This window comes from Phacochoerus africanus, chromosome 5, assembly GCF_016906955.1.
Source record: "Phacochoerus africanus isolate WHEZ1 chromosome 5, ROS_Pafr_v1, whole genome shotgun sequence".
Lineage (NCBI taxonomy): Eukaryota > Metazoa > Chordata > Mammalia > Artiodactyla > Suidae > Phacochoerus > Phacochoerus africanus.
The window spans coordinates 39,184,404-39,256,492 of record NC_062548.1 but is presented as its reverse complement, the minus strand read 5'-3'; positions in this window follow the sequence as shown (position 1 = coordinate 39,256,492).

The window sequence follows — 72,089 nt, the reverse complement described above, 5'->3', positions numbered from 1 at the left end:
ACAATGACTCTACTCTGCTGCTGTAGTGAAAGCAGCCACAGACAATAAATAAACAAATGAGTGTGGGCTTGTGCCAGTAAACTTTATTTATGGACACTGAAATTTGAATTGCATATCATTTTCATGTGTCACGAAATATTATTCTTCTTTGGACTTTTTTCAGCACGAAAACGTGTGAGACCCATTCACAGCTAATGAGTCATCTAAAAACAAGTAGCAGGCTGCAGTTTGCTGACTCCTGATTGAACTGAAGGCTCCTGAGCCCTGAGAATGGTGTTGAAAGCCCTTCACTGTTTCACCGCAATGGTTTTGTCTCCACGCAAACACACACACACACACACACACACACACACACTCACTCACTCACTCACTCACTCACTCACTCACTCACTCAAAGTTTCAGTCTCCTTAAAGCTACCGTCATTCTCTGAGCCCCCCTTGTTCCTGCATGCCTCTAGGCATAACTGCTGGTCCTTCTGCTTTTTTAAAAATGTTTTATTATAGTTTGTTTTTAATTATTTTAATTTTTAAGTTATTTTGTTATAATTTATTTATTTGCAGTGTTCTGTCAATTTCTGCTGCACAGCAGAGTGACCCAGTTATACATATATATACACATTCCTTTTCTCATATTATCCTCCATCATGTTCTAGCACAAGTTATTGGATATAGTTCCCTGTGCTATACAGCTGGTCCTTCTGTTTGGAATGCACTTCCTTCTCCCTCGTACCAAGCAAGCCTTTACTAACCTATCCAGTCTGAGTTCAAATAGCACATAGCACATTCTTTTCTTTCTTTTTTTTGGAGAGTTATGTTGTAGTCAGTGGACAAAACTAAGGACTTAAGCCCAGGAGGCAGCATCTCAAGTTCAAGTAACCCTGAGAAAATTGCTCCAAGGAGGCCAGGGGGTAGCTAGGACGTCTAGGAGTTTTGCAACAAAGGGCAGATAGACAGAACAAAAGATTACTGTTAATAAAAGAAAACCAGATATCTCAAGTTAAGGGATTTAACACTTTTCTATGTATGGGAAAAATGCTAGGTCTGGGCTCACTGAAATCATTCCTTTGATATGCACCTCAGCTATCAGGGCCAGTGTCCTGTGTTTTCTCATCCTGAGTCTCCTTAGGGCTCACTCTTGGGAGTGGCTGCAGTCTGATGGCTGCTAGACGGCAGGTATTCTTTGTCTCCTTCCCAGCTCCCTTAGGGCTCCCAGCTTGGAAGTAGCTGTGATCACTGATGGCTGTGACTTCTTTTGTTTGTTTGTTGAATTGAAATGTAGTTGATTTACAACATTTCAAATACACAGCAAAGTGATTCAGTTGTATGTATACATGTGTACATATGCATATATATACACAGATATTCTTTTTCAGAAGCTTTTCAGTTGTAGGTTATTATAAGCTATGAAGGCATTCCTGTTGGGGCTCAGCGGTAACAAACCCAGCTAGTATCCATGAGGGTGCAGGTTTGATGCCTGGCCTCACTCAGTGGGTTAAAAATCCTACATTGCCATGAGCTGTGGTGCCGGTCACGGACACGGCTCAGAGCCCGTGTTGCGGTGGCTGTGGTGTAGACCGGCAGCTGCAGCTCCAATTCGACCCCTAGCCTGGGAACCTCCTTATGCCACAGGTGCGGTCCTAAAAAACAAAAAATAAAGTCAAAATAAATAAGATATTGAATATAGTTCCCTGTGCTCTACCGCCGGTCCTTGTTTTTTGCCTGATTTATATAAAGTGTATCTGTGGATCCCAAATTCCCAGTTTATCCCTCCCCCCTTTCCCCCTTTGGTAACCGTAAGTTTGTTTTCCACATCTGGACTATCACGTTCTTCATAAAAACCTTCCCCAGGCCAGAGGGAAGGAATGGCTCTCATTCTGTGTTCTTCTTTGTGCCCTTATCATAGAACACTCATTGATATTCTGGAGTAGGACTTCTCAGCCTTAGTACTGCCTGCATTTGGGGCCAAATAACCCTGTATCCTGCAGGATGTGCCCCATCCCCTGCAGGATGTGCCCCATACCCTGTAGGATGTGCCCTGTACCCTGCAGGATGTGCCCCATACCCTGTAGCATGTGCCCCTTACCCTGTAGCATGTGCCCCATACCCTGTAGCATGTGCCCCTTACCCTGTAGCATGTGCCCTGTACCTTGTAGCATGTGCCCTGTACACTGTAGGAAGTTCAGCAACAGCCGAAGAGGCCTCTACCCATGAAATAGCACACTCTCCCCAGTTGTAACAACCAAAAATGTCTCCAGATATTGCCCGATTCTCTCTTGCTCACCCGCATCCAGTGAGACCCACCACCCTAAATATTTACCTGGGCATTTAAACTCTTAGCCCCTTGAGGACAAGGGCTAACTCTTCTTCTTTATGATTATAAACACCCAGCACCCAGACTGGGAGATAGCAGACATTCAGCAAATATTTACTGCATGGGAAAATGAGTAAGACATTTTATTCACTCCATTACCATCAATCTGAATAATTTTTTTTAATGTGATTCTCATCATTCGGCGGTTGTTGTTTTTTTTTTTTTTCTTTACCTTTGCAGAAAAGCCAGTTTTGTAAAATCTGAGCATCATAAAAAGATTTTCTAGTACATGTATTGTTTTATTTATGCTGCTCTCGCAAGTGCAGTTAGCACTGCATCTGTTTTACTAACAATTCCCTTTGTTTTATGGAGTGTTTTATATTTCTCTGAATGTGCTGGGGTCTGGGCTTTCCGTAGCCTGCAAGTGGAAAGATGGCTGCATATGGAGGAGGGGGGAAAGACAACCCCAAATCTTCTAGAGGCAGTTCCTTCTTCTCTGGCAGATCCCTGGCTAAATGTGCTCCTTTGTTGATTGGAGAGGAGATAATACTGCCCTGGGAAAGCGTTGTATTTGGGGACCTGTGGCAGCAGCAACCCACTGTCCCACTGTCCTCATGGATGCTAGCCAGATTCATTTCCGCTGAGATGACGGTTCCATGGGAACCCCTGGAATCTTCCTTTAGCTGATGTTCGACTTGGTCCTGTGGGCATACCTTTCCTTTTCACCGTCAATGGGTTCAAGTAACATCCACAGTAAACCCAGTCCTTAAAGACGCATCCAGTGCACATGGATTCTGAGGCCCATTTGATCAAAGGAGATCAAGCTTTAGGAGGTAAATATGGTCCCATTGATGCCAGCATGTATCCCATTTTCCTGGTTTGAATATTACACATGGCAGGTGAGTAGTTGAACTAATACTAATGCCACTCTGCCCTTTGGGAGAATTAGGATAATCACAGTTTAGAGGAATGGAGAAGAGTGGAAAAGCCCGGTCACCTGGGCTGCTCCCCTGACCCTGCCCTCTCCAGTTGGGGGACCTTGCATGTGCTTCTCGTTTGTTGGTTTTTGTTTTGACTTTTTTTTTTTTTGCATGTTTCCCAATAGCCAGACAATTTGACTTGAGTGTCTGGGGTGTGACTGCCATTTTTTTTTAAATTATAGTCGATTTACAGTGCTGCACCAATTTCTGCTGTACAGCATAGTGACCCAGGCATACATATATATGTGTGTGTGTATATATATATGCTTTATTCACACTGTCTTCCATCATGTCCTATCCCAAGAGATAGGATAGAGTTCCCTGTGCTGTACAGTAGGACCTCATTGCTTATCCTGTTTTGATTTATTTTACTGAAGTATAGTTGATTTACATTGCTGTGTTAATTTCTGCTGTACAGCAAAGTGACTCAATTCTATATATACATAAAAAGAATGTGTGCATATATATATTCTTTTTCATATTCTTTTACATTTTGGTTTATCACAGGATATTCATTAAAATCCCCTGTGCTATATACAGTATGACCTTGTTGTTTATCCATCCTCTGTATAATAGTTTGCACCTGCTAATCCCAAATTCCCAGTCCACTCTTCCTCTCCCCCCCTTCCCCGCCGGCAACCCCAAATCTTTTCTCTATTGGACACGCTTCTGAATCTCTCTGTGTGTGGTTTCCTCTTTGGCAAAACAGGGATAAGAGTAGTCCCAACATCCTAGGATTGTTATGAAGATTCAAAGATGACCGCACAAAAAGCACTTAGCCAAGTGCATGGTAAACACACAATAAACGCCATCTATTATTAATAAGATCCCGTGGAGCTTGGCACCGTGAAAGCAGTCAATTAATGTTAGCTATTATTACACCAGGAGTTAAAATTGTTCTTTGGAGATCATTTGGTTCTCATCTTTCCTTTAGGAGAGATGAGCCCTTATTCCCTACACCAAGAAAAAAAATTTTTTTTTTTTTCCTGAGAGCCCAGAGCTGCTATGACAACCATCTCACCTATGATGTGAAGGAAGATAAACTGGCACTTCCATGTCTGAAGCACCTGCTCTGTGCCAAGCTTCGTGCTTTAGTTGTACATGGTTTCACCATAGAATGTCAACGCTGTGATGTCAGAGACCTCGCCTGATTCCTACACTAGATGATGACACAATCGCAAAGGGAATCCCAGGCTATTTCCTATAGAATGGAATGGAATGGAATAAAAACGAAACAAAACTGGGGTTCCCAGATATCAAGCCCTGATAGAGATGGCAGTGGAGTCGAGTCTAAAAGAAGAAGACTGTGTGTAGGCTCTGCTCTATTTTGTTCCCTCCCCCCCCCGGCCCCCACCGCCACTGCCAAACCCAAATCACCAAACCCTCCCTCTACCCACATCCTGGGGGGATACGTGTGCAAGACACAAACATTAACATTGGAGACCATTTTTTATTAGTATATCTTTACCTCTGCACCGAGGGGGAAATATATTTATTTGCAGCCTTAACAAAAGCTTGATTCCCAGCCTTGATGAAATATTCCTCCTTCCTCTGTGAGTAACCCGTTTTGATCCTCCTCCCCTGGAGACCAAGCCACGTCTGCGTACAATGATTGCCATATTCTAAATTTAACTGACCGCGTAGAAGCATTACTCGCCAGACAGAAAGAGCCTTTCCCTTCCTGACTCGGAGACGCGGGATGTTTATGACCTGTTTATAAAAGTCGGCATAAAATATGGCTTCAGAGTCTTGTCTGGGAGTAGGCTACCTGGAGTCAAGTGTGTCTTTTAAAATATGATGCATCACTTGCAGGAATGGTTCCTTTGTCTCCCCCCCTCATCTTCGCCCCCCACCAAACCCATTGCTTTCCCATAAATAATGATGTGAGGTGATGGCTTGACCACTACTTTCACCATGCCCCCACCTGCATGGGATGTCCTCCCTGGTGGATTTTTGTTAAGAAACAAAATACAACTTTTATTGAGATCAATAAAAGATTAAGGTGACAAAGTGATTTATTGACTATAGAGGAGGCTCATTTTTCCTTTCGCAACGGCCAGAGTTATGGGAAAATGTGTGAGTGTGTGTGTGTCCCCACCCTGGGTCTTTAGGAAAGTTGAGAGGCCAGGACCCATTTATCAAATCAAAAGAGAATGATTAAAAACCAAGAGGAAACAGACAAAGAACACACGTGAGCAAAACTGGCCTCTCATGGGTTAGTTTTGCGGAAATACCAGGTTATGGCGTGTGAAGGGAGGGAGGAAATACATGAGGTGTTATGCAGAACGAAGCTCAGCAGGATGTGGGGAACCGTGGGTCAGACCTGCTCAGGCTTGGGGTCGGAGCAGAGAAAAAGCTGCCCATTGACAGACAAGACACCAGCCTGAGGGCATGGAGTGCGTCGCTGGCCTTGGGTGGGGGCAACCTAGGGGTCTGGGAATAGCATGATGGCAGGAAGGGAGAGTTACCCCTGGCGACTGAAAAATATGCGCAACTTGGCACAACTATGCCGTCGTGGCTCAGCAGAAATGAACCCAACTAGTAAGCCTGGCATTGCCCAGTGGGTTAAGGATCTGGCATTGCCTCGCGCTCCAAGCTGCAGGGTAGGTCGCAGACGCAGCTCGGATCCCGTGTTGCTGTGTCTGTGTTGTGGGATGGCAGCTGCAGCTCCAGGTGGACCCCTAGCCTGGGAACTTCCATATGCCGCATTTGCAGCCCTTAAAAAATAAAATAAAAAAAGTTGCACAACTTAAAAGTTGAAAGTTAAGTTTTATTTGGGGTAAAATGAGGACTGCAGCCCAGGAGACGGCATTTAAGAGAGCTCCGAAACACCACTCCAAAGAAGCTGGGGGAGAAGGTCAGTATATATATGTGATTTTGGTCAACGAGGAGGTCCATGCAACCAAGCCCACATTTTGCAGAAGGTCACTGCTGGTCTCGTGAAGGTCACTGCTGGTCATGAGGAGCAGGCGTCACCATGAAAGATTTTAGTGCTTTTTTAGATATGAGGAGATGCAAGAATTGGGCTTGTAAAATGTTCTCCTGAAAATACCCAACTATCTAAAGACCTGTTCTGCCAGTTTTCCCGGAGCACAGAGCGCCTCCCTCCTGATCTCACCCTGAGCGCCTTTCCGGGGGCATTGAGGGTCAGCAGCTGCAGCGGCTCGTGATTCAGTCCCTTTAGAGGCAGATGGCATGTGATGGCAAGTGCCCGTCTCCAGGTCACACCCCTGTAGTTCATTTGGACCAGATTCTTTAGATTTGCAGACATCAATGTTCTGCCTGCTGTGTATGTTTTCCTACGCTGCCCCTTCTGCTGGGAAAATCCCAGCACCCCACACCCTTCCCTTCCTGAAAACTCAAGTCCTCATCCTTCAGGACAAACTCAAATACCAGCCCCTCTGCTCCTATTCCCCCATCAGGATGAATCTGTCTCTACCCTCTGATGAGAGAAATGCCAAGAACCCTCATGCATTGGAGCCCCCACCCTAGGCCAGGCACAAGGCGTAGCCACTTCATATGCCTGTAATACCCACCCATGCAGTCAATGAATTGTGTGATTTTTTTTTTTTTTCCTTTTCAGGGCTGCACCTGCACGTGTGGAAGTTCCCAGGCTAGGGGTCAATTCAGAGCTGCAGCTGCAACATACACCACAGCCACAGCAACGCCAGGTCTGAGCTGCAGCTGCGACCTACACTGCAGCTTGCAGCAATGCTGGATCCTTAACCCACTGAGCAAGGCCAAGGATTGAACCTGCCTCCCTCGCGGACCCTAGGTTGGGTTCTTAACCTGCTGAGCCGTGATGGGAACTCTTGTGACTATTTGTTAAAAGCCTAACTGAAGTATGGTTGATTCACAGTTTGTGATCCTCTCTGCGGGCCAGCCAAGTAACTCAGCTATACATGGACACACGTCCATTCCATTCTCTTTGCGAATGTTTTTTAGGTCTACGTTCCCTGAGCCTGATACACGGTTGGGATTTAGTAAATATTTTCGAAGAGACAAATACATGAGTTAATGAAGTCCTCAGGACCGTCCCTGGAAGGTAGATATTATTATCTCCATTTTACAGAAAGGGAAACTTAACATCCAGAACTTCACACAAAGCTTAGGCATGGATGACATCCGAGTTTCTCACCTCTGTCTCTCTCTGTAGAAAGTAGCCCTGCTAATTATACCCCACCCTACTCCCCAAATGCAGCAGCGCCAGGAGAGGAAAAATAAGCTCTGAGACCACAGGCAACATCAAAATTAGAGATGTTTTTGGCGTAGAGGATAATCCCAACTCCAGGGCTGCTTTTAAAGACAATCAGGTCTCATGCTACTGTTCATGCAAAATCGTCCTATGAAACTCTCTGCCTCTGAGACTCATGGCACCTTCTCAAGGTGAGGGGGTGGGGTAGGGAGTTAGGGATGGGCTTCCAGTTCATCGGTCACCATGAGTTCTCCATTAACCATAGAATGAGTCGGATTTTTTTAAAATGCATTTTATTGAAGTATCGTTGACTTACAGTATTGTGTTCATTTCGGTTGTAGAGCCAAGTGAGTCAATTATACAGATATACACATTCTTTCTCATTTCTTTTCCGTTTTAGTTTATCACAGAATATTGACTAGAGTTCCCTGTGCTCTACAGTAGGACCTTGTTGTTTATCCGTCCTCCATAAATCAGTTTGCATCTCCTAACCCCAGACTCCCAATCCATCCCTCCCCTCCCCCACTCCCCCTGGGCAGACGCAAGCCTGTTCTCTATGTCTGTGGGTCTGTTTCTGTTTCGTAGATAAGCTCATTTGTGTCATATTTAGATGCCACATATAAGCGATATCATAGGGTATTTGTCCTTCTCTTTCTGATTTACTTAGTATGAGAATCTCTAGTTGCATCCATGTTTCTGCAAATGGCATTATTTCTATAATGAGTCGATTTTAAATTCGGACATTGTAAAACCCAGTAGTGCCCCTGGATCAGCATTGCCATGAACACCCTCACGAGAAAGCATAGATTTTTTTTTTTAAATAAGCCAACACACTTTCACTTCTAGGAATCCATCCCCCAGATACACTTGCATTTGTGAGAAATTATGTAAGCACTGCGTTATTCATTGTAGTCATGTCTGCAAGAGCAAAATATTGGGAACTGCCCCAAAAGCCTGTCACTAGGGGACGGTGAAAGAATATATGTGTGCCCAGACTGTTGCATAATAGGCAAGCATTAAAAAGACTGAAGCAATTCTTCATGTCCTGATGTGAAAGTATTGCCAAGATATTAAGTAAAGAAAGAAGGGTGAAAAACAATGTGTGTATGATGCTGAACAGATACATATAGATACACAGGTAGAAGCAGGGATGGTAGAGCTAGGGGTAGGGTTAGGAAGAAGGATGGAAAGAAAAAGACAGCGACAGACACACACACAGATGTTCTTTTGGTTGGTTGGTTGGTTGGTTGGTTGGTTTTGTCTTTTTGCTATTTCTAGGGCTGCTCCCGCGGCATATGGAGGTTCCCAGGCTAGGGGTCGATTCGGAGCTGTAGCTACTGGCCTACACCAGAGCCACAGCAACGCAGGATCAGAGCCTCGTCTGCAACCTACACCATAGCTCACGGCAACGCCAGATCCTTAACCCACTGATCAAGGCCAGGGGCCAAACCCGCAACCTCATGGTTCCTAGTCGGACTCGTTAACCACTGCCCCACGACGGGAACTCCGAGATGTTCGTTTTATATATATATGATGTTGTACAGATACATAGGTAGAAGCAGGGATGGTAGAGCTAGGGGTAGGGTTAGGAAGAAGGATGGAGAGTAAAAGACAGCGACAGACACATATGCACACAGATGTTCATTAGTATAATATATCTCTGGAAGGATTCAGGATGCAGGAGAATCAGCCATAGCAGTTGCTTCTAGGGAGTGAAAAGTGTGTGCCTCAAGGACAGTGGTAGGGAAGAAGATTTTCCCTCCCAGACTCTTTTAATTTTGTTTTACATGCATGTCTTGCCATATATCTGTCATTCAGCAAAAACTAAGTGCCTATGATGTGCCAGGAAAGCTGAGAGAGCCTCAATCCCTAAGCCCTGCTAGCAAGGAGATAGAAAATAAGCAAGGTACATAAATATGTCATCGTATGCTAAGAGGGAAAAAATTAAGAAAAAGGGTGGGCTATGCCTTGGTGAAGCGTGGTTGAAACTTGAGGGCTGGTTACTGTTGAGCAAAGGAAGTGGGGGGAGAGGGAGTCAGGTGAGTGCGGGGCAGGCAGTCCAGGCAAAAGGAAGCTGGGACGAAGGGGTTGAGGGGTCATGTTCCAGGCGTGTCTGAGGATGAGGGAGAGCCACGTGGCCAGAGTGAGTGGTGTGAGGGCAGTGATGAAGCCAGAGGGGTGACTGTGGCTCAGATCGTTTGGGTCCTGCAGGAGGGAGTTTGGCCTTTGCTTTGGGTGGAATGGGAGCATGGAGGAGAGAAGTGATGTGACTGGACTTAATACTTTAGCATCAGTGGTCCCTCTGGTTTCTGTGTAGAGGGTGAACAATAAGGAAAATGACGGAACCAAGATGACCAGCTCGGAGGCCACTGCAGTCCCCAGAAGAGAGATGACGGGGGTGTCCAGCAAGGAGGTGGTCGCGGGGGTTGGAGGCAAGTTCTTGGGTTCTGGGTTCTGGCTTCTGCACGTGTCTTGATGGTAGAGCTGCTGGCACTCAGTAATGTACCAGATGGGAGATATTAGAAAAAGAAGAGTCAGAGTTCCCGCTGTGGCTCAGCAGGGTAAGGACCCAATGTTGTCTCTGTGAGGATGTGGGTTAGATCCCTGGCCTCTCTCAGTGGGTTAAGGATCTGCTGTGGCTGTGGCTGTGGCGTAGGCCAGCTGCTGCAGCTCCTATTTAACCCCTAGCTTGGAAACCTCCATATGCCACAGGTGTGGCTGTAAAAAAAAACGAAAAAGAAAAAGAAAAAAGAGGAGTCAAAGATGACCCTGGAATTCTGGACCTGGACCTCGGGAGGGAGCAGGTTTGGAAGATGAGAGAGAGACAGGGAGACAGAGAGAGAAGGGTAAACCAACAGCCAACTTGGAGGAGCAGGAAGGCATCTGGGAAGAAAATGCTTTGCTGCAGCAGCAGCCCAAGCACTACCCAAAGCTATAAGATGATCCTCGGGTCACTGGTCCCGAGAAAGTCGAGGGAGAGGACCAGCTACAACCCAGGAGCACGGCCACCTCAACCTTTCCACTCCCTGAGAGGTTCAGAGCATGGGCTCTGCACAGAACCCTGCAAGTCTGGGCTCTTTTCCAACATCTATCACTTACTACCTGTGCGACTGCAGACAAAGCACTTAGCCTCTCTGGGTATCCCTTTTCCTACTGGTAAATGGAGAAAAGAATGACATCTGGAGTTCCCACTGTGGCTCAGCAGTTAACGAACCCAACTAGCATCCATGAGGATGTGGGTTCGATCCCGGGCCTCGCTCAGTGGATTAAGGATCTGGCATTGCTGTGACCTGTGGTGTAGGTTGCAGACGCGGCTCGGATCCTGCATTGATGTGGCTCTGCTGTGGGCCGGCAGCTACAGCTCAGAATGGACCCCTAGCCTGGGAACCTCCATATGCCACAGGTGTGGCCCTAAAAGACAAAAAAAAAAAGAATGACATCTGCTTCCTGGGGTCCATGTGACATAGTTTAACTCGTGGGAAAGACTGAGCATCACATCTCATTCCCTGTGATCATTCAGCTGCTTCTGGGAAAATGGAAATTATTTTCCTTGCATGGTGTGTTTAACCTTTGGTTTGAAAGAGGCATTGGGAGGAACACCCTAGGCACTCGTACTCTGTACAGCAACAAGTGGCGATGGATGATTATGGGGATAACGACAGCAATGACCACCATTGTCACATCCTCCTGACCCCTGATAACGCACTGGGGTGGGGGAGATGGAACCCTCTGCGGGCGCTCAAAGGGGAAATCTCAGCTACAGCAGAGGGCAAGCTGGTTCACCAACAGAGAGGAACTTGGTCACCTGAAGGAATCGTGCTGTTTCTCCTGGAAACAAGGAGATTTCAGGGCAGGGAACCACGCGGAGCTGAATGGACTGTTTCAGCCGCCTACGAAGACCTTCCTTCTAAGAGCCTCACGAAGGGGGTCGCAGAAGCCCTGTGTGTCAGCCTTGTGAGCAGTAGAAAGAAAGGAGGCATTGACTTCAACACAGATAGCTCTGCCCGCACCGAGGGCGGGAGCCGTCCCAGGGGCCCTGCAGGCCAAGCTGCAGATATATCACAAAGACGGCTACCTGACCAGGGGCATAATGGTCCAAACCCATCATCCTCCTTGAACTTGAAAACGGATGGTCTGCCTCCATCCAATGAGGAAGAGGGGTGATGCAAAAAGGGAAAGGAATCATGTGACACAGACACAGACACACACACACATACACGCATGCACGCACGCACACATGCACGCGCACACACACGCACGCACCAAATCCACACACCAATACAAACCTCCAAAGACAGCCAATCACAGGCGCAAACAGATATGCAGGCACAGAGGGACCTGCAGCAGTGAGACAGACACCAAAAAACCGTGCAAAACGCATCCATAGAGAAACCCATACACACGAGCAAGAAGTGACGGAGGGCACAGATACACAAAAGTGCAAATACAGACAGACGCAAGGAAATATACAAGAAGCACTCACAGACCCTGAGATCACACATCTGCACATTTGCACATGTGCACACACAGTGCAGTGATTAAAAGCTAAACTTCAAGAGTTCCCGTTGTGGCTTAGTGGGTTATGAACCCAAATAGTATCCATGAGGTTGCAGGTTTGATCCCTGGCCTTGCTCAGTGGGGGCAAGGATCTGGCATTGCCACAAGCTGTGGTGTAGGTCACAGTCAAGGCAGCTGCAGCTCTGATTCAACCCCTAGCCTGGAAACTTCCATATGCCACAGGTGCAGCCCTAAAAAGAAAAAAAAAAAAAATCCCAAAAACCTACACTTCGAGGAGTCAGGATGGAACAAGGAAGAAAGAAGCATGGTAAGAATTCTACAAGCCCCCAGTATTGGAAGAGCGTGGCTGCTCTCCCCTCTCCCCAGCATGGATCCTGTGTGGGTCTCTCTGCCGCAGTTTGCTCTGCGCATAAGCAGTTCTGATTTAGATGATAGATAGAAACCGTTCATACAGTTAAACACGGTAGGGGTCTAAACACTGTTCCCCGCAGAACACCAGATGTGAATAGATGACCATTTGATTGTCCTCGTGCCTGTTTCTGACAAGCTAACAGATAAGAAACCATCCCACTGAATTCCCAGAAAACTGCAGACCACAAATACAGATAGCAACATGCAAGAAGTGCTAGGATTTATTAAGGCAGATTTCTAAATATTAAAGAAATGGCAGCTGGCCGTGCTTTCCTCAGCAGACTTTGGAGGCAGGATATCGCTTGATAACCAGGATGAATGAGCAGCGCGTAGGCTGGGGAGTTCTCAGAGCCTGGAGCTTGGGAATGACCTCGTGCAGGCAGCAAACAGGCAGCGTGGGCACGGCTGGACATTGGGGGCATTTGCAGGTGGGGTGGTCTCCCTGTCTAATGTTGTCTCCTCCTTAAGGCTGCTTGACATGCCACTAGGAAGTTTTCCAAATTCTCTGTGAAGACTGAAATGCAAACATGAAAAGAGGTTCCACGTCACTGGTCATTAGGGAACCGCCAACCCAAATCACAAGGACGTGGAGAAATTTGAACCCTTGTGCATGGCTGGTAGGAATGGAAAATGATGCAGCTGCTGTGGAAAATGGTGTGGTGGTGCCACAGAACAGGTAAACTTAGAAATACCATATCATCCTGCAATTCTCCTTCTGGGTATAGAGCCAAAAGAAATGAAAGCAAGAACTCGGTTAATTGTACACCCATGATCATGGCAGCACTATTCACAAGAGCCCAAAGGGGGAAGCACCCAAGTGTCCATCGACAGATGAATGGATAAGCAAAATGTGATCTTGGAGTTCCCGCTGTGAAGCAATGGAATCAGCCGCATCCTGGGAGCCCTGGGACACAGGTTCAATCCTTGGCCTGGCACTGTGGGTTAAGGGATCTAGCATTGCAGCAGCTGCAGCTTAGGTCACAACTGTCACAACTGTGGCTGGGATCTGATCCATGGCCTGGGAACTCCATATGCCTTGGGGCAGCCAGAAAAAAAAAAAATGTGATCTATACATACAATAGAATATTATTCAGGGTAAAAAAAGGATGGAAATTTTGGAGTTCCCATTGCGGCTCAGCGGTTAACAGATCTGACTAGCATCCATGAGTACACAGGTTCGATCCCTGGTCTCGCTCAGTGGATTAAGGATCTGGCGTTGCTGTGGCTGTGGTGTAGGCTGGCAGCTACACCTCCAATTCGACCCCTGGCCTGGGAATCTGCACATGCCTCGGCTACAGTCCCAAAAAGACAAAAAAAAAAATAAATAAAATTAAATAGCTTAAATAGTAAATTTTATGTTAGGTATATTTTACTACAATAATACATCTGTGTTGCATTACGGGCTCATGCATGAAAATACTTCCTAGCAATGAGATCATAAAGATTAGTTTGCAGCCAACAGAAAACAAGATCTCCTAGGAAAAAAAGGAAGGAGCTCTTAAAAAGTAATCTTGAAGGAGTTCCCGTCATGATGCAACAGAAACGAATCTGACTAGTATTCATGAGGACACAGGTTCGATCCCTGGCCTGGCCCAGTGCATTAAGGATCCGGCGTTGCTGTGAGCTGCAGTGTAGGTCACAGACACAGCTTGGATCCTGTGTTGCTGTGGCTATGATGTAGGCCGGTGGCCATAGCTCTGATTTGACCCCTAGTCTGGGAACCTCCATATACCATGGGTGCAGCCCTAAAAAGACTTTTTTTAATGTAATCCTGGAGAAATACCCCCCAACCGTAGAGGATGTTTGGGTCTCACTGTGACTCCCCCCAAACAAGCCCCCTCTCCTCATCAGAGCTGGCCTGCTCTGTGTCCCAGTACCTGTCAGTCATCTTCACCTGAGAAAGACAGCTGAGCCCACGATGAAGATGCTTCTGGTCCTTCTGTTTTATCCCAGCATGATCCTCAATCCAGAAGCAGTGAAGGAAGAAAATGGCCAACCTAAGACAGGTTGTCTAAAGATGTCTGAAGATTCTCAAGAGTTCCCTGTTGTGGCTCAGTAGGTTAAGAACCCGACTGATATCCATGAGGACGAGGGTTCAATCCCCGGCCTCATTCAGTGGGTTAAGGATCTGGTGATGCCAAAGCTGCAACTTTGTCCATGGGTGCGGCTCAGATCTGGTGTGGCTGTGGCTATGGTGCAGGCCGGCAGCTTCACCTCAGATTCAACCCCAAGCCTGGGAACTTCCATATGCTGTGAGTTTGGCCCTAAAAAATAAAAAAAAAAAGAAATAATAAAATAAAATAAAATCCTTATACCTGGAGTTTGCATTGTGGCTCAGCGGGTTAAGAATGCAACATGGTGTCTGTGAGGTTGCAGGTTCGATCCCTGGCCAAACTCAGTGGGTTAAGGATCAAGCGTTGCCGCAGGTCTCAGATGCAGCTTGGATCGCCCATTACTGTGGCAGTGGTGTAGACTGGCAGCTACAGCTCCAATTTGACCCCTAACCTGGGAACCTCCGTATGCCATCAGTGTGGCCATAAAAAGATTTAAAAAAAAAAAAGGAAAAAAAAAGATTCTAAAGACATTCTAAGGAATAAGACTGTGCATCTTTGTTTTGGCACAGAACCCCTGCCCTGAAGGTTTTACATATATTGTGTATACTCACAGCAGCAGCTAGAGGAGTTGTCATCTCTGTTTTGTGGGTAAGGAGACCAAAACAGAGGCCATTTTTAAAATTTGCCTGCAATCACACAGCTCGTAGGGGATAGAACCAGGGTTCAAATGTAGCACATCCATCTCCAAAACTCCAAAGTGAGCTACTGATTCCCAACAACAGGGGTCACTCCATGAATTAATTCTAGCATTTGTGAAAACCGAAGCAGTTATATATTGCTCCAGGTAAAATAACTCAAGCCCCTAAACAACATCAAACTCAAGCCCCCTGAAAAAAAATCTATGTCATTTAGGGAGTTCCCGTTGTGGCTGAGCCGGTTAAGAATCCAATTCTTATCTGCAAGGATGTGGGTTCAAACCCTGGCCTCAATCAGTGAGTTAAGGTTCCAGCATTGCCATGAGCTGCAGTGTAGGTTGCAGATGTGGCTCAGATCCCGAGTTGCTGTGGCTGTGGCATAGGCCTGCAGCTGCAGCTCCAATTTGACCCATAGCCTGGGAACTCACATATGCCATAAGTGCTGCCTACCCCCCCCCCCCGAAAAACAATGTCATTTGTGCTGTGCTAGACTGATTCAGGGCTTCTCCACTGGAGGAGGTTTTGCCCTTCTCCCGAAAGAACCTCTGGCAGTGTCTGTAGAGGGTTGAGGTGTGTGTGGTGCCACTGGCATCTGTTGAGTAGAGGCCAGAGATGCTAAACTAATGCCTCCCCCCAACAAAGAATGATCTGGCTCCAAAGGTCAATAGAGCCAAGGCTGAGAAACCCTGATTTCTTTTCTCCTTCCTTTCTTTCTTTCTTTCTTTCTTTCTTTCTTTCTTTCTTTCTTTCTTTCTTTCTTTCTTTCTTTCTTTCTCTTTCTTTCTTTCTTTCTTTCTTTCTCTTTCTTTCTTTCTTTCTTTCTTTCTTTCTTTCTTTCTTTCTTTCTTTCTCTCATTCTTTCTCTCTCTCTCTCTCTCCCTCTCTCTCTGTCTCTCTTTCTCTCTTTCTCTCTTTCTTTCTTTTCTTTCTTAAGGGGGCCCGGCAGCGGCAGCAGCCGTTATGAGAAACCCTGATTTCTGTCAACCGTGTGTGAGCAGCTTGTCTGTGCCTCTCCCTCCATCCCTGCCTTTACCTTCACTCCTTATCTGCTTCCTAACTCATCTGCTCCCTCACCAACCCCAAAAGAAAAACACACACACTCCTGCTCATTCCCTGAACATTAATTTAGGAGTCGCCGTGTTCTAAGTGCTCATCAGACTTCTGATCAAACACGTGCCGAATTGACATGCAAAAAAGGATTGTCGACCACAAGACTAGTCCAACAGCATGCATTGTGTAGACAACAGTTTTCCAAACCCCGTCTACTGTGGCTGCCTCGTAATGACAGTCGCTCTGTTTTAAAGGTGCAGAGTAGCACCCCAAAACTCAGGGAAGCTTATCCGATTGGCTTTTACACCTAGAGCTTACATCTCATTCGTTCATTAATCTGTGAATCAGAAGTAGACGTGGCCAAGAGAAAAAAGTCATTTCTTCCCAGATAGGATTCTAAACAGAACTGTTGCTTTCTTATGTGTGCAAAGCACCCCATAACTAAGCCTCCCTCCTTCCCTGCCTCCTTCCTTCTTTTTCTCCCAGCAGCTCAGGGAAACATACTCAACTGGATCAGCCCCTGGAGGTGGATTAGGACAGCATGATGGACAGACTCTGAGGTCATGGCCATAATTCTTCCCTTCTGATCTTCAGACTCTTGCATAATCCCCTCTCCCTGAGGAAGGGCAAGACCATGACTCACTTCTAACCACAGAATGTGGCAGAGGGGATGCGCCAGCCCTTCTGTAACTCATGGCCTTACGTAAGACTCCGTCTTGCAGACCTGCTCACGAGAGACTCTTCTTTCTGGCTTGGTGTTTTATGTGGCTACGTTGCAGAAGTTCATGTGGCAGGAAATTTCAGGTTAGGAGCTGAGGGTGGCTTCTGGACCACAGTCAGCAGATGTGTATTAATTAAGTAATTAAAACCAGGAGTTTCTGCTGGGGCACAGAGGGATCGGTGGCATCCTAGAAGCACTGGGACAAAGGTTCAATCCCTGGCCCAGCCCCGTGGGTTAAGGATCCCGTGTTGCAACTTTGGCTCAGATCTGATTCCTGGCTCCGGAGAACTCCCATGTGCTATGGGGCAGCCAAAATAAATACATAAATAAATAAAACACAAATAAATGTAAAGGAGAAAGGATATCAAGGAAGTGAATGCCGCCGACAACCACACCAATAGGGAAATCACCACTTCCCCAGCTGAGCCTCCAGATGGGACCTCAGCCCCAGTTGGGTTTCTGACCCCATGAGTTCATAAGCAAAAGCCCCACCCCAGGTGTGCCTGGACCTCTGGTCCACAGAAGCCATGGGGTGATACATATGAGCTGCCTTAAGGAGAACTGCGTTAGTAAAACACTTCTTCCTGCCCTCGAATCCCTCCCACTGATGCAGAGCCTTCCAGAAACAAGGACATATTCCTCCACCCTGATAAGATGAGAAGTTGCAGAACCACCGTTCTGTCCGAGCGGCCCTGGATTTATGAATGGCTTGCACCTCCATTAGGCTGAGGGAAGGGGCCGGGGTGTCTCTGTGCGTGTGTAGAAGTCCATTTGTTTCCATTCCTTGTCAGCAGTTTGCATAAGTGAGTGGTTTTATTTCTTCTGCGGGAAGAGGGAAAACGCACGAGTTACCCCAGCAGTGGACGATTTGTCAAATAAAGCTTTTAATAATGGGGCTGTTTGACAGTTTTATAGTTCTTCAACTTCCCGGCCATTTGAAGGTGGTAGGTTTTCAATAAAAATTAAGTCCTTTTCCAAGAGAAACTCGGTCCCCTGTTATTTTAAAACAACTAGTCCAGGGTGCACTGAAGCACCTTAATTCCACTACCGAAAGTAAATCTCCCTCCTTTTCCGTATTAATAACTCGGGCAATCCATCAGCCTAAGACGGACTCTGGGCATTTTGCACTAGTATATCCAGGTGGCTTGATGAACCACATCCGTAACCAGACTTGCTGGGTGATCATTAGGCTGTTCCTGAAAATAAATGGCCTGGCCTCCTCCACAGCTCACTTAAGTACACCGGGAAGGGGCCAGCGACCTGGACGTCCCTCTTTAATTTCCTTCGATCCTTCTAAGGTTCTTTTGGATCCAAAGAAGTGGCCCAGAAATTAGACTGTGATGAAGGAGGCAGCCTGTTGGAAAGGGATCCAGGTTTGGCGTCTGAAGACCTACGTTCTAGAACAAGTTCCATCACCCTACCCCCCAGTTGTATGACTATGAGTTCATTGGACTCCTCAAAAATATTTTTTCTTCGTTTGTCAGTGAAGAGAGTGGTGAAAGAAGGATGAAATAGGCTTAAAAGTCAGGATCCTGGAGCTCAAATCCTGACTCCACAATCTATCAGAGTAATCACAGAAATATATCTAATCCTTCTGTGCCTGAACTCACTCCAATGAAAAATGCAATCATAGTTTCTAGCAGTTCTGAGAGGCTCAAAAAGTCGAGAAAATTTTTAAACCCAGAAATTCATAGAACGTATAGGGTCTTACCTTTGCCAAGTCCCATTCTCTCAGCCCCCATCAGAGAAAGCAGCCAGTGCTGGCTGGATCCTGTGTTGGGTCCAGTGTTTCTGTAAAAGAAATGCCACTGTGACCAGCATCTCTGAACATCAAGTGGTGCTCTGAACCCAGGACAAACAGCCACGGGAATGATTGGCTCTGAAGATGAAGACTCACCCATGGAAGTGTTGGGGGAAGGAAAGTTAGTTTTCATTATAAGCCTTAGGTATAATTTGGATTGTTTTGCAATGTGCGTCTACTGCTTTGAGTAGAGATGTGCTTTTTATTACAAGTGCAAACCAAATGAGATAAAGGGTATACATGTTAAGGCACAGGAAGGATGCAGGTTGACCCCAGGCCTGGACATTCAAGGGCACTTTTTACCAGGCTTGAGTTTCTCCTTATTTTCTAGGGCTGCAGAACCATCAGTAACCACACAGCAGTTCCCTAGACCCAGTTTCTAGGAAGCAAATTTCTTGAAGCCCTATCCTTTCTGAAGCCTCAAAGATACCACCCACCACGGCCCTGTTGCCTCCCAACTCCTGCTGTTCATCTTGGAAGCTCTAAGACCCATCCTCTCTTGGTACCACAGATCGTTGCCCAGACTCCACCAGCACTAACAGTCCAATCCCTGTGAAACTTCACAGGTGCCAAGATGTGTTCCCCAGGGATGACCTCCTACCTACAGCCTGCCATCCCCAGAACTATATTCTTAGAACATGGAGCCCTCATGTCTGACAGCATCCAGAGCCATCAGCTAAGTCCCCATCCACTGTCAAGTGTCCCTGGCACAGGTGTAAATTGTTACTTTCTCCATCATCACCTTCGTTATCAATTACTCTCCTTAATAAGTCAGAAGTCCCACCCCACCACCCATAGATCCCTTGGTCCATGCCCAGAAATCACTTATTTTCTTGCTTCAACAAGTTTAGATAGCTCAGTGCCCTCCATTCCTAGCCCTGGTTTGAAACATGATGACTCTTTGCCACCGTCTTTCCAACCTCAGTCCTCCCTTCTCTGCGCGGCCGTGACCCCCACTTGCTGGTCCCCTTCCTGTGACCACTTTCCTGCCATCCCCCATGTCTGCAGATGCGTTAACTCTGCCGAGGGTCTCTGCTCCAGCAGGGGGACCTGCTTGGAACAATATGGCTCCATTATGATCACTCTCTGTCATTCCTTCCTGGAATTTAATTGAATTTTTCTCTTCCTTTTGTTAGTCAAAATCACATAATAAAAATCTCCCCGAGTGCAATCACTTTCCATCGGCACCATTCCAACGAGTGTCATGATAAGGCTTGATAGGAAAGAGGCCCTCTGCTCTTCAGCAGAGGAAATAAATATTTGACTTGCAACCAAGACTTTATTTATGGAATGGATTAACTCCTCCAACTCCCTAGAGGGGAAGCGAAGAGGAGGTCTCCGACTCCCTGCTTCGTGGTGGAGGTCAGTTCATCAGCTGCTTTCACAGAAGCATCCTGCCCGTGAAATGGTTTTGGGGATTCCAGCAGGGGCAGAGTTTTATAAAGTGTGGTCCACAAGCTAAGTCAGAGTTTCCCAGGGTGCCTGATAAAAATTCAGATTCATATACCCAACCTCAGGCCTCCGGGGCCCAAATCTCTGGGCGATCAAAACTGAGAGCCTGTCCTTTTAATAAGAAGGCAGTGGTTCTTTCTTTCTTTTTCTTTTTTTTTTTTTTTTTTTTTTTTTACTTATAGTTGGCTTACAATGTTCCTTCAATTTCTGCTGTACAGCAAAGTGACCCAGTTAAACATAGATATACATTCTTTTTTTCCCATTATCCTCCATCATGTTCCATCACAAGGGATCAGGTAGAGTTCCCTGTGCTATACCTCAGAATCTCATTGCTAATCCACTCCAAATGCAACAGCTTGCACCTACTAACCCCAGACTCCCAGTCCATCCCAATCCCTCTTCCTCCCCCTTGATAGCCACAAGTCTATTCTCCAAGTCCATGAGTTTGTTTCTTTTCTGAAGATAGGGTCATTTGTGCCGTAGTTTAGATTCCACATATAAATGATATCATATGGTATTTGTCTTTCTCTTTGGGTCTTACTTCGCTTAGTATGAGAGTCTCTAGGTGCACCCATGTTGCTGCAGGTGGCATTATTTTGTTCTTTTTTATGGCCGAGGAGTAGGAAGGCAGTGGTTCTCAAACGTTCGTGTGCATGGATCAGTTAAGATGATGAGAGGGGAGGAAAGGTGATCTCCAAATAGGTGCTAGATGGAATCAAAGAAGAGGAAATACTTGGTGTCCCCTCAGACAGGTGGGTGACAGCACTAGAGGTAGGTCTGAAGACATGTCTTTCCTCTCAGGTGGAGAGCTGCTGCATTTAATGTACCTTTAGTTCTTGCCTGTCTTCATTATACTCCAGATCCTCTGCCTCGAGGGTGAATTTAGGGTTTTTTGTATAATTTTACTGGAGTATAGTTGATTTACAATGTCATGTTAATTTCTGCCATACAGCAAAGTGATTCATTCAGTTCAATATATACACATCTCCATTTGCATATAGGTGATCACAAAACAGGGCGTAGATTTCTCTGTGCTGTACAGCAGGTCCCGCTGACCACCCATTCCATAAACGAAAGTGTGCAGTTGCCAACCCCAAATCCCAATCCATCCCTCCCCCTTTGGTAACCACGAGTTTGTTTTCAGAGTCTGTGAGTCTGCTCCTGTTTTGTAAATAAGTTGATTTGTACCTTTTTTTTTTTTTTTCAGGGCTGCACCCTTGGCATAGGGAGGTTCCCAGGCTAGGGGTTCAATCAGAGCTTCCAGCCATAGCCACAGCAGTGCAAAATCCGAGCTGCATCTGCAACCTATGCCGCAGCTCACCACAATGCCAGATCCTTAACCCACGGAGCGAAGCCAGGGATCGAACCTGCATCTTCGTGGATCCTAGTCAGGATCGTTAACTGCGGAGCCACAAAGGGAGCTCCCATTTGTATAATTCTTTTAATTCCACATATAAGTGATATGTCTTTCTGTGTCTGATTTACTTCACTTAGCATGATAATCTCTAGGTTCATCCATCTTGCTGCAAATGGCACTGTTTTTGAGGGTGAATTCAGAAAGAACTTTTATACTTTGTGGTAGCTTAGTTACCATCTGAAAAGTTGGACACTAGACTCAGAAAAAATGATTTAATAATTTGTATTTTAATACGTATTTAGGAGTACCCGTTGTGGCGCAGTGGTTAACGAATCCGACTAGGAACCATGAGGTTGCGGGTTCGGTCCCTGCCCTTGCTCAGTGGGTTAACGATCTGGCATTGTCGTGAGCTGTGGTGTAGGTCGCAGACGCGGCTCGGATCCCTCGTTGCTGTGACTCTGGAGTAGGCCAGCGGCTACCGCTCCGATTGGACCCCTAGCCTGGGAACCTCCATATGCCGCAGAAGCGGCCAAAAGAAATAACAACTACAACAAAAAAAATACGTATTTACATTATATGTACATATACACACACAGCTATATTTACATAAAAACACTGGTCCTGAAATATTTAAACAATTAATAATTGCAGGTTGATATCAATGTGCAAAATAGTTAATTATGCCTCATTTCCATTGCTATCCATGTCCATCGAGGCCTGCATTTCCAAAGATAAGAGGATCTATTTCAGGAGCAGTCAGATCTAGTGAGGGAAGCACAGGATGAAACTTGTGGAGTTCCCGTTGTGGCTCAGCAGTTAAAGAATCTGACTAGCATCCATGAGGATGCAAGTTCAATCCCTGGCCTTGCTCAGTGAGTTGAGGGTCCAGTGTTGTCATGAGCTGTGGTGTAGGTTGCAAATACAGCTTGGATCCTGCATTACTGTGGCTGTGGCTTAGGCCAGCAGCTGTAGCTCTGATTCAACCCCTAGCCTGGGGACTTCCATATGCTGTGAGTACAGCCCTAAGAAGCAAAAAAACAGTTGATGAAACTTCTCAGAATGAGGCAGAGAGTCCTGAAATTTTTAAGAGGAAAAATTTGTCATTTTCTTTTTTTGGGGCCGTTCCCGCAGCATATGGAGGTTCCCAGGCTAGGGGTCGAATCGGAGCTGTAAACACTGGCCTACGCCAGAGCCACAGCAACACAGGATCCGAGCCGCGTCTGCGACCTACACCACAGCTCACGACAACGCCGGATCCTTAACCCACTGAGCAAGGGCAGGGATCAAACCTGAAACCTCATGGTTCCTAGTCAGATTCATTAACCACTACGCCACGACGGGAACTACTAAAATTTGTCATTTTCAATCGTTTTGCTAACCCTCAGAATCACCTCCAGACCTGTGCAAGTGCATTCACGGTGTAGTTTGAGTCTCGTTCCCTATCCACAATGTTCCTCAGTAGTGTTGGCTCTGAAATCAGACTCACCTTGGCTTTCACAAGTGATGAAATTTGGCTATAGAATATTTAGAGTCAATGTCAAAATCATGGCGTTCCCGTCATGGCGCAGTGGTTAACGAATCCGACTAGGAACCATGAGGTTGCGGGTTCGGTCCCTGCCCTTGCTCAGTGGGTTAACAATCCGGCATTGCCATGAGCTGTGGTGTAGGTTGCAGACGCGGCTCGGATCCCGCGTTGCTGTGGCTCTGGTGTAGGCCGGTGGCTACAGCTCCAATTCAACCCCTAGCCTGGGAACCTCCATATGCCGCGGGAGCGGCCCAAGAAATAGCAACGACAACAACAATAACAACAACAACAACAACAAAAAGACAATGTCAAAATCATGCTATAAGAGTTCCTGTTGTAGCTCAGTGGGTTAAAAACCCGACATGGTGTCCATGAGGATGTGGGTTCGATCCCTGGCCTTGCTCAGTGGGTTAAGGATCTGGTGTTGCTGCAAGCCACAGTATAGGTTGCAAATGCAGTTCAGATCTGGTGTTGTCGTGGCTGTGGCGTAGGCCAGCAGCTGCAGCTCTAATTCAACCCTAGCCTGGCAACTTCCATATGCTGCAGGTGCGGCCGTAAAAAAAAAAAAAAAAAAAATCATGCTATTGTTAATATCAAGTACATTTCTTTTTCTTCTGTTATTTCCTTATAATAAATGTCAGGGGTAGGCCTTACTTGGGTATTTAACCAGGGAATAAAAATTTAGAAATATTTTTATGGCTTCTGAGGCACCCTGTCCTTTACAAACTTTCCAAAAAGTGTTACACTACTTGCAGGAGTTCCCTGGTGGCTCAGAGGGTTAAGAACCTGGTATTGTCACTGCTGTGGCTCTGGTCGCTGCTGTAGCACAGGTTCAATTCCTGGCCCAGTGCAGCCAAACATACACATATTCTCTCACACACACACACACACACACACACACACACACACACACGTTTATTACATTTCTATAGAAGTCCAACATGGGTCTCAGTAGACCAAACTCAAGGTGTTGACAGGGCTGTATTGCTTCTGGCAGCTCTAAAGGAGAATCTGTTGTCTTGGGTTTTTTTCCCAGCCTCTCAAGGCCACCTGCATCCCTTGGCTCGTGGCTACCTCCCACCCAAAGCCAGCCAGCTAGCATCTCTCAGACCCTTCTTTTGTCCTCACATCCTCTTCTCTGGCCCTCCCCATCTACCTCTCCCAACTTGAAGGATATTTGCAATTGCATTGGGCCCGCCCATTCTGTTGGTTTGCAACCTTGGTTTCACCTCGAACCTTAATCCCCCCTTTGCCGTAACATGCTGACGGGTCCATTCTTAGACCCACCACACCTCTTATGATTTCCATCTGTAAGAGCACAGGGGGCATGCATTCAACCAAAGCTCAGCATCTTTGTTAGCATCCCCCTTTTTTTTCTTTTTTTTTGTCTTTGTAGGGCCCCACCCAAGGCATATGGAAGTTCCCAGGCCTAGGGGTCAAATCAGAGCTGCAGCTGCCAGCCTACAGCACAGCCACAACCACAGCCACCCCAGATCCACACTGCGTCTGTGACCTACACCACAGCTTACGGCAATGCTGGATCCTTAATGCACTGAGTAAGGCCAGGGATCCAACCTGCGTCCTCATGGATGCTAGTCGGGTTCGTTAACTGCTGAGCCACGACAGGAACTCCGACAGGGTGCTTTTTTTTTTTTTTTTTTTTGCCTTTGTGCCATTTCTTGGGCTGCTCCTGAAGCATATGGAGGTTCCCAGGCTAGGGGTCGAATCGGAGCTGTAAACACTGGCCTACGCCAGAGCCACAGCAACACAGGATCCAAGCCGCATCTGCAACCTACACCACAGCTCACGGCAACGCCGGATCCTTAACCCACTGAGCAAGGCCAGGGATCGAACCTGAAACCTCATGGTTCCTAGTCGGATTCGTTAACCACTGAGCCACGACGGGAACTCCATAGGGTGCATCTTAATAACACTGAATGCAAAATTCGGCACTGAATCTCTCCTTGAGACGCCTTGGTGGCGTCTCTCGTTAGCCCTTTGGTTTCAGCTTCCGGCCTTTGGCATCACTTTGGCTGTTTGGCCGCTCTCAAGTTACCAGATGCCACAAACATTTTAAATTCATCAGCCGCCTGCTCTTTTTTCAGAATTTCTTCCACAGCCCAGGTTTCCTTCTTTCTCTCTTCTCTGTCTGGGCCTCCTCTGCCTTTGGGAATAGAAGCCTATTATCCCACTCGGTTCCTTTTATTTATATATATATATATGGTTTTTTCTGACACTTGGGCAAGCACGACCTGCCTTTTCCAAGGCAAGGCAGACAATTTTGAACCCCAACCAACATGGGTTAAGCTCTGCTAAACTCTGTGACACGAGGATTATAAATTAAAGGTCAGCCCATTCCTTCACAAGGCTGCTATTGGGGAAGAAGAAAAAAAAAAAAAAACCCTCAAAATATACTAAACACAGATCAATTGGAATCTTCTGTCAAGGCTGCAGAAGACATGCCAGTGTGGGAATAAAATTCTGTTTCCAAGAGTGTGTTTAGATAGAACCTGACCCCAGGGATGGTGACCTGGAATCCCCTTTGTCACATCTGCTGATAGTCATCAGAGGGCCCCACCCCCCAACTTGTTGCTCAGTCGTGGGTCTTTTCGACTCGGGAAATTCTGCAACATTTCCTGGAGGAGCGAATGCCCATCTCCCCAAGGCGGCAGAACTTGGAGTGACAAAGGACTGACCCCCCCAGGTCAACAGCCAAGAACGAGTGCAGCCCTGGGGGCCCCAGAAAACACTAACGAGGGACCTGGCTCTGCTAAACCAAGAGATGTTCTGCCACCCTGGGTTAAGCCATATGACGGACACACAGCCTAGACCCAGCCAGGAACTTGTATGACCAACAGTTACTTCGATTTGCATTTTACAAAACGCCAGCAAGTGTATTATCTCATTCGGGTTTATCCACAACGCTGTCAGGTGGGGAGAGCAGGGATCATTCTTTGCACAATGTTATTTGTTTCTTTGTGCAAGACAGCCCGTGTCCAGTGCCGCCATGCTGAGCCCGGCCCTCCGGAAGGGAGTGTAGACACGGGCAGACGGAAGGTACCAGGTCTGACCCTCAGATCATCACAGAGACACTCAGAACCAGAGCGGGGAGCAAAATAGGCCTTTCCTTCTCCCACTGTTGCTGAAATCCCGGCTGCCTCTGTATGCCGATGCCAAATAGAAAGGCAGAGACCGAGGTGGAAGAAACAGACAAAGTAGCTTTAACTGCCAGGCAGAGAGGGGAGCACAGCAGGCTAGTGCCTCAAGGACTGTACCCCCGCTTGAGAGGGGGTAGTGAGGAGTCTTATCGTGTTTGAGGAGCAGGGCGTGATCAGCTCCTGGACTTTCCTGATGGGTGGGTGGTGAGGTCACTGGGAGTCAGTGTCATTAACCTTCTGGTTCCAACTGGTCTGGGGTCTACATGCTTATGGGCGTTGACATCTTCCACCAGTGGGAGTTTTAGCACCTGCAAAACAGCTCCAAGGACATGGCTCAGACTGTTATCTATAGTCTTTGAAGAACTGAAGGTCCTTGATTTTGTTGAATGGCTGAATTATTATTATTATTGCTTTCTTTTTTCTTCTGTATTTTTTTTTCATGTCTCTGATTAAATCGGTTCTTTGGACTTTTTCTGTAGATGAAAAGGCAGGTGGGGGACATGAGTGGGGGGTCCACTCTGGGGAGGCCTCGGGTTGCGCTATCACGTCTCCTTCAGTCTCAAGCATCCATCTCCGATGGAACTGCTGTCATCCTTCCCTGCCTCTTAGGCGATGCTGCGATTTCTCCCAGTCCAGGTTTTTATTCCACCTGCGACATGGCATGGAAATTGGTTTTGTTTCTGAAAGCCGAAGCAGGCAGAACTCACTTTCCCTGGCAGAACTCACTTTCCCTGGATCTTTCAGTGATTCGAGAAATTTAATAGACCTGCAAGATGCCAGGATCGTACTCCAGAGACTGACTGATTCGTGTGGTCAAGAATTTCCATGGGCCCCTCAGGCACTCCCCTCCCCCATCTTTACCCCTCCCCCACCTTTACCCCTCCCCCTGGAGGAATTCTAATGCAAAACAAATGGAATCCATCTCCATCCCACTGGTCTCATCAGCAGGAAACTACAAAATTCCGTTAACACCTCCTCTTTCTCTTGTTACACTGAATGTGCATGTTATTTGAATACATCTCCAATTATAACATATTTTAGCAAATGCAAGTACATCCAAAAAATTTGGAAAGTCCCCTCACCTTTTCTCTAAACATACACCTCCCCGAGGGAAACTGATTAAAGAGGGCAAAATATAACCTGACTTTGTAAATGGGGACTGGAGATCAGACTCCTGAGAGCCTTGTAGGTTGTGGCGAAGCCTTCGGATTTCATTCTAAATATGACCAAGGCTTGGGAGCATTTGAATGAGAGGGGCATGGTGATCTTTTTTAACTTTTTTAAAGATCGTTTTAGCTGCTCCGAGAATGGATTCAGAGCAGAGATCTGTAAGAGACAGAGGAGTGGTAGGAAGGCTATTATTGAATGAGCTACCTGGTTACCTGTTAAATGATGCACAATCCAAATTCCACTTTTGAAACCCGACACGGCCCTGTAGGGCTCCTGGGCACAAAAGCCTTTCTGTGTCCCCCATTTCTTGTTCTTAGGAAATGGGCCTCATTCAACCTCCATGACCTTCCCTGAGTTCCAGGGGGCAGGTGCAGACAGGTGCTGACCAGGGAGGGGAGGGGATGCAGAGACCAGGGAGGAACAGTCAAGAAACAACAGTACAGCCTCAGGGCAGGACCCTGGTTCCCTCTCAAGGGATGCACGTATTGCCATATGCATCTCATATGCCAAAGAAAAAAGTTAGATTCCTTAGGCTTCTTTTTGAAAGGAATACTTTAACACTGAACAGCTTAGAGTCCTTCCTTGTCCTTCTCCCTGGCTTAATGGCCCCCTAAACACAGTCACCCATAAGCTAAAGATCAGGCACCCTGACACAACTGCCTGTGGGTTAAAGATGATTAGCACAGGATGTTTTTCAGGAACTTTCCTAGTTTGTTCTCATCTCTGATCCATATGCCCTTTTCACAAGTACTGTTATTCTAGGCAAGAACCCAGAAGACCCCCAGCATGGTCAGGCCAAGATCTCCTGACTCCAGCTTTGATGACTAAGACGCCCCCAAAGAAAGAAGAATGTATATTCACCTCCAACCCTGATTCTTACCCAAAAACCTGTTTTTCTCCTTTTAACTAAAAAAATTCCCGCAATCCTTCCTAAGGAGGGGGGCATAGTCTTTAGCCTGCTGTGACCCTCCTTTGCCTGGCAAAGCAATAAAGCTATGTTTTTCTCCTTTACCCAAAATTCTGTCTCTGCGTTTCAATCTGGCACTGGGAGACAGAGGCCAAAGTCCAGAAACACTTTCACAGTGGATAGGGCATCATCAAGGTTGGGTGTGCTGGGTCATACCCCATCTGTCTTTCCTCTGGTGTGATCTGTGAGGCTGTTCCTCCCTGCTACATCAATCTCCAGCCACCATGGGCCTTGAACAGGACCCAGAAAATCTCACACCCTTCCATATACTGCCCAAGACCCAGTGACGATTTTCAGGCATACAGTCGTCGATATTCAGATTTAGGAAAAAATTTCCACTTTGAAATGGCTCAGTTCTGGAGTTCCCATTGTGGCTCCTCAGGTCAAGGACCCAAATTAGTCTCCATGAGGATGCAGGTTCAATCCCTGGCCTCTCTCTGTGGCTCAGTGGGTTAGGGATCTGATGTTGCCACAAGCTGCGGTAGGTGTCGGTCACAGCTGCGGCTCAGATCCGATGTTGCTGTGGTTGTGGCGGCATAGGCCTGCGATTCGACCCCTAGTCCAGGATCTTCCATTTGCTGCGGAGGTGGCCATAAAAAGAAAAAATAAAATGAAATAAAATGGCTCGGTTCTACCACTACATCCATCGTATATTGCTGAGTGTCAACTTAACCTCTTGGTGGGAAGCGTCTCCATGATGGTTACTTGGCTGCCCTTAGAGATTCACCAAGACTGTGAGAAATCTTGACATCTGCACAGCTGGGGGCCCTGTGCAACAGTCCTTCCAAAAAAAAAGAAAAAAAAAGTAGGGATTATCCATAAAGCAAAAAAAAATAAAAACTGATTACCACCTCCAAATTAGCAAGTCCTTCCAGATTTCCCATTGTGGCTCAGCGGAAATGAATCCGACTAGCATCCATGAGGACACAGGTTCGATCCCTGGCCTTGCTCAGTGGATTAAGGATCCAGCATTGCCGTGAGCTGTGGTGTAGGTCACAGATGCAGCTTGGATCTGGCGTGGCTGTAGCTGTGGCGTGGGCTGGTGGCTACAATTCCGATTCAAACCCTAGCTTGGGAACCTCCATATGCTGCGGGTGGGGCCCTAAAAAGGCCAAAAAAAAAAAAAACCCAAAAATGCAAGCTCCTGGCATCCTGTTACCCAAATCTGAGGCACAGATATGCCAATGAGAGCATGTAGCAAGCAAGCTTGGTTGTCTCCCTGAGCATTTTGGTAGGTGGTGAACTGTCACCACATCTGGAAAAACCTTCTCAGGTCTGGGGTGCTGCTTCCTCAGTGTGTCCGAACACAGAGGATGTGGGATTTCTAGCTAATTTCTGGATATGCAGAAGCCATGAGGCTACTCTGACCCCTTCGGAGATCAGGCCTCATTAGCTTCAGTATCATTCACTCCACTTGGGTATTGAGCACCAGCTCCTTTTGAAGCTCAGGGCATTACCGGCCGATGCTTCAAGTCTTTCTTCTCCTGACAAGACTTGGCAGGCACAGCCGGTTTGAGAATATGTTGTATGTTTCCAATCAAAACAGTGGCCACTGATGAATGGATTCCAGCACCAACAGAGAAGGGAAGACCAAGCCTTTGATCGGGCATCAGCCAAGTCCTGAGCCCCAAGGTTCCACGTGCATCTTTGGAATCAGGTGTGATTTGTAAATGATGCTGTCGTTCGTCTTCATTGGTGCATTTCTGGCCCGGTTTCTGGATGAACCAAGATAGCAGGTGAGGAAGGGAAGTAGGAGAAGAAGGGGGAAGGAGGCCCAGGTCACTTGGCTTGGACAGGAGATGTCGAAAGAGGTCAGCTGTCAAATGCCCAGCCGGATCTGTGACGGCTGTCCTGGCATTCAGGCTGCATGTGTCATCCATCCTAAGGAGAGCCCAATAAAACCCTTGTCTTGGCACCTTTGAAATGCAGCTCCTGTTTCCAAATCCATAAAGCCAGGAGGGCAGTGCTCCTTCCTCCTCAACACACCCCTGCTCCTCAGCCTTTTTTTAACCGTGCTGTACATTAGATCCCCAAATGTAACCAAAGGTCTCAATTTTTCGAAGCTATTCATATATTTCTTACAGTTCCTTCAAGGAGTGTCACACTTGGAAAAAAATCCCATCTCCAAAGGAGATAACTATTTATCTGCATTTTATTTTAATTTTTTAGGCTTTTTTGAACTTTTCATTGTTATTATTTTTTCTGATAAAGTATTGATTTTATTTATTTTTATACAATGATTTTTTTCCATTATAGCTGGTTTACAGGGTTCTGTCATTTTCTACTGTACAGCATGGAGACCCAGTCACACATACATGTATACATTCTTTTTCTCACATTATCATGCTCTGTCATAAGTGACCAGACATAGTTCCCAGTGCTACACAGCAGGATCTCATTGCTTATCCATTTCAAAGGCATTAGTTTGCATCTGTTAACCCCAAGCTCCCCATCCATCCCACTCCCTCCTCCTCACCACATTTTTAGTTTTTATAGAGGGTTTTTTTTTTTTTTCCACATTTACCACTTTACTTCATTTGGAATACACTTGGGAGCATAATATAATTGTGATGATCTAATGTTCCTCTTTACCCCTAAACAACCAGTTCTTTTTTTTTTTTTTTTTTTGGTCTTTTTGTCTTTTCTAGGGCCGCACCCATGGCATATGGAGGTTCCCAGGCTAGGGGTCCAATCGGATCTGTAGCTGCCAGCCACAGATATAGCCACAGGAACTCAGGATCCGAGCCACACCACAGCTCACAGAAATGCCCACTGAGCGAGGCCAGGGATCGAACCTGCCACCTCATGGTTCCTAGTCAGATTTGTTTCCACTGCTCCACCATGGGAACTCCAACAACCAGTTCTTCTAACAGGACTTCTTGAATTTATTTGTTTCTCATTGGCTTATGATGCTTTCTTTCGTCTTATTTTTGTGTGACACATATGCTCAGGTTTTAGTGGAATTTCTTTTATTTCATTGATTATTCCTTAGACCAATATCACATTACTTCAGTCATTACAGCCTTATAAAACATTTTGTGATTTGGTCAGGCAAATACCTTTGTTTTCAAAATGTCATTGGATTATCATTTTTCTTTTTTTCAAAATGTCCTTAGATAATCTTACCCATTCATCCTTCCAGGTGGATTTTAGAATGATTTTTGAAAGATCCTTAAGTCCCAATAGGATTTTGATTGGCGCCTTTGAAATGCAGCTACTGACATGATTAAGACTTAATCTTTTCATTTTAAAAGATGAATACATTAGGAGTGCCCCAGTGGCTCAGAAGGTTAAGGATCTGGCATTGTCGCTGCTGTGGCACACGTTCAGTCCCTGGCCCAGGAACTTCCACATGCTGTAGGCTCAGCCAAAAATAAGGAAATCAAATAAAAAATTAAGAAGATACATTCTTTCAAATATGCCCCTCAGTCAAGTTGAGTCTATCATAGTATTTATTTGACTTATACACCATGTGATACATTACATTTAAGTTAGTGAAACACATATTTTAAATGTATTTCTTAAAAGTTTTCTTGTGAAATATTTAGCATAGTGCCCAGAACATAATAAGGACTTAATGACTTTTATTCATAAATTCTTATTATTATCATTAATATTATTTATTGGGACTAGAATGAAATGGTATCTGTGGACACGCCTCCATATGGGGAAAGTTTAGCATGCTTTTCTTTCCCATTATACTGCTTTGTGTTTCCTCCAATTCATGGCTTGTCTTTCAAAAAGTGTATCAACATTTATAATCAATTTTATTGCCAGTTCTTTTATGCCAGAATAGTCTCATCCTTGAGTTTTCTGTTATAATTACTCTCCCAGTTGGCTAGAGTGGATCTTGGAGGATGGTTTTAAAGAAATAGTCAGATGTATTTCTTTCTAAGCCATTGTATAATCTAAAATAACCAATTACCTGAACATAAAATATTTTTAAAAAAAAGTTTTCAGCAATGTTCTGTCCTGACAGTCAGCATTCCTAAAGCAGAGTTCAGCCATTGTCATGTTGTCATTAGGCTGTAAAGTAGGAGGAAAAGAACATTTTTCCTTCACTGTTCATAAATATCAGGCTTGTCCTGTTCTAGACATCAACACATGTGTCACCCATAATTATATAGTTCTCAATTCAGCTTCATAAGTCTTAGGATTAGTGGAATGTTCTTGCAGCTTTTGACAGAGTTTCAGTCTCAGCTTTGGTTTTCAGGGTTGTATGAGTTTTCATTTTTCTGTGTCTTCTTGGTGTTGTTGGTTTTTTTTTTAATATAAAGTTAGAAAGGATTGTGTCCAAGACAGCTTTTAATCAGAAGCCCATTGTTCCCATTCGGTCTGTTATCACATAATTCTTGGCAGTTTAGGTATGAGCATTGGATTCAGACAGATCCGAGTTTGAGTGTTTGTTAAGAAGTTTTTTGTTTTATGGAACAGAATACCCAAATTAAAATGGATTAAGCAGGAGTTCCCGTTGTGGCTCAGCGGTAACAAACCCGGTAGCATCTTTGAGGACATGGGTTCGATTCCTGGCCTCAATCAGTGGGTTAAGGATCCAGCATTGCCATGGGCTGTGGTGTAGATCACAGGCGAGTCTCGGATCCTGCGTTGCTGTGGCTATGGTATTGGCTGGCAGCTCTGATTCAACCCCTAGCCTGGGAACTTCCATAAGCCATGGGTGCAGCCCTAAAAAGACAAAAATAACAAGAAAGGGATTAAGCAATAAAGAGAATTCATAAATTCACATGACTAAAACATCTACAGGAGGGCTTCAGGGGAGGCTTGTGCTAGTGAGACCAGCAATACCACCAAAGACCTGACATCTGTCAGTCTTTCTTCTCTTGAGAACACTACAGCACTCTGTACTGGACCCTGCCTCCTGGCAGCAGAATGGCTGTCTCAGCGTCCACCCTCCCATCCTCATACAGCCTCTTCCAGGGAAGGAAAGAAAGAATTTTTCTGAAGTCTTCTCCAGAAGAGAGGAGATTTTTTTTTTCCCCCTTGAAGTTTCAAAAATTACCTCTTTGCATCTCAGTGGCTTTTCTGGGGTGAGGTGCCCATCCTGAAACCAGTCACTCTAGCCAGGAAATGGAATGCATTGGCTTAAACCAATCAGAGACAACCACTAATATTAGGGTCAGTCCCACCCAAAGTGCACAGCTGAGAACAGGGTAGGTGGTAGTTTATCCAAGGAAAAATCAAGGCTCTGTGGGCAGAAAGGGAAGTGGATATGGATGAAACAAACAATAAGCACCCACTTAATGTGAGTGGTACCTCCCCTCTTGACTCATCTGGATTTTGTTGATTCTAGGTTAACAGAAACCCACTGCAGGAGTTCCCATTGGGGCACAGCAGAAACAAATCCAACTAGTATTCATGAGGATGCCAGTTCAATCCCCTGGCTCACTCAATGGGTTGAGGATCAAGCACTGCCATAAGCTGTGGTATAGGTCACAGATGCGGCTCAAATCCTGCGTTGCTGTGGCGAAGGCCGGCATCTGTAGCTCTGATTCAACCCCTAGCCTGGGAACTTCCATATGCCAAAGGTGCAGCCCTAAAAAGAGAAAGAAAGAGAGAGAGAGAAAGAAGGAAGGAAGGAAGGAAGGAAGGAAGGAAGGAAGGAAGGAAGGAAGGAAGGAAGGAAGAAGGAAGGGAGGGAGGGAGGGATGGGAGGAAGGGGAGGGAAGGAAAGAAGGAAGAAAGGGAAAGGGAAGGGAGAGAGGAAGGAAGGAAGAAACCCACTGCATTAGTTATCCAATGCTGCATAACAAATTACCCTGAAATTTAGCAACTCAGGACAACAAGCATGTATATTTCACATTTTCTATGAGTCAGAGATCAGGGTCTCTCAGGAGGTTGTAGTGAAGATTTCAGTGGGGGGCTGCACTCATCTCAAGGCTGAAGGATGCACTTCCAAGATGGCACATCCCCATGGTTGCTGGCTGGAGGGTGCTTAGCATGTGACCCTCTCCACAGAGCCGCTTGAGTGTCCTCACAACATGGCAGCTGGCCTCCCCTAAAGTAAGTGGTCCGAGAGAGAGAAAGAGCAAGGAGAAAGCTGCAGTGCCTTTCCAGCCCAGTCTCCAAAGCACCACACTGCTTCCATTTTGTTGAATCGAGTGACTGCATCCATTCCATAGGCAAGGGAAAAAAGTATTAGACTCTATATATATGGATATTTTTCAACCACCAGACCCACCTCACACATGCTTGAACCACAAAAAAGGTCTGTTGGCTTCAGTCTGGACTGAAAAACTCCATGAATCAAATCCTTGGGAATGGAACTGGAGACTGAACTCCATTCTACTCAGATTCTCTCTCCATCCTTCTCATCTTTGCCTGCTCTGATTCTCTTCTGCCTTTTTCCACAAGGCAGAAAGAACATCTCCATATGCTAAGAAAATAACTACTGATACCCAGCTTTAGCAATCCTAGAGGGAAAATGTTCCTTCTTCCTCCCAGCATCTGAACCTTAATCCCAGAGATGGGAGTTCCCATCGTGGCTCAGTGGTTAGCGAACCCAACCAGCATCCATGAAGACAGAGTTTTATCCCTGGCCTTGCTCAGTGGTTAAGGACCCAGCGTTGCCGTGAGCTGTAGTCACAGATGCGGCTCAGATCTTGTGTTGCTATGGCTGTGGCTGTGGTGTAGGTCAGCAGCTACAGTTCCGATTGGACCCCTAGCTTGGGAACTTCCATATGCCAAGGGTGTGGCCCTAAAAAGACAAAAGACAAAAAAAAAACCCGGAGATGGCTTCCGGATGGTGTCCACCCAGACCAATCCTGCTTGCCCAGGAGGTGATTAGTTTGGTCTACCTCACATGCCCAATCCTTAGGTCAAAGGTGAGGGTCATCTCCAAAGGAAGGGGTCATGGGAACAAAGAACTATCACTGGCCACTGTGGCTACTCACTACCTGTGTGGCCTTGGGCAACATACGTGAACTCTCTGTGCCCAGCTGCCTCATCTTCAGAATGAGTAGCAGTGCCTCCCTGTAGGATTGGTTTAGTGTTAAGTGAGATGATGCCTGTAAAGAGCCTAACACAGTGACTGACATTCAGTAAATGTTCAAGAAACACAGCTCTTCTCACTCATTGTCATCATTGCTTGGTCTCAATGCCTTTTGTGAAAACCGGCTCCTAGAAGGTACAGCTGAAGCCCCTCATAATAACTGTGGTCTTTATGGTTTTGCCAGAATGGGAGATGAAAACGTGCCACCCATGGTTTCAACATAGAGGTTGCTGTGGCTCATTACAAAAGTGAGTAGCCTTAGTGGAAGTCTCTGTGCACTCTGAGAGGCTAGCAGAACGTGCTCGGTAATATATTCTGCTGGTGCTGTTGGTAATAAAGTAGCAGATGTTGAACAAGGAGCCTGCCCCTGGCAATATCTGTTAATTGATGTGCTGTGTATTTTTATGGAAGCTTAATCAAGGTGTTTTATCTCTGGTTATAAGGGAAACCCTACATGGGCAGATTCAAAGTATTCTTCTAAAAGAACTTTCAGGAAAGTGATTATCAAAAATCATTTTCGGAGTTCCAGTCATGGCACAGCAGAAACAAATCTGACCAGTACCCATGAGGATGTGGGTTCGATCCCAGGCCTCGCTCAGAGGGTGGGGGATCTGGCATTGCCGTGAGCTGTGGTGTAAGTCGCAGACACGACTTGGATCCTGTGTTGCTGGGGTTGTGGGCAAGCTGGCAGCTGCAGCTCTGATTCAACCCCTAATCTGGGAACTTCCATACGCTGTGGTGTGGCCCTAAAAAGCAAAAAAAAAAAAAAAAAAAATCATTCTCAAAGTCTCCATACCAGCAAAGAAGTAACTATTTTATTTAGTCTTTAAAAAAAAAAGTTGAAAAACAAATGTTTCTCTAATTCTTTTCTCTTTTTAAATCTTTTTATCTTTTTATTGAAGTGTGGTTGATTTGCAATGTCATGTTAGTTTTAGGTAAACAGCACACTGATTCAGATGTGTGTGTATGTTCTTTTTCAGATTATTTTCCCTTACAGGTATTACAGAATATTGAGTAGAGTTCCCTGTACTGCACCGTAGGTCCTTGTTGTTTATCTATTTTATATGTAGTAGTGTTGTGTGTGTGTGTGTGTGTGTGTGAATCCCAACCTCTTAATGTATCCCTCCCCCACAAATGAGCATCTTTAAAAAGGAACAGAGAGGGTACTGGTTTCCCATGTTGGGTAAGGATTTTATTTTCACAAGTTTGATGTGATCGCCGTAGGTAGACAAAGATCTCACACACACAGACATGTACACCTGGACATGGACAAGAAAACACACACACAGACGTGAGGATAGATACAGAGATAAGTGGAGAGAGACATACACAGCTCTAAGCACACTTTTTTTACAAACCCATCCACCTGGCCAGTCTGTACTTCTTGGGAAAGAATAGCTGATGCAGCTCAACTGGGAGCAGCTAAATAATTGGCCTTGAAAGATTCCTTGGCCAGAAGGCTTAAATATATGACCACCTCCCCGAGCAAGGAGATATAAAGCCTTGTGTCAAGTTCCAACTTATGGGTTGAGTTAGTCCTCAGCTTTGGCAAGGGGACAGACAAAAGCTATCAACTTGGTCCATCCATCCATCCTCTAGGCTTCCTTCTGTCCTCAGAACAGTGGGGAAGAATGGTCTGGGGGTGTCTTCTTTGTGGCCTCCCCTAAATTAACATAACTCACCCATGCAGTCCTATTCCCATGACATCACAGCCTCGTTTTAGAGATTAGAAAACAGAGCCAGTGTCAATGGAGTTCACGGCGTGTGATTCATGATGCATAAGTCCCGCCACCCACAAGGTACTTCTACAAGGAAATTGCTAATTGGCTACCAGGAGGAATGAACGTTTTAGGAGCATCCAGCAGTGGGGTCAAACTGGATATTAAATTTCACAGATTGGAATAAATTATGATTCAAGCCTAACTAGCCTGAGGCCAATTCAAGTGATTCCTAGTTTCAATCTGGATTGGAAACTGAGTCCATGTCTGGGAGGGCACCCGGAATCCCCACTTTGAAAAAGGGGGCTGCATTTCTTGGCTTACAATGCATGCGATTATTAAGCTACTCTGCAGAACAATGGCCATTCTTCAGCAGGGGAAGCCACAAAGGTAGCTTTTCTGGAAACAAGTGGAGGTCCTGGCCTGGTCGAGAGAGTGCAGAGGAATTCAAAGGCAGTGCTCTATTGTTGCAGCTGTTATCTGGTCTACCTCATCATGCAGCTAAAAAGATGAGTGATAGCCTTCATAGCCATCAAGCGAAGCTTTACGAAAATTCAGTTAAGAGTATGATGGAAGGACTTAGGTCAAATGAGAATGTATTGGGAGTTCCTGCTATAGTACAGTGGGTTAAGAACCCGACTGCAGGGACTCTGTTCACTGTGGAAGTGCCAGTTCCATCCCTCGCCTGGCGCAGTGGGTTCAGGATTGGGCGTTGCCACAGCTATAGCATAGGTCATAGCTGTGTGATCTGAGCCCTCTGGGATTTGATTCCTGGCTCAGGTGCGGCCAAAAAAAGAAAGGTATTAAATTGTAAGGACGTAGGTATCTGCCATAGGAGGCAAGAGCAGGAACATAGAAGGACCACAGGAAGAGGTGTAAAATGAAAATCTACCAGTGACAGAGCTTCTTTCCACCTCATTCTTGTGCTTCTAATAGTCAGAGTCATTCGCTCCCTGCAAACCTGTAAGACACGTGGCAAATAATAACAACAGCAACAATAATAAGTAGGTTTGCTTCAGCTCCTGAGTTTCTATGGACCAGCTTGATAGAGTCTGGAGTCTTTTGAAGCCCAATTGCAAGTACCATGGGAGGATTCTGCAATTGGCTCACCTGGCATCAGGCGAGCCCTCCTGGTCCAAACAACTGCAGCCAGAAGTCCAGTCACACAGCACCACTGCTGTGGCTATTGGGTTTTGCCCTCTTGATTCACTAGATGGGGATGGGACGTTACCAGAGGAAGAGAAACTTTTGCCAACAGGTGAGACCCACCCAAAGGTGTCTGCTGCAAAGATCTAGGAGAGGAGGGTGCAGTGAACACTCTGCCACCGAACATCTTTGAGTGTTTCTGTGTATCAGGAATTACGCCAAGGAAGTCCTTAAAAGAGGTCACATCAACTCTTATTTTTTCAACTTGTGCATCTAAATTCTTTCCACTGGGGTTCCAAACAAGCCCAAGGGACTCCCCAAAGAACAAACATCATCCCGTAACTCTCAGTTCTCTTTCCAACACTTTGGCCCTCCAACCTCCCAACCCCCAAAATATTTACTCTCCCGCTTACAAAACAAAACTCCCTCTGGAGCAGATAAGCAATGAGGTCCTGCTGCACAGCACAGGGAACTATATCCAATCGCTTGTGATGCAACATGATGGAGGATAAAGTGAGAAAAAGAATGTGTGTATATGTGTAACTGGGTCACTTTGCTGTACAGCAGAAATTGACAGAACACTATAAATCAACTATAATAAAAAATGTGTCTTAGGAGTTCCCGTCGTGGCACAGTGGTTAACGAATCCAACTAGGAACCATGAGGTTGAGAGTTCGATCCCTGGCCTCACTTAGTGGGTTAAAGATCCGGCGTTGCCATGAGCTGTGGTGTGGGTCACAGACAAGGCTCAGATCTGGCGTTGCTGTGAGCTGTGGTGTAGATGGCAGATGCAGCTTGGATCTGGCGTTGCTGTGGCTCCGGTGTAGGCTGGCGGCTACAGCTCCGACTCGACCCCTAGCCTGGGAACCTCCATATGCCACGGGTGCAGCCCTCCAAAAGGCAAAAAAGAAAAAAAAAAGGTGTTTTTAAAAACTCCTGTGCTCTTAAGTGGAGACACACAGTGTCTAAAGGGGATATTATTTATGTTAGCAGCAATAGTCAATAAAGAATATTCAATTATGACGATCCCCTCGTGGCTCAGCGGTAACAAACCCGACTAGTATCCATGAGGACTCAGGTGCAATCCCTGGCCTCGCTCAGTGGGTTAAGGATCCGGCAGTGCCATGAGCTGTGGCATAGGTTGCAGATGCAGGTCAGTTCTGGCATTGCCGTGGCTGTGGTATAGGCCGGCAGCTCCAGCTCTGATTCAACCCATAGCCTGGGAACTTCCGTATGCCACAGGGGCAGCTGCAAAATAATAATAATAACAAATTTTTTTAAGAAAGAATACTCAGTTACGTTTATTTTGAGCCCACTCCATCTGCCTCTAATATCCACTCCTTTAGTTTAGTCCTGTGGAAAATGCATTGAATCCCCCTTGAACAAATCATCCACTCAGATCTATACTTGTTTCCTAGAAAGTACCACAAATTGCGGGGGCAGGGGGGGGGGTTGCTTAAACAACAGAAATATATTTTCTCATAGTTCTGGGAAAGAGTAGCCTGAGAGCCATGAGTCAGCAGGGTTGGTTTCTTCAGAGGCATCTGTCCTTGGCTTATAGATGGGACATCTCCCCGTGTCTTCACATCATCTTCCGTCTGTGTGTGCGTCTATGTCCAAATCAATTCTTCTAGTAAGGACACCAGTCCTATTGGATCAGGGTCCATCTATATGACCTCATTTTACCTTAATCATCTATTCATAAGAACCCATTTCCAAAGACAGCCACATTCGGAAGTCCTGGGGGGTTAGGACTTCAATATATGAATGTGAGGGAATACAATTCAGCCCATCACGAAATCTTTGAAGACAGCTCCTCTTCAGCCCCTAAGCTGTAATCTCAGCATCAGGGAGCCTTTCCTCAAGCTAACAAAGATTCTTTGATTTCCAGGGTCTTTTTTTTTTTTTTTTCCTGTTTTGGGGGCTGCACATACAGCATACAGAAGCTCCCCAGGCTAGGGGTTGAATTGGAGCTACAGCTGCCAGCCTACACCACAGCCACAGCAATGCAGGATCCTAACCACATCTGTGACCTACACCACAGCTCACAGCAATGCCGTATTCTTAACCCACTGAGCAGGGCCAGGGATCAAACCCACATCTTCATGGATCCTAGTGGGTCACCTTAACTGCTGAGCCACAAAGGGAACGCCCCCCAGGGACTTCTTTATTAAGGTATAGGGTGAAAGGACCTGAGACTTCTCACATGGGAGGAGGTGTGCTTTAAGCTAATGTCTCATTGGAAAAGAGATGGCTGCTTTCTCAGATTTTAGAAAAGAGGAAAAAAACCACTCCAGAGAGTGGGACTTGGTGGATGCCTGGGCTGGAAGAAAGTCTCATAGAAACAAAAAAGAGAGATGAAAGAAGACGAAACCTAGGGGGAAATCCCACCTTCCTTCAAGCTGTACCTCTAGAACCATCTCATGTGACGTAGTTCTGACTCCTTCTCTGGCAACTTTGAAGACTTAAGGAGATGACTTAGAAGGACACCTGCTAGGTACATGCTACATCATATTTGAAGACCTTAGTATCTTCACAATACTTCTTTTCAACAAAAGCAACCTGCATCTGACCATGACCTTGGTCCCTCTCCGAGGAGGACGTGCCCAGATCACAATTCATCGTGTTTCTCCTTATCCAAGTGTCAAGAGTTTTGCCTAATTCCTTTGGGGTCCAGGAAGGTGGTTGAGTTCCAGCTGTTAAGCTTCACTCTTCCAGGAAGTTTCCACAGGCACAATTTCAAACTCCTTGTTCCACAGAGAGAGGGGTGGTGGTTGGTGATGAGCTAATTTAGTACCTGCTGTCAATGTACTCAGCAGTTAAACGGATTCAATTAATTCTCCTCAGAACAGCAGTTTTCAACCCTGGCTGCACATTGTATTCACCTTGGGAGCTTTAAAAAAAAAATACTGATGACTGAGTCCCACCCCTAGATTCTGGCTTAATTGGTCTGGGGTGCAGCCTAGGCATCAGGATATTTAAAAGCTCTCCAGGTGGTAGAAATTGCAAGCAAGCTGAGAACAGTTTCCTTGGCACAGTGGTTCTCAACGGCAGTCCATGGACTGGCAACAGCGACGTTACCTGGGTGCTTATTTGAAATGTACATTCTCTGTACATCCCAGACCACCTCCGGAGGTGGAGCCTGGCAATCTGTATGTTCACACACTCTCCAGTGATGCCGATGCAGGATAAAGTTTGAGAGCCACTGTTCCGGTGTTCCTCGGTGTTGGACCACACTCTGCTTGTTAAGAGATATTGGCCGGGTCCTGCTCAGCATTCTCTTACCAGTTCTACTCACAACCAAAGTCCCTTTGCTCCATCCTTAACTTCAACCCCATCTTCATCTCCAGATCGAAGGCTCACCTGAGGCAGGAAGGATGTGAGGCATCCAGACTCAATGTTTTAAATAAGCGTAGGGTTCCCCTTCCTGACATACTTGTTCTCATCTCTTAGCACCCAGCTCTAACGCATGGACCTGGCTTCACAGACCCAGTTCTCATAACCCGTTTCTGACACCCATGCTGTTGTCTTTCCTCTGGCTCAGAATTTCTTCTCTTCATCATCTGCCTCCTACCCCTAATCTCTCTAATATTGGGGATCCTGTGTATACTGATGCCACCATCCCCAAAGACCAGTGCCTTCCTCTGACATTCCTCTGAAATAACTGCTTAGGGAGTTCCCATCGTGGCTCAGTGGTTAACCAACCCGATGAGGATCCATGAGGTTGGGGGTTCGATCCCTGGCCTCACTCAGTGGGTTAAGGATCCAGCGTTGCCATGAGCTGTGGTGTAGTCGCAGATGTGGCTCAGTTCCTGCATTGCCGTGACTGTGGTGTAGGCCAGCAGCTGTAGTTCCGATTAGACCCATAGCCTGGGAACCTCCATATGCCATGTGTTCGGCCCTAAAAAGACAAAAAGACCAAAAAAAAATAAAATAAAAAAAAGAAATACCTACTTATTTCTCTCCATAACTCCTTTCCTACGTGGACTTCCTTAAAGGAAATAATGAAGGATGTAGGTGGAGGTTTATTGTCTGACTTTTCAAAGTAACCTCCACTCCTCATAGAAAACCTATGATGAGAGAAATCAAAAGGACAGAGAAGAAAATAAAAACCATCTTTCATCCCACTTCTCTGTAACAACCATGGTTAGATTTTGCTGTGCTTACTTCCGTATTGTTTTCTTCTTGCACTTTATGTATTATGATCCACTTTGTTCCAACAAGTCTATGAGGTGGGTAAAAAAGGGGCATAAATATAAGATATAATGACTTTGAAATACCCTATTGATTTAATCATTGGTCTCAATGCTTCACTCCTCAGTAGTGGATTATATATAAAATTTATATATAAATAAATATATAAATTGGCTTTGAAATTAGCCATGTAGCTTACTTTGGCTAAGGGGATGTTAGCAATACATGATATAAATAGAGGTGCAGTGCTTGCACCCTATTTATAGAGGAGTACATGGCCCCAGTGGAAGGATGACATGCAAATTCATAAATCATTCCACGTTTTTCAATGAGATCCTGCTATATAGCACTGGGAACTGTATCTAGTCACTTTTGATGGAGCATGACGGAGAATAATGTGAGAAAAAGAATGCATATATGTATGTGTAACCGGATCACTTTGCTGTACAGTAGAAAACTGACAGAACACTGTAAAACAACTACAACGGAAAAAATAAAAATCATTAAAAAATAAAATAACAATAAAATAAATAGAGGTGCAAAATCTGCACTTTATTATTTCTTAGTGGTCTATAAAAGAATGATATTTATTTGAGAGCATCCTAGGTTTTACGAAGAATAATAGGTGAAAAATCAATTGTAAATTAATATATATAGTACTTGACCATTAAAATTCCTAGATATGCACATGAATACATATACTCTTTATAAATATCTTATATATGTGTGTTTTATAGATATATATTTTATGTGTGCCCATGTGTGTATGAGTATGTGTTAGTGTGTGTGTATATATATATATTCATAAATATAGTCACTTCAAAAAGTTAAATTTGGTTCTCTAGAGAACATAAAAATATATGCTAGGGAAATCATTTTCTCTTTAGTGTGGGAGAACAAGTGGATAGTAATTTTTGAATTTGAAATTCAAGGCTCTTTATATATGTCTAGAAGGAATGAAACAACGGAAGAATCAAACCGCCAAATATATAATAGGATTATTTAATTGAATGCTAGTTGATCAAGATAGCAGTCAGGATGATGGGAGACTGGAACTTAGAGAAGAGCATGACAGTGAGAAATATGCAGTGGTACAGAATTGTCAGTGAATTCCAAGAAGAGTGATGTTTAGCATTTTTTGTAATTAACCCCAGCGTATCCCAAACCTTTTTCTCACCACAGCCTTTTTTGAGAAGATAGTTAGAGGCCACTGTGCCCTCTTTGGGGTGATAGATCCCTGGAGGCAGAATGGGAAAAAAAAAAAAGATAGAATGAATTCACTAAATCCTCCATATCTTTATAAGGCACTGGACTGCCCCCAGATTAAGAAATAGAGGCTCCAGCTATGTTAATTGCGAAGGCAAGAGTGTTTCCAAAAATTCTGAGGATTTGAGAAGTCTAGGGTAACACATGCAGGGAGAAAAAAGAGGAAAAAAAAAAAAACTAAGAGAAAATGCTCCAAAACATTGGCAGCAGTTATCACTATGTAAAGAATTGTGGGATGTTTTAATTTTTTATACTTTTTATGCTTTCCAAGTTTCCACAATGTACATTTACTGACTTCATAAGCATAAAAGCAAAATACGTTTCTATTAAGTACATGAGAATGAAGAACATGGTGGGACCGTAAAATGGAAACAAGAGTGTGATCAAGTCGACATTCTGTTTGTGTGCTCTGCTCGTTTTTCACAGATCGCAAGTATTTCCTCCATTTGATTGCAAATTCTTCACAGTATCATTAGTGATGGCGATGTAACAGCATATAAATGAATGAATCATAATTGATTTAATCCTCAATTGTTATATAATTGAGAAATAATTGAGTTATTGCCATTTTTCATACTATTAGTGGTAACTGTGCCGAACATTAATCTCATCCACCCTTATGAACATTTTTACATGCCTGGTTCTGATTATCTAAATGTCTTGCCCTTTCCTCTTCTCGCTTTCTGGAACACTTTATAACCAACAGCTAAATATCCTCAGCGCTTTTGCTTACCCACCTGCTTTCCATCGCTCTCTGCACATATTACTGCGTTCCGGTTCCTGAGCTGGAACCCCTTCCAGCTCCAGCCAGCATCTCGAAGGCCCAGCCTTCTGGTGCTTCAACTCAAAACAGCATTGTCACCACACTGCTCATTTCTCTTAAAACGGTGCCTCATAAAAACATTTCTAGCAGCTGTGCACGTTCATCACTGAGCACTAAATGATGATGTTGCTGTCGTTCATCAAATGCTCAGAGTAACTGTGTCAGTAGGTCCTCCCAAGTTCTTAACGACTCCTCAGAAATCAGCCCCAGCACCATCCTCTGTCTCTGTCTCTGTGTCTCTCCCTTACTCTAAGACCCACGTGAATCAGCAACATGCCCAGTAGGTCATGTGGGAGATGGACAAACTTCATTGATTTGCATTTACTTGATGGGACCTTAACAAATTCTAGGTTTATGGGGACCCACACACGCCATAAGTAAGCCTCATTCTTATAATGTTAGAAACCCCATCAGAAAGTGCTCTCTCTGTGGCTTCTTAGGTCTGTCTGGGCACAGAAAGGCGGGGTGGCTGGCTTCTGGGTTGATGTTGGATGGCATCCTAGGCCCAGTGAAGTGCTTCTGTGGGACCCTGGCAAGGTGGCTTCCCAAAGCCCTGGGCAGGGAAGTTGGGGGAAGGTGGGAGATGGCTAATGGCTGGGCTCTCCCCTGATACCCGGTCCTCTCAAGAGTTAGTTTTCAAAGCTTAGTCAGACCCTTCCTAGTCCAACGTCCCAGGCACCTATTATTCTGCCTCTCTGGAATCTCTTTTGTGGACAGTTGACAGCCTCCCAGCCCCTACTTTCTTGGAAAGGAGCCCCTCTTCGTCTTCTTGAGTCCATGTGGTTTGTTAAATCTAACACTGCCATCTTTCTGGCTCCTGTGCAGTCAGGTGATCCAAACACAGCCAATGAGATTGCTGCATTCCCTTCCACACAATGATTGGTTCAAGAGCAGACACATGACCCAAACCAAGCCAATCAGAGCCTATGACTATCAGTCCTGTGCCTATAGCTAAAGCGAAAGAAAACCTAAACAAGAAATGGAGATAAATAAGATTCCTCCTCTAAAGGATTTGAGCACCTAGATTCAGGATACTTAGACTTAAAAATGATATAAGAGAATATACTCTTTTTTTTTTCTTTGCTGAAGGCAATTGAATTTAGGTTCTCTTTTATTTAAAACCAACAAGTCTGGAGTTCCCGTCGTGGCGCAGTGGTTAACGAATCCGACTAGGAACCATGAGGTTGCGGGTTCGGTCCCTGCCCTTGCTCAGTGGGTTAACGATCCGGCATTGCCGTGAGCTGTGGTGTAGGTTGCAGACGCGGCTCGGATCCCTCGTTGCTGTGGCTCTGGCGTAGGCCGGAGGCTACAGCTCCGACTCGACCCCTAGCCTGGGAACCTCCATATGCTGAGGGAGCGGCCCTAGAAATGGCAAAAAGACAAAATAATAATAATAATAATAAAACCAACAAGTCTGATGAACATAGCCAGCACTTTATTTATTTGCTTATTTAACAAACACATCAAGCAACTGATATAAACAAGCACTATGAGAGGTCCAGCCATTAATATGTCACTCACTGAACCCAATGCATGAAATCACAAGATGCCGCTCTGTGAACAAGCTTACAAAGAGGTTGCAGCGACAGTATATACAGACAGGTTTAATGAGAAAAATGTTACGCCGAGGATTAAGAAACCAATGCGAATCCAAGTGTCTAACAATATGACCTTGGATCAGTTACTCAGCATTTGTGAACCTTGATCCCCTTGACTATAAAATGGAAGTTAAAAAAAAATATCATTAGGTCATTGTAAGGACTGAATAAGAAAATGTCTCTGAAACACTGTTACAGTGTCTTGATGCTGGGCACCGAGTGTGTCCTTTACCAGTATAACATGAGACAACCAGCTAGCCTTTCTAAGCTTCCATTTTCTCATCTCGAAAATGAGGGCTTTTTCACTCCATCAGTGATTTTCAATTCTGGCTGCAAACGAAAACCACCAGGGGAGTTTTAAAATATACAGATGCCCAGGCTCTATGCCCAGAGATACGGATTTAATTGGTCTGAGTGGGGGCTCTTGGCATCGATGGCTTCTAAATGCTCCCAGGTGATTCTAATGTGGAAAGAGAGTTGAGAACCACTGCAGTAGATGAAGATCACTTTACAAGTTAGCAGTTGAAGGCTCTTATTAGGAAAAAAACAATTTAAATAATCATTAAAGCTATAAATTTTCCTGCAGAAATATCCCAAGATAATGCCTTTGAAAGTGGGCAATTAACCCTTCAGCAGAAAATGTTTAAAATTTTAAATTCAGACTCATCTCTTTTTAAGGAGAAAATTAATTAAAAGAGGAAAATTTTTATCATTCTGAGATTGTTCAGCAAACTTTTTTATTGCCTCTGTCATGCTGTTGGAAGGACTCCTGTCCCCAAGTAAAAAATCTCAGGGAAAAGAGATATCAATTTTATTTTGTGAAAATACTTGGTGGAGCTAATGAGTGTGTGTTTTTAATGGTTCCCTTGGGAAAATGCTGTACAGTAAATATAATTGAAAGTTGGAGGTGGAGCTGATTATTCATCTAGCATATATTTTAAGAATGCAATTATAAAAGAGTGATGCAACAGAGAACATGATATGGCTGCTAAAAATGCAGAATATTTTCTAAAGTGTTTTAGAGAGCTCTCAACTCCCTGGGACTGGTAAAATTATGACATCGATATCTGAGCCCTTGCTATTTGCATTATTGCATATTTATAAAACAGAATGGAATGTGTCCTCATCTCAAAACCAAATTCCTATAGGAAAAATAGATCATATTCTCTAAAAATATAAACCCCCCAAAAAGACCATAGAGAACTCACTTTAGCAGAAATCTTCAAAAACAGTGGAATGAGAGGAGTTCCTATCATGCTTCAGCACTTACAAATCCGCCTAGTATTCAGGAGGACGCAGATTCAATCCCTGACCTCGCTCCGTGGGTTAATTGATCCAGCGTTGCTATGAGCTGTGGTATAAGTCATAGACGTGGCTTGGATCTGATGTTGCTGTGGCTGTGGCATAGGCCAGCAGCTACAGCTCCAATTCTACTCCTAGCCTGGGAACTTCCATCTGCCACAGGTGCAGCCCTAAAAAACAAACAAACAAAAAACAACAGTGAAATGAGACCTGAACTATGATATGATATACCGAGATTTGATTCCAAGCTGTAAAACAAATTAACTGTGTGGCCTTGGAAAATTATTTTCCCTGTAGAGAACACCTGTTTCCAGCCAAGAGGGAGTAGCAAGGACTTGATCTACTCTCCCACCCCCAACAACAACACAATGTGTGTACATATAGATATGACAATTTTCAGAACACTAGACATCAGGCAACAAAGGATGATGACCCTTGAAGGATTGGAAACAAATGGGGAAAGCCATAGGACTTCCCAATAATATGGCCTAAGTGATGCCCCAGGCCCAAACGCAGGGGAAAAGGAGTCCAAGAGTAGCACCTTGAACTTCTTGCATCGAGGAGCTAAGTTCCAGGGAGATCAAAGCAGCTAGGATTTGCATGACAAAGTATTGGAAAAGTAGAGACCTATACAGAGAGAGAGAGAACCCTGAAGATCTGCAAAAGGCCCTCCTTGAGATTCTGCAGAGTCCTGATGAGTACATATGTACGAGGAAACTTCCCAAGGCCAGAGGAAGAATCAGTTGATGGATCAACAGAAACGGTAGCAGGCATTCGCAGAGGCTGAGAATAATGCCCCCTCCTACAACCTAGACGGAAAAGCTCATAATTCAGAGTACTCAGAAGGACCTTGCCTCAGAGGTGGAAAACAACTAGCCCTCGTCTGTTCTCACCTAACAACTCTTAAAAGCAAGACCCAAAAGAATCAGATTGCTTCCAAATAACAACTGCATTCCAGATCAAAGCTCCAGAATATTTATAGAACTCTGGAAATATCTAGCAGCCAGCAATGTCTGACATCCTATCAGATATTACCCAGCATGCAAAGAAGAAAAAGAATACATCCCATGAGGAGAAATAGTCATCACAACTGACCCAAAACAGGCACAGATATTAGAATTAGCAAAGACATTAAAATAGTTATTCTAAATGTATTTTATATGTTCAAAAAGTTAAAACACACAAAACAGACACAAAATAGACCCAAACAGAACTTTTAAAGATGAGGATTACAGCCTCTAAAATGAAATACACATGGCGGGGGTGGGGTGGGGGGAGTTGATGAAAATTTAAACAAAACTGAAGTTTAAAAAAAGTGAAAGAGGAGATCCCGTAGCGCAGTGGTTAAGGAATCCGACTAGGAACCATGAGGTTGGGGGTTCGGTCCCTGCCCTTGCTCAGTGGGTTAACGATCCGGCGTTGTCGTGAGCTGTGGTATAGGTTGCAGACGCGGCTCGGATCCCGCGTTGCTGTGGCTCTGGCATAGGCTGGTGGCTACAGCTCCGATTCAACCCCTGGCCTGGGAACCTCCATATGCCGCAGGAGCGGCCCAAGAAATAGCAACAACAACAACAACAACAAAAGACAAAAGAAAAAAAAAGTGAAAGAAAAAGTAAACTACCGCAAAACACATCATAGCCAAATTGCTCAAAACTAGTGATAAAGAGAAAAATCCAAAAAGCAGCCGGAGCAAAATGATGTGTTACATAAAGAGAAACAAAGCTAAAAATTACAACAGATTTATCTTCAAAAGCAATGCAAGCAAAAAAGACAATGGGACAACATCTTTAAAGCAGCGAAAGGGGAAAAAAATCAAGTTAGCACTCTATACCCAAAAGTATTTTTCAAAATGAAGGCAAATGTTTTCAGACATTTTTTTTTTTTAAGTTGAACGGAGTTATCGCCAGCATTACTGCACTCCAAGAAGTGATGAAAGAAGTCCCTTCAGGAGGAAGGAAAATGTCATGGGATAGAGATACGGAGCTACTCAAGGGAAGGTAGAGCCCTCAGCGTAAATATATACTATCTCCTCTTGCTATTTAAAGATTTTTGACAGGAGTTCCCATCATGGCTCAGCAGAAGCAAATCTGACTAGTATCCATAAGGATACAGGTTCAATCCCTGGCCTCGCTCAATGACTTAAAGATCCAGCATTGCCATGAGCCGGGATGCAGGTTGCAGACGTGGCTCAGATCCCATGTTGCTGTGGCTGTGGCTCTGATTTGACCCCTAGCCTGGGAACCTACATATGCCGCAAGGGCGGCTTTAAAAAGACAAAAAAATAATAGTAATTTTTTTTTAATTTGCCAGATAATTGACTTTTAACAAACCCAGACATGCATTTCAAAGTTTCGAATATATGTATAAGTACATTATATGATAAACATAGCATAAATGCCAGAGAAGCCTATGCTTTATGTGCAGTGGTATAATATCACTTGATGATAGACTGTAATAAGTGTATGAACACTACAAACCCCAAAACAGCCACTAAAATAGCAAAACAGTTGTAGCAAATCAATCCACAAGGGCGATAAAATTAAATCATAAAAATTCAGTTATCTAAAAGAAGTAAGAAAAAGAGAAAGGGGGGATCAAGAACAGATGTGACAAATAGAAAACAGTAGCAAAATGAAATACTCGAAGCTAATTGTATCCAAAAATCACATTAAATTTAGATGGGCTGAACATCGCCAATTAGAAGGTAGAGATTATCAGATTGGATTTTTAAAAAAAAAAAAAAAGCAAAAGCAAGACCCAACCACATTCTGCTGACCAAAAAAAAGACACTTTAAAAATAAAAGCAAAAGGTTTACAGTAAATGGAAGGGGGAAAAAGATATGCCATGATAATACTAGTCCAAAGAAAGCTGGAGTGGCTATATTAATATCAAAGTATATATTAGAGCAAAATATCACCAGAGAAAAATAAAGTCATTTCATAATGATAAAGGCATCAAACCATCTAGAAGACGTGACAGTCTTATGTAGTTGCACCTAATAGTGGAGTTTTAAAATACATTAAGCAAAATATGAGAGAACTTCAAAGAGAAATGGACAAATCCACATTCGGAAACTTAACTACCGCCTTTTCAATAACTCAGAGAACCAATTTCCCCCAAAATCTCTGCCTGGAAGTGCAGAACGCACACAAATAAACCCGTTGGCGAAGGAAGCCATGTGCCCCCAGCAGTGATCGCTCCAGCCTTCTGCTTCTAAACCCTCAGTCTTGCCCAGGGCAGCGTTGCCAACGTGCAGGTGAAAAGAGCCTGTGAAGGCATGTCTTCTCATCTTACTGCCAGGACCTGCTTCAAGAACAAAATAAAAGGGAGAACCTCTGAGCCACCAGTGGGTTAAAAAGAGAACAAGAAAAATCAGGATCAGAGCAGCAACAGTGACTATACCCACACACACAGATGTTTATGACTGTAAATGAAAAAAAATGTCTACAAGGACACATCAAATTCCTAATGCTGGCTATCACTGAGAATGGAGTCAGAATATGTTACAGCAAGCCGGTATTCCCTCTGTAGTAATTATTATAGCTTCCATTTTTTAAAGATTTCCTAGCTGCCAGGCAGCATGCCGAGTGCTTAACTTACGTCACCTCTGTTCACCCTCACATACCAATCATACCATGAGGCAGGTATTTTACCAATGAAGAGAGTACCGTTCGGAAGTAAAATGACATCGGAAAGTTTTCATCATAGAGAGCAGCACAAGCCTTAGAGCTGCATCATTCTGAAGGCTCCGATTTATAACCAACACACAGCAACCTCCAATTCAAAAAGAGTGCATGAAACTGACACACACATAATGCTTAGCACATGCTAGGAGCTATGTCTTGACGCCTCAGAGCAACCCTATGAGGTTGATACTGACTTGCTTCCCTTTTCACAGGGGATGGGACTAAAGGGCAGAGAGGTTAACTAAGATGCTGAGAAGTGATGCATCTGGGATGCAAACCCAGGCTGCCTGGATCCACAATGGATGCTCTCACTACTCATCTATATCCCCTCTAACGTTAGCAGTATGCCTGTTTTTGTGCAGATCACTGGAATGGCAATATAAAATGTATAAGCTTGTCCCTTCCTTCAAGGAAATCAATATTTAGAGGAAATTGTATGCTAACAAGCTAAGTCTAAAACCAGGATACAGCGTGGCATGCCCTGTGTGTTAGCTATGCCCACTGTGTGAAAACATGTGCAAGAGAAGGCTGTATTCATATGCTTCCAGTCTATGACCAGTAATTCCATTTCTAACAATCTATTCTGAAGAAATCACTAGAAATGTGATCAAAATATACATGTAAAGATGTTTCTTGCAGCAAAACATGATAGCTAAAGTTATCCCCCCAGTGGGAATGTTGAATTGTGACAGATCTATCTGAAGGGATAGTTTGCAGTCACTGAAAGATTATGTTGTGCTTTGGGGCACAGTGGATTAAGGATCTGGCATTGTTACTGCAGTGTCTGGTGGTCGCTGCTGCTGTGGCTTGGATTTGATCCCTGGCCAAGGAACTTCCACCTGCCATGGGTGTGACCACAAAAGGAAAAGATTATATTGTAATATTTAATGCTTTTTAAAATACTTTTTAAAGCTTTTGGAGTTCCCATCATGGTACAGCAGAAACGAATCCAGCCAGGAACCATGAGGTTTCGAGTTTGATCCCTGGTCTCGCTCAGTGGGTTAAAGATCCACCATTGCTCTGAGCTGTGGTCGAAGCTGTAGGTGGAAGACTCAGCTTGGATCCAGTGTAGGCTGGCAGCTGTAGCTCCGATTGGACCCCTAGCCTGGGAATTACCATATGCTGCAGGTGTGGCCCTAAAAAGCAGAAAAAATAAAAACAAAAACAAAACCTTTTGAAAGTTTTTAATCACAAGGAGAAATGCTCATGATATGGTGTTAAGGAAAACAAGAAAAAAAAGGGACTGCAGGTTTAGCACAATTTCAGTCATGGAAGATAATAAAAAATAATTAATACTAATAATAACAGTGGTAATAATATGAGAAAACAGGCAAAGAGTTAATAGTGATTGCTTCTAGCTGATGACTTATGGATGATTTTTGTTCCTGCTTTTTTTGTTGATGTGCTTTTAAATCCTTAGAAAGTCATCATACATTGCTTTTATAGGCAAGAAAAGGTGAGCCTCAAATTGTATGTGAGAGGAAAAACTAGAAGAAAATATAGAAAAATATTAGCAGTGGTTATGATGGTGAAAGGTGGTTTGTATTTTTTGTTCCTTTTTCAAAATTTTTTGTAGGGAATTCCCATCCTGGCATAGGAGAAATTAATCCAACTCAGACCATGAGGTTGCTTGTTCAATCCCTGGCCTCGCCCAGTGGGTTAAGGATCCAGTGTTACTGTGAGCTGTGGTATAGGTTGCAGATGCGGCTTAGATCCAGCGTTGCTGTGGCTGTTGTGTAGGCCAACAGTTACAGCTCCAGTTGGACCCCTAGCCTGGGAACCTCCATATGCCACGGATGCAGCCCTAAAAAAAAAAAAATATGCACAGCAGTTTGTCACTTTTGTAATGAAAATATATACAAAAGTAAAAACTGGTCAATACTAGCATTATTTATAACAGTGAAATGCTAGAAACAACATAAATATTCAATTGACGATCAATCAAATAAATTACCTGCACAGATATTACCTGCATAAGAGGATATTAGACAGCCACTGGAAATAATGTTTGCAATGGGCTTTTAATGGTGGACAGAAATGTTTATGGCATGTGTTTAAGCCAAAATTTTGCAACAAAGACATCTTTCAGGAATTCCCTTGTGGTACATCAGATTAAGGATCTGGCATTGTGACTACAGTGTTTGGGGGTCGCTGCTGTGGCTCAGGTTCAACCCCTGGCCTGGGACCTTCCACATGCCTGAGGTGCAGCCAAAAGAAAAAAAAAGGAGGAGTTCCCATCGTGGTGCAGTGGACATGAATCCAACTAGGAACCATGAGGTTGTGGGTTCGATCCCTGGCCTCACTCGGTGGGTTAAGAATCTGGTGTTGCTTCGAGCCGAGGTGTAGGTTGCAGACGCGGCTTGGATCCTGTGTTGCCTGTGGCTGTGGTGTAGGCAAGCAGCTACAGCTCCATTTAGACCCCTAGCCTGGGAACCTCCATATGACTCGAATGTGGCCCTAAAAAGCAAAAAGAGAGAGAGAGAGATCTCCCAATTTGTTAATAGTAATTGATGTTGATAATGAAAATAGTTAAAGGAAAGTACACCTGAATATTACCAGTTGTTATCTATTGGTTATAAACGATTTCCATTTTACTTGCTGTTCATTTCTCTCTTGCTATCTTATATATAATGAACACATGTAGCTTATGTTGTTGTTGTTGTTTTAATTTAATGGAAGAAGAAAAAGCTGGACTCATTTGAGACTTTCGAACTGTTACCTTGGTTGGCACTACTGTGTCTTCTCACCCAAGCACCATGGTTATGACAGTCTGATTTTAGTTTGGGACTTGGATGGCTCAGGTCCCTTGATAAGAAACTCCAGGCCTCGGCTAATAGGAGAAAGGCTTTAGGTGATAGATCAGGAAACCTCTAGCAAAATTACCCACTCAGAGAATTCATCCTGCCAGGTTCAAAGCATAGTTCTCTGTAACCCCCAGCTCTTCCCTTCACTCTCAGAGGCTTGGTCACCCACTGGCTCATTTATACATCACACATTTATTGGGTACTGTGGTCAATTGCAACAATGGCCCCAGTTCTCCAACAGTGGCCCCTTCCTGCAGGCACACTCCTTGCTCCATAATTTTGCAGTGTCTCCTCCCTTTATCCTTGACCCTGGGCTCAGCCAAGCCGTTTGCTTTGGTCAAATGGATGTTAGCAAACAAGATGCAATAATGCAGAGGACTGAAATGGCAGGTGTTAATTCAAATTTCAGGTATGGGGAGTGAGATGGCAGAGACGAAAGAGCCTGAGCCCACCTCCTCTCAGGAGCAAACCAAAATCACACCTCTGGGCAGAGCAACCATTGATGAAGAAGGCAGGAACCTACCAGAAAGGATCTTCTACAACTGAAAACATAAAGAAGGAGAAACAATGAGGGTAGGAGGGGCGGACTCACAATACAATCAGATCTCAACCAGCAGGTCTGATGTATCAAGCAGTTTGAGGCTCATAGAAACGTCACTGGAAAGAGATAGCCTTTTGTTGATAGATCCATCAGAAATATCCCAAGAAGGACTATGATTGACCTGATTTGGGTCACGCACACCTCCTTACTCCTAGGGGATGTGGACTGTTCCATCTGATGGAAAGAGTTCTCTAAAGGAAAGAGATTGTAGTGCCAAGAAAAAAGGGAAAACAGGATGGGCATGTAAATCACAGGTCTCCACATTGGCAGGAAAGGATAATAAGGCAGATGCAGCTAGCCGAGCCCCCAAATCTGTTCTCCCCTTTTTCATGTCCTGGGCAGAAGAGCTAGACTATATTTTCCAGCCTCTCTTGCAGCTAGGATGGTGGTTGATGGCCAGGCCATGTCATGGAAGCTGGAATATGGACTGCCTTTCTGAGCCCAGGCTTTTAAGAAGTGGTATGTCAGTGAGGTCCTGCTGTAGAGCACTGGGAAGTATATCCAATCATGTGCGATAGAATTTGAAAGAAGATAATACGAGAAAAAGATAATACAAGAAAAGAACATGACAGAAGATATATGAGAAAAAGAACATATGTATATATGTGTGTGTGTGTATATGTATGTATGTATAACTGGGTCACTTTGCTGTACAGCAGAAATGGACAGAACATTGTAAATCAACTATAATAAAAAAAAATTTTAATGTTTTTTAAAAGTGCTGTGTAACCGCTCCGTGCTCTCTTGCCTCTTCCATCAGCTGGATGAAGATGATAATTAGGTCCTAAAGGACAGAGGAGCTTCCAAGAAGGAAGCAGCTTCAGCCTCCACTTCAAGACAAGCTGCCCTTCAACTTCAATACGCACCAAGCACTCATGCAGAACAGGCAGGCTTCTGCTGTGTTGTTCCATTACACATCTAGACCGAATGTGAACGAGACACAGGGTTCAACGCAGGCAAGGTTAAAAAGTCAAGCTTCGGGGAACAGAGGACGTGCTCATTAAATAGCGGTTGAGTGTGTACATGGCTGTGATGTTGAGGAGATGGAACAAAATGAAAGACGAAGGCAGACTTCTCTACCTTCCCAAAAGAAGCCAAAGGGGATATTGAGAGACGATTCTGAATCCCTGCATTTGCTCTATCGTCTTTGATGAAAGAAGAGTCTCCCTCACGTCAGTTCGGATGCTCACGGCCGCCCCAGGGCCTGGGGGTTTATTTCAGAAGAGAATCGGTGAGGACAGACCTGCTTCATTAGATGCTTATCCATGCGGAAGATGGACCAAAGAAAGATATACTTCCCCATCTCTCCAGAGAAAGGACCCAACGAGTTTTGATGGATATCCCCACAGTCTGTGTCTGCAGCTTTTAAACACTTGACTTAACAACTTCCTTTAATTTCACTGAACATAAGTTATTGATCCTGATCTCTGTTGCCTGGAAGCCCCAATCCTGATTGTTAATTGAGCTATTGATTTTGGCTCACATTAACCGTTCCTGAAGGGGTGAATCCTGGGTAATGTGGGCAGGTAGGCTAGCGAGGCAGAGGAGATGAGGGTTCTGCAGAGAAATGATTTTAATTAGTAATAATAGCTTCATACTTAGCCGGCTGGTTTGTAATGCGCATAGTGACATACCTATAGATCAAGCAGACAAACCAGCGGTCGTCCTTCTATAGGAAAATTAAATTGGGTCAATTATCTAACTGTTGGGTGAGTTCAGATAGTGACTTAACTCAAAATGAACCTCTTGCCATATGCCTCAAATCCATAGCTTAGCCCCCAAAGCTTACTCAGGTTTGGAAGTGTAATTAATCAGGTTGGCCTCTCCCCTGCTTTTCCAATGTAACATTTTCATGCTCAGAAATTTCCAGCAAACAAAGAAAATGGCCATGAAGAAGGGAGTGGTTATAGAAAAGCATTCACATCTCTGTCATGGAACTATTAGGTAGTCATCTGTTGACACCAATTAACTTGGTGGAATAGATTCCACCATCTAGGTATTGTAAGTAAAAATAAATAAATAAATAAAAAGTCATGTTCCAAAGCGGTGCATGTAACATGAACACATTTTTAATAGAACAAGCAATTAGCAACAAGCATACATGATTTAGGGGCCTGGGGGAAAAAAGCATGAAGGATCCACAGCAGATCCAAATATTTCTAACACTGGGGTGGGCACGGAGGTGGAGGAGGGGCAAGGAGCGCACAAATATATTTTTTTAAGATTTAATACACATTTACCTAATGCTTATTATGTGCCAGGCATGATTTTAAGTGTTTTATAAATATTCACTCATCTAATCCCCTGACAACTCCCTGGTCTATGTTGTAGTATTGCCCCCACTCTATAGATGGGAAAACTGAGGAACACACAGAAAACCAAGCCGTCACTTGTGCAAGTAAGTGGTAGAGCTGCAATTAGACACCAGCATCTGGACTGACAAGTACAGAGTCTGCTGTCTGTATAAAAGGGAGAAGGTAGGACTCCAGGAAATTTTTTTTTTCACAAACTTTCATATACCATCCAAATATTTTATGGTAAGTATGAGCTATGTATTCAGTTGGAAAGAAATACCATATTATTTGACACCAGTCAGACTAGTGGCCTAATTCACTCAGGGTTTTTTGTTGTTGTTTTGTCTTTTTAGGGCTGCACACTTGGCATGTGGAAGTTCCCAGGCAAGGGGTCAAATACGAGCTACAACTGCCCGCCTAAGCTACAGCCACAGCAATGTGGGATCCGAGCCACGTCTGCAACCTACAGCACAGCTCATGGCAACACCGGATCCTTAACCCACTGAGTGAGGTCAGGGATCAAACCTGCATCCTCATGGATACTAGTCAGGTTCATTGCCACTGAGCCACGACGGGAACTCCAAATCACTCGTTTTAAGCATTTGCTGGAGTTCCCTTCATGGCTCAGCGGTTAACAAATACGACTAGGATCCAAGAGAATTCCAGTTCAGGCCCTGGCCTCGCTCAGTGGCTTAAGGATCTGGCATTCCTGGGAGCTGTGGTATAGGTTGCAGACATGGCTCTGATCCAGTGTTGCTGTGGCTGTGGTATAGGCCAGCGGCTACAGCTCCAATTGGACCCCTAGCCTGGGAACCTCCATATGCCCCAGGTGTGGCTGTAAAAATAATAAAATAAATAAATAAATAAATAAAATTTTTTTTAAAAAACAAGCATTTACTGAGTTCCTAGTATATGCCAAGATGTTTTATGCATTAGCTTGTTTAATTTCCAGAATGTTCCTGTGCCGTCTTTTTTTATATTACTCAGTGAATTTATTACATTTATACTTGCACAATGATCATCACAATCCAGTTTTATAAGATTTCCATCCCACAACCCCAGCGCATCCCTCACCCCCCAAACTGTCTCCTTTGAAAAGCATATGTTTTTCAAAGTCTGTGGGTCAGTATCTATTCTGCAAAGAAGTTCACCGTGTCCTTTTTTCAAATTCCACATGTCGGTGATAGCATTTGATGTTGGTGTCTCATTGTCTGACTGACTTCACTTAGCATGATAATTTCTGGGTCCATCCATGTTGCTAAAAATGCCAGAATTTCGTTCCTTTTAATGGCTGAGTCATATCCCATTGCATATATGTACCACATCTTCTTGATCCACTCCTCTGTCATGGACATTTAGGTTGTTTCCATGTCTTGGCTATTGCAAATAGTGCTGCAATGAACACTGGAGTACACGTGTCTTTGCAAGTCGTGGTTTTCTCTGGATAGATGCCCAGGAGTGGGATTGCTGGGTGAAATGGTAGTTCTAGTTTTAGTTTTCTGAGGAATCGCCATACTGTTTCCCACAGTGGTTGCACCAATTTACAATCCCACCAACAGTGTACTAGGGTTCGTTTTTCTCCACACCCTCTCCAGCACTTACTGTTTGTAGACTTTTTGACAGTGGACATTCTGGCTGGTGTAAGTTGGTACCTCAGAGTGGTTTTGATTTGCATTTCTCTAATAATGACTGACGTTGAACATCTTTTCATGTGTTTTTTGGAGAACTGTCTGTTTAGATCTTCTGCCCATTTTTCGATGGGGTTGGTTGTCTGTTTGTTTTTGTGTTGAGCTATGGGAGGTGTTTATAAATTTTGGAGATTAATCCCTCGTCAGTTGATTCATTAGCAAAGGTTTTCTCCCATTCTGTGGGTTGTCTTTTCGTGTTGTTTAGGGTTTCCTTTGCTGTGCAGAAACTTTGAAGTTTGATTAGGTCCCATTTGCTTATTTTTGTTTTTACTGTCATTACTGTAAGAGGTGGATCTGAGAAGATGTTGCTGTCATTTATGTCAGAGAGTGTTTGGCCTATGTTTTCCTCTAAGAGTTTTATAGTGCCTGGTCTTGTATCTAGGTCTTTAACCCATTCTGAGTTTATTTTTGTGTATGGTGTTAGGGAGTGTTCTGATTTCATTCTTTTGCATGTGGCTGTCCAGTTTTCCCAGCACCAGTTATTGAACGGACTGTCTTTTCTCCATTGTACATTCTTGCCTCCTTTGTCATAGATGAGCTGCCTGTAGGTGTGTGGGTTTGATTCTGGGCTTTCTCTCCTGTTCCACTGATCTATATTTCTGTCTTTGTGCCAATACCACATGGTTTTGATGACTGTTGCTTTGTAGTATAGTGTGAAGTCAGGGAGCCTGATTCCTCCAGCTCCATTTTTCTTTTGTAGGATGTCTTTGGCTATTCTGGGTCTTTGGTGCTTCCAAACAAACTTTAAAATATTTTGTTTGAGTTCTGTGACAAATGTCCTTGGTAATTTGATAGGGATTGCATTGAATGTGTAGATTGCCTTGGGTAGTATAGTCATTTTGATAATATTGACTCTTCCAATCCACGAGCATGGTAAGTCTTTCCATCTATTTGTGCCATCTTTGATTTCCTTCATCAGTGTCTTATCATTTTCAGAGTACAGGTCTTTTGTTTCTTTAGGTAGGTTTACTCCTAAGTATTTTATTCTTTGGGATGTGATGGTAAACGGGATTGCTTCCCTAATTTCTCATTCTGATCTTTCATTGTTAGTATATTGCAACGCCGTCGATTTCTGCGTGTTAATTTTGTATCCTGTGACTTTGCCAAATTCCTGGATGAGCTCTGACAGTTTTCTGGTAGAGTCTTTAGGATCCTCTAGGTAGAGTATCATGCCATCTGCAAACAGTGATAGTTTTACTTCTTCCTTTCCAATTTGGATTCCTTTTATTTATTTTACTTCTCTGATTACTGTGGCTAGGACTTCCAGAACTATGTTGAATAGTAGGGGTGAGAGCGGACATCCTTGTCTTGTTCCTGATCTCAGCAGGATTTCTTTCAGCTTTTCACCATTGAGAATGATGTTCGCTGTGGGTTTGTCATATGTGGCCTTTATGATGTTGAGGTAGTTTCCTTCTATGCCCACTTTCTGAAGGGTTTTTATCAGAAATGGTGTTGGATTTTGTCAGAGGCTTTTTCTGCATCTATTGGGAGGATCATATGGTTTTCATTCTTCAGTTTGTTAATGTGGTGTATCACACTGACGGATTTGCAGATAATGAAGAATCCTTGCATCCCTGGGATAAATCCCACTTGATCATGATGTACAATCCTTTTAATGTATTGTTGGATTTGGTTTGCTAGTATTTTTGAGGATTTTTGCATCCCTGTGCTGTCTTCTTATTTTCTGTATTTCTCCGATGTGGAAATGAGAGCTTAGAGAAGAAGTAGCTTGCCCAGTAAAGTACAGGGAGGTTGTGGTAAAGAGACTGGTGTTGTGATGTAGAAATAGAATATGAGTCAAAGGTATAATTTCAAACTTTCCTGTAGCCATATTTTAAAAGTTGAAAAGAACTAGGTGAGATTTAGATCAATATATCTTACTTAGCCCAATATATCGAAAATATTATCATTTCAACACATAGGCAATATTTCAAAAATTCATAATGAATGAAATGCAGTGTATATTTTATACGTACAGCCCCTCTCAATGTAGACACTAAATTTTCACTGGAAACGAGCAATCTGTAGTTAAATTTAAAAGTTTGCCTTTGTTTTTGTTTTTTGGTTTTTGTGTTTTTAGGACCGCATGTGTGGCATATGGAAGTTCCCAGGCTCAGGGTCGAATCAGAGCTGTCGCTGCTGGCCTACACCACAGCCACAGCCATGCTGGATCCTTAACCCACAGCAAGGTCAGGGATCGAACCCGAGTCCTCATGGATACTAGTCGGGTTTGTTCCTGCTGAGCTACCACGGGAACTCCATAAAACTTTACCTTTGAAATGATAGATTCAAAAGGCATTGCAAGCACACTTCAGAGTTTTTTTAAACTGAGTCGTGTATCAGTGTTTCTATTTAAATTAAGTCAAATTAAAGATTCCATTCCTGGAGTTCCCATTGTGACTCAGTAGGTTAAGAACCCGACTAGTATCCATGAGGATGTGGGTTCAATCCCTGCGCTGCGTCGCAGATGCAAATGTAGCTTGGGTCCTGTGATGCTGTGGCTGTGGTGTAGGCAGCTGCAGCTCTGATTTGACCACTAGCCCAGGAATTTCCATATGCCTCGGGTGTGGCCTTAAAAAGACAAAGAAAAAAAAAAGATTCTGTTCCTCAGTCACCCTTACCACATTTTAAATATTCCAGAGCCACATATGGCCAGTGGCTACCATATTGGACAGGGCAGATCTAGACGATAAGCACCTCATAGGCAGGGACCTATTTGTCTTATTCACCCAGCAGAGAGCATAAAATATAGTAGGTGCTCAGTAAATACTGGTGGACTGGAAGAAAGAAGGAGACAGATTTAAACCAACCTATCATCACTCTGCTTGCTCTTCATTTTAAAATTATAGCTAATTCAATTGCTGTACTAAAAAAAGAGAAAAAACCCAGTAAGATGAATGCATTAGTATTTATGGAGCATCTACTCAGAGCCAAGGACTCCGACCTCTGCAATTTATCTCATCTCCAAATCCAAACCGTCCCTCCACCACCTGCCAGCTCAGACCTTTCTTACCTCTCCTGGGAAGGATTGGTAGTAACTTCTTCCTCAGCCTGTTCATACAGGGACTGATGAAAATTTACCCCACAAAGAGCCTGGCACATTGCAGGCGCTCAATAAATTATCGCTCCCTTCCTCTCCACCAATGGGGAAGCCGAGGATGGACCAAAAGGATATGAAATCTGACCAGTGAAAGCGAAACATCAGAAGTTTGGGGTTGGGGACTCTTATTCCTGTAGCTTCTGATAAGGACACGTGGGATAAAAACCATCAGCATAACTTCCTTGAGTTCAAAGCTAAACAGGGAAAATTCGGCTCCCTGGAGAGGTGGGAAAATAAACCTGTACTCACCTCAGTTTGTAGCTCTTTAGACAAGTGTCTCTCAAACTTTTTCTTTCACTCTCACTCCCCGAAAGGGTCTTTTTTAGATTCTTTTTCCCCTAATCCACACTCTCCGTGAAATTTTAACACCACAGGTATAATGTACAACTGTGCACACAACCTTATGCATAGCTACACTTTATGCATAAAAAGAATAAGATTTTTCACCCCACAAAGATCAGTTTGGGCCCTGCTGGGTTCCAGATCACACCCTGTTAAAAGTGTATAGTTTAGGAATTCCCATTGTGGCGCAGTGGAAACGAATCTGACTAGTATCCAGGAGGATGCAGGTTCGATCCCTGGCCTCACTCAGTGGGTAAAGGATCCCGTGTTGCTGTAGCTGTGGTGTAGGCTGGCAGCTGCAGCTCCTATTCGACCCCCTAACCTGGGAACCTCCATATGCTGCAGGTGAGGCCCTAAACAGCAAAAAAGGAAAAAAAAAGTATAATTTAAACCAGTGGTTCTCAACTCAGGGTGACCCTCCCCCTCTAAGGGGCCCTTTGGCAGTGTCACTTTTGGTTGTCATGACTAGCAGTGGGAGTTCTACTGCCGACTAGTGGTTGGAGGCCAGAGATGCAAGTAAACATCCTGCAATGCCCAGGGCAGGCCCTCACAACAAAGAATGCTCTGTTCCCAAATAAAAATAGTGTGGAGGCTGCAAAACTCCAGGCCAGTTCGTACTTCATTTTTGTAACTGTTAAATGATATGTTAAACCACTGGAGTCCTCCAGTCACAGACCTACCTCATACACATGAAAGCTGCACAGAGGCTGACATATCCCACAGCCACTGGAGTCAGGGGCTCCAGGAAGGCTCACCAGGCAGGCGGCATGGACACACAATGGTCATCAGCCCCATAATCCTTTGCTGAAATAAAATGGGGAGGAGGGGGACCAACAGCCCAGACCCCTTTCTCACAGCCAAGCCCTTAGCAGCAGCTCAGCAGGGAACAGAGTCTGTTTGACAACTGTAAGCGCCTTGTCAGGGCTGTGGACAGTTGGTTTCAAAGCCTCTCCAAAGTGGGGGTGTCGTCTGAAGGAGAGTCATCTCAGCTGGGGGGTTGCAGGGGACAGGAGGGTAGCCCCAGCCAGTGCCATTGAAACACGTGGCTTCTTTCTGGAGCAAAGCCTGACCTTGCACAGGCTTGCAGCTTGGTTGAAGGAGGAACAACGCTGATTTCTGAAGACTGTCAAGTGAGAGCGACTTTGGGCTGAGTTGTAGGGAACCGGAGATCTATAAATCTTTTTATGTGCGGGAAGAAAGAAGGCAGCATTGTTTCCAAGGAGTTTCCAAGGCTGGGGGGAAGGCAAACGGAGGCTGAGTGACAGTCAGGCAAGGGGCAAGTTTTCCTTTTATTAACGGGCTCATAAAGCTACTTTAAAAAATAAATTAAAGCTAGAAAAACATCCTTGGGTTTACTGCAGGAAGGCAAGGGGGATGGGGGCTGTGCTGCTCAGCCTGGCTGTGGCATTGCGGGGACACACTCCTGCAAGATCAGCTGGGTGTCTGGAGGCTGCAAAGCCCACCCCAGGGCGAGCTGCTGTGGCGCTTTGGCCCCTCATCATGAACACAGGCAGCCTGCACTGTCAGGTGTGCCCTAAAACGGGAGCACATGCACAGGCCCCGACACTGGGCGGGGGCCTCTGAGCGTTCCCTCTTCCCATTCAGCCAGGCAAGGAGATGGAGACCCGGAAGTCGCCATGACAACTCCCCTTCCCCCTCCTCCAGCCCCAGTACCCACCCTGAGATGCCTGGGTCATCCAGATGCAAGCCCTAAATCCCAGTACGAACAGGTGCTCCTACCATTTTCCTTGCCTTTCCTCTACTCTTCCTCTGCCCCATCCATTAGTTTCCTTTCTTTTCTTTCTGACTTTTTTCCTCTCTACCCTTTTTTTCCTTCTTCTCAAAGAATCTCTATTTTTATTGCGTAGGGTAAGACATGCCTCATCCATCATGTGGACGCACATAATACCACATCACTCACCCCTTTGTCATCCTCAGTGGTTTCCCAAGGTCAACCAAGTCCCCTGGCATGGAAAACATTATAGCTTGACCCCTGCCTATTGTCCAGGCTCACCCCCAATACCATGTATACACACATGTATGTGCGAGCACACATACACACACAAACACACACACCATCTTTTGTCATCCTCAAGCACCACATATCATTTTATGCCTCCACTCACAATTATAATAAGCTAACATTTAATAAATGGTTCCCTCTATGCTGGAAACTTTGGCTTGATTAACTCATGGAGTTCTCAGCAAAATCCAGCGGGGTTAATTCTGTTATCATCCCCGTTTTCCAGATGCAGAAAAGGAGGTTTAAAGAAATGAAAATGCACTATGTACAAAGTAGATAAACAACAAGGATTTACAGTATAGCTCGAGGAACTGTATTCAATGTTATGTAAAAATCTATGATGAAGAAGAATCTGAAAAAAACATACATGTATAGAAATGAATCATTTTGCTGTACACCTGAAACTAACACAGTATTGGAAATCAACTATATTTCAGTCTGAAAAAAAAGAAATTAAAGTGACTGTCATGCTAGAAATGGAACTTGTGCCCTGACACATCCAACCACATAACCACAGTGGTCCCACTGCCTCCACACCTGTGTCTGTGGGCCTGCCATGTCTCTGCTTTGAAAACCCTAATTCGGAGTGCCCTGGTGACTCCAGCATTGTCACTGCTGTGGTTGCATTACTGCTGTGTTATGAGTTGGTTCCCTGGCCTGGGGAATTTCCCCATGCTGCAGGCACAGTCAAAAGAAGAAAGAAAACCCTTACTCTTTCTCTAGTTGAAAGACCATTTGCTTTTTCTATATCAGCTCACTCAAATGTGTGTGTCCTGAAATTGTTCCCTTTCCTCTTGTAGTTAACATATTTATTAAGGAGTTCCCATTATAGTGCAGCAGTAACGAACCCAACTAGGATCCATGAAGTTGCAGGTTTCATCCCTCGCCTCACTCAGTGGGTTAAGGATCTGGCATTGCCGTGAGAACTTCCGTATGCTGAGGGTGCAGCCTTAAAAAAAAAAAAAAATAAGCCCCAGGATTTTAAGTTCTATGGAGCCAGCCACCAAATCTGTCTTATCTGCTGTGAGGCTGCAGCCCAGCAGAGCACTTGCTAAGGAGCAGGTGTTCAAAATTTATTTGCTTTTTTTTTTTAAGTGAATGATGGCAGAGTCAGAGGGAGATAGCCTCTGCTGAGAGGCCATTTTAAAAATAACCACAAGGACATTAACGAATCCGACTAGGAACCATGAGGTTGCGGGTTCGGTCCCTGGCCTTGCTCAGTGGGTTAACGATCCGGCGTTGCCGTGAGCTGTGGTGTGGGTTGCAGACGCGGCTCAGATCCTGTATTGCTGTGGCTCTGGCGTAGGCCAGTGGCTACACCTCCGATTCGACCCCTATCCTGGGAACCTCCATATGCCGCGGGAGCGGCCCAAAGAAATAGCAAAAAGACAAATAAAATAAAATAAAATAAAAATAACCACAAGGACAGATTCTCAGAGGGATGGTCCTGCAGCCACATCCATTCCTCCTGCTGGTGACATCATATGTTCATTCAACAAACTTTATTGGGCTCCTGCTATACATGGTGCCTCCTAAGGGAGGAGAGAGAGAGAGCGTGTGTGTGCGTGTGTGTGTGTGTGTGTGTGTGTAGAGTGAGCTAGGAGTTTATGAAGATGGATACATTCTGATCCCAGTGGATCTGAAATACCAAGTCAGAGTGGACTCCATTGTGTCGTCATTGGCAGAAGAGCTGTAGGGAGGCACTTACTCTTAGGGCAGCAGGAAGAAAGAATAGATCCTGGCTATATGTGGAAGGAAATGGGGGACAGTAGGAGGTCACTGTGACAGCCCTGGTTTGAGGGATGGGATCTAGAGCAGTGGAGGTGAGTCTGGAGAGAAGGGAACAGGAGCAGGAGTCACTATTGATGTCCACCAGCAGACGTGGTCAGTGACCTTCAGGGGGAGTGAGGAGAAGTCAACCTGACCTTGAACAGTTCACGGGGGGACGCGTCTCCTCAACTGTGCCTAGTCAGCAGGAAGGGTGACCCACACGTGCATGTCCATCTCAGACAAGGAATTCTGCAGCACTCCAAGAACCCATCTCAAGCGTTCCTCCTGGGAGTTCCCGCTGTGGCCCAACGGGAACAGCAGCATCTTGGGAGCGCTGGGGCATAGGTTTGATCCCGACTGGGCACAGTGGGCTAAGGATCCAGCACTGCCAAAGCTGTGACTTAGATTGCCACTGCAGCTCAGATCTGATCCCTGGCCCAGGAACTCCATATGCCATGGGGCAGCCAAAAATTTTAAAAAAGAGTCCCTCCTGTGCCTGCAAAGTCCTGCACCATCTGCCTCACCTGCCCCCTCTGATGGGTTCTGGTCCCACTCTCCTCCCCAGCACCCTCCAGGCCCCAGCCTCACCCCCCTTCTTTCTGCTGCACAGACCCTGCAAGGGCATTCCCACCTCATGGATTTCACCCTAACTCCTCCTTCTGCCTCAAACGCCGTTTCCCAATGCCTTACCACCTGCTTCCTTCCCATGATGCAGATCTCAGCTAACATTTCACCTCTGTAGAGAAGTTTCCCTTGAGTGAGAGGGGGTGAGGCCGGGAGGGGTAGGGGGGTGTGGGGACTGAACAGGACTTTGCCTTCTATACCTGACACTTTGGGAAAATCCTGGATGCTTTAAGAACAAACTGCCTACATATTAGAAGTCCCAAGTGCAGAATGCCATTTCCATGTAAATGACCCAGACCAGCAAAGCACTGACTCATCCCAAGAAACATCTACCTGGGGGGAATGTTGTTTACAAGAACAATACCAGATGTTGGACTCAGAATGCCCTGCCTTGATGTATGAAGGCTACCGAGGGAGATACTGGGACTTAAGGGCAGACAAAGCAAGAGGAGCAGAACAGGGTTCATTTAGAAGTGACTTTACATATTAAGTTAATTCCCGGTATAATTCAAGAGTCTGATGGGGGATGGAGGGATAATGGAAAGAAAGGAGCCCTTTAAAAGTGCTGAAGAGAACAAGACCCATAATTCCATCTCCGAGTAATGGTGGTGGAAATTGGTTGTCCCTGATTTGAATAATCTTGATGGCATCGTTATTTTTAATTGTGATTAGTGGTCGTAATGTGCTAATAAATAAGACGAGAGACAAGGTACAACCTTGCCTTGTCCCACAAATGATTTGGAACCCAGCCTGCCTGAGGCCGGGCAGGCTCTGGACAGGAGGAACCACAGCCAGGACAGGCACTCAGAGATGCTTTTCGTGAACTTTGGAGGCAGTAGGCTTAGGAGTAAATTTCCTCAACTTTTTTGTATGGTCAAGCAGTTCCACACAAAAATAAGGAAGCACTGGGCTGGCTTTTCCTTATGGTAGCTCTTTGGTTGAAGTAGGACATGTATTCCAAGTGCCCCATTGGCATGTGTTGCTTGGAACATCTTTCCCCTGGTTTTTTAAGGCCATCCAGCCCTGGAGCAAGGCATGAACACAGAGGTTCTCCTCTAAGTCTTTGGAAGATGGTCTTGGAGTTCCCATTTGGCTCAGTCAGTTAAGAACCCGACATAGGGAGTTCCCATCCTGGCGCAGCAGAAACGAATCCGACTAGGAACCAAGAGGTTGCAGGTTCGATCCCTGGCCTTTCTCAGTGGGTTAAGGATCCGGCGTTGCCGTAAGCTCTGGCGTAGGTCGCAGACACGGCTCAGATCTGACATTGCCGTGGCTCCGGTGTAGGCAGCTGTAGCTCCGATTGGACCCCTGCGGGTGTGGCCCTGAAAATACAAAAGACAAAAAAAAAAGAGAGAGAGAGAGAAAGAACCCAGTATAGTGTCTCTGAAAATGTGGGTTTGATCTCGGATCGCTTAGTGGGTTAAGGATCTGGCATTGCTGCCAGCTGCAATGTAGGTCGAAGATGTGGCCTGAATCTGGTGTTGCTGTGGCTGTGGTATAGCCCCCAACTGCAGCTCTGATTCGACCCCTAGTCAGGGAACATCCATATGCCTCAGGTTCAGCTCTAAAAGTGTTTTGTTTTTGTTTTTGTCTTTTTGCCATTTATTGGGCCATTCCCGCAGCATATGAGGGTTCCCAGGCTAGGGGTCGAATCAGAGCCGTAGCCACCGGCCTACGCCAGAGCCACAGCAACACGGGATCCGAGCTGCATCTGCAACCTACACCACAGCTCACAGCAACGCTGGATCCTTAACCCTCTGAGCAAGGGCAGGGACCGAACCCGCAACCTCATGGTTCCTAGTTGGATTCGTTAACTACTGAGCCACGACGGGAACTCCTGGTAGGACATTTTTGAGGTGGCAGTAAAGAAGGTAAGAGAACAGCCCCAGAACCAAGATGGCAAGTCAGCCAAGACTCCAGCATCAGCATTTAAAGTTCTGCCTAGAGGAAGTGCGTTAGTTTCCTAGGGCTACTGTCACAAAGTGTCACAAAGTAACACAAACTACAGGGCTTGAAACCACAGAAATGTATCCTTTCACAGTTCTGGAGGCCAGATGGCTGAGATCAAAGTGTGAGGAGGGCCATGCCCTCTTGCTAGCTTCAGGTGGTAGCCACCAATCCTTGGCATCTTTTGGCTTGAAGCTGCAAAACTCGTCTCTGTTCCTGTTGTCATGTGGCCGTCCTCTCTGGGTGTCTATCACTGTGTCTCTGCTTCTCTCCTTACAAGGACAACAGTCATATTGGATTAAGTCACCCTAGTCCAGCGTGACTTTGTTGCAGAGACTGGCAGCAGAAAGAGACAAACAGCACTCAGAGATGCAGAATAGCCAGGTTTATGTAGCACCAGTACAGGCTCAGAGGAGTCGCCTCCAGTCTGAGAACCAGGTCTTTGCTCTGGGTAACTTTTATACAATACAGACTTCTGGGTCTTGTTTTTCCTGCAAACACCCTCCTGCCCGCTTCCCAGAGCAGACAGTGTTCTTGCGTAAGAAGCTGAGTAAACAAGATTACAAAAATGAAACTGATAAGCAATGCTTGGAGGTGGGCTAGCAGAGCTGCTAGCAAGGACATAAGGTACATAGTTGCTACAAGATTACCAGAAGGGTGGTATGGGGCCAACAGAGCTGCTGTCAGGCACATAGCAGCCTCCTCAGCTGGGGGAAGGGGGCGGGTTGTTTCTCTAGTTAAAACTCTTCAACTTCATCCTAACTTTATATCTTACTTACATCCACAAAGCCTCTCCCCCCACATTTCCAGAGGAGGTCACACTCAACTGGGGTTAGACTTAGCTTTGGGAGAAAATATAATTCAACCCACAGCAAGAAGTAGATGTGAAAGAAAAAAAAAGGTAGGCTGCAGAACAAAGAAAGAAAGGTAGGAAGAGAGGGAGAGCGGGATGAAAGAGGGAGGGAAGGATGAAAGAGGGAAGAAGGAAGGAAGGTGGAAGGGAGGGAGGGAGGAAAAGAGATATTGCAACATGGAAAGGAGTTTTATTTACATAAGATTTTGTGGACATTTACTGCTTTAATGATACATCTGTATCCACCAAGCAGATCATTTCAGGGATTTGAAGTTGGCAAGTCCTATAGGTTTCTGTCTAGTTAGAGCTACCCTAAGATCCCAGGTCAGAGTCACTGGCAGTGATGGGAGCAGGGCCCCTTAATTCCTCCCAACCCAGGCTCAGAGAGGTAAAAGGGTTTGCCCAGGGTCACGTGGTTGGCAAATGGCAAAACCAAGTTTTTAATCCAAAGACATGCTCTTTCAGTTACATTGCAGTGCTGTTGTGTTTATTTGAATGAATGAACGAGTGAAGGCAAGACGATGCAGTCACACGTTCAGTAGCCCCCAGGGCTTCCTGGAGATGTTTTGAGGTCTGGAAAAACACAGAAAGACTGTCTCACTCACCCACATGTTCCAGGGCTTGGCAGAAATACAATCGCAGCGTTCTGAGCTAGGATCCAATCTCTTCAAGTGTGAAGCCACCTGATTAAAAAGAATCCTTTTGTCCTGTCTTCTCTTCTCCCCCGACCCAAGCAGATGCTGGGACTCAGCTTTGCCTGGTGATTCATCTAATTTGCCACTTGTCATTCATCCTCTGTGGCTGGTCCACAGTGATGTTCTACTTTGGGGACCAGGGAAACTTGGGTTGCTGTCAAAGGAGGAGACTCCAAATAAATGCGCCAACGTGCGTAATACAGCAACCCGGGTGTATAATAGAGCCAACCCTCAAAAGATAATGCTATTAAGAGTTTCTGCTATGATGCAACAGGATTGGCAGCATCTCTGAAGCTCTGAGACGCAGGTTCAATCCCTGGCCTGGTACCGGTGGGCTAAGGATCCAACGTTGCCCCAGCTATGGTTCAAATCTGATCCCTGGCCTGGAAACTCCATAGACCAAGGGGTGACCAAAAAAAAAGAAAAAAAAGATAATGCTATTCATAATAGCAGAAGTATTCATGTTTACTGAAATAGCATTGCTGTTTATTTGGCTAACTGTATTGGGGTATCGGCTAGGGCTGCTATAGCAAGGTGTTGCAGACTGCGTGGCTTAAAACCACAAAAATCTGTTTTCTCACAGTTCTGGAAGCTGGAAGTCCAAGATCACTGTGTCAACGGGGTTGGTTCCTTCTGAGTCAGGGCCACGAAGGAAGGGCTTATTCCCAGCCTCTCTCCTCTCTCCCTTTGTCCTCCTGAGCATGACTGTGTCTGATTTCCTCTAGGGAACTCCTATTAGATGAGAGCTTATCTGAATGACCTCCTTTAATTTAATCAGCATCTGGAAAGACCCTGTCTCCAAATACAGTCACATCTGAATTACTGGGGTATAAGGGGGGGGGGCGGTTAGGGCTTCAAATCATGAATGGGGAGGGCATAATTCAGTTCACAATTTAGTTCATTCCATATAACACTGATGTTTTTATCTGCAGTATGGCTACCCAAGGCCAAGTTTTAAAAACCAGCTTCTGGAGTTCCTGTTGTGGTTAAGAACCCGACACAGTGTCTGGGAGGATCGGGTTCGATTCCTGGTCTCACCCAGTGGGTTAAGAATCTGATGTTGCCATACCTGTGACGTAGGCTGGCAGCTACAATTCATCTCCTAGCCCAGGAACTTCCATATGCCACAGGTGCAGCCTTAAAAAATTAAATTTAATTTCATTTAAAAACCAAGTTCTAAGAAACAATTCCGATGACTCAACAAACGTTAGCTTCATTCATTGGAATCTCTGGGCCTCCCTGGGTTCAGATTTATCTGCATAAAAGTAGAGTGGGGGTTCCCGTCGTGGCGCAGCAGAAACATGAGGTTGCAGGTTCCATCCCTGGCCTCACTTAGTGGGTTAATTATCTGGCATTGCCATGAGCTGTGGTGTAGGTCGCAGACGAGGCTCAGATCTGGCATTGCTGTGGCTATGGTGTAGGCCAGCAGCTGTAGCTCCCATTAGACCCCTAGCCTGGGAACCTCCATATGCCGTGAGTGTGGCCCCAAAAAGATGAAAGACAAAAAATAAAATGAAATAAAATAAATAAAAGCAAAGAGTGGGGGTGAGGGGATTCCCTGGTGGCCTAGCAGTTAAAGATCCAATGTTGTCACTGCAGCAGCTTGGGTCACTCCTGTGGTGCAGGTTCGATCCCTGGCCTGGGAACTTCGAATGCCGTAGGTGCAGCCAAAAATAAATAAATAAATAAGGAGTTTAGATTAAAGGATTTCTCCAGGAAGTGGAGACTCCAGACCACTGTTCACACGCTACACATAGTCATGGACAAAATCTAACGTCTGGTCTCCTGCTGCCAAGTAAATATTGCAAGTGGGGAGATGTGAGAATGTGATGGAGGACCCTTGGCTATGTGAGAGTTAGCTGGGCTCTGACGGATGGGTAACATTTAGGCAAGCAGAAGAGAGGTAGAAATGGGTACCAGGTGGAGCCAGAGCATAAATAAAGACTTAGCGGTAGAAAGTCCATTTTTTTTAATGAACTCTGCTTTTGTGAATCCTCTGCTTTTCTCATTCTCTACTCCTGGATATGCCTGAGGAAATACTGACAGTTTTGAGTGTGTCATCCAGGCTCTGACTTGGGATCCTGAGCCCTCACAGACCCAGAGTATCATGTCCAGTTGTGGGCACCTCTCCATCTTTCAAGTGTGTGTCTCCTCTTCCCATGTGTCTGGTCTTGCCAATTATCATACTAAGCTAATGGAGGGGAGTTAACAGGAAGTGTCAGAGAGTTTTATAAAATTACCGT